The sequence below is a fragment of the Phyllostomus discolor genome, chromosome 2, assembly GCF_004126475.2.
Source record: "Phyllostomus discolor isolate MPI-MPIP mPhyDis1 chromosome 2, mPhyDis1.pri.v3, whole genome shotgun sequence".
Taxonomy (NCBI): domain Eukaryota; kingdom Metazoa; phylum Chordata; class Mammalia; order Chiroptera; family Phyllostomidae; genus Phyllostomus; species Phyllostomus discolor.
The window spans coordinates 171,519,347-171,591,435 of record NC_040904.2 but is presented as its reverse complement, the minus strand read 5'-3'; the positions used below and the strand labels follow the sequence as shown (position 1 = coordinate 171,591,435).

At 37.2% G+C, this 72,089-nt stretch overlaps 1 protein-coding gene across 1 annotated transcript; it reads left to right on the top strand.

Moving 5' to 3' along the window:
- The first annotated feature begins 39,866 nt into the window (after positions 1–39,866).
- LOC114513130 (oral-facial-digital syndrome 1 protein-like) lies at positions 39,867–60,478 on the top strand. The gene is made up of 3 exons (XM_036019159.1): positions 39,867–39,871; positions 53,012–53,017; positions 57,402–60,478. Exon 3 carries the CDS (start codon positions 57,411–57,413, stop codon positions 60,378–60,380), a length of 2,970 nt encoding a protein of 989 aa, XP_035875052.1. The 5' UTR covers positions 39,867–39,871; positions 53,012–53,017; positions 57,402–57,410; the 3' UTR covers positions 60,381–60,478.
- The last annotated feature ends 11,611 nt before the right edge of the window (positions 60,479–72,089 follow it).

The window sequence follows — 72,089 nt, the reverse complement described above, 5'->3', positions numbered from 1 at the left end:
CCAAAACACAGGGCAAGTGCTTAATTCACGTGATTTAAGAGAATGAGTTCTGTTCACTGCTGAGTTCACACACAGTGCCTATAATGTTTTGCATGCTGCCAGCCCAGCACTGTTAGCATGGACATGTGATCCTGTCTTCTTAGGGGTTGCTAACTAACTTTTAAAACATACATTCTAGAACTTGGGGAGTAGGGGTGACATTAAAATCACCAAATGCTGTTTATGAATCTTTCTACTTTCAAGGGGAATCTAATCCTCTGGAATCTCTCCCATTCTCTATGGCAAGTAATAAGAGCTTGAATAAGATGATAACTGTAAATGTGGAAAGGAAGGAATGGCTGCTATGAACAGTACTCAGATGAGCAGCAGCACTGCTTATGCACAAGGATGAAGAAGAAGCAAGAAAGAGACAGGGATGGTTGCAAAGGATTGAGCCTGACAACTTTATGGGATGAGGAGACTGACCGACAGTGAGCTGTAGATAGCTCTGGCCCATAGAGACATCAGCAGTGACTTAGTTCTGAAGGAAGAAGTGTCCAGGAACCAGCAAGGCCTGAGAGCGGAGGCTAAGCTCTCCCCTCTCTTTCACATGCTGCCCAGATTCCCCTCTTCTCCTTGGAAGCTTTCATCTCATTGACCGTTACTCACACTTCAAGGTCATCGAAATATTTATATAGAACTTTCACATACATTGTCTCATCAACCCTGTGAGATAGATATGCATTTCCATTTCAGAGTCAAGGAATCTGAACGGCAGTAAGGGGTAGAACTGGGGGTCAAATAGAGTTATTGTGATTCTACCTTTATTTAGTTTCTATTGTTTAATACTGTCAGGTCCTCTAAATGACAGCATAAGACATGGCCTTTTGACCATCTTATTGGGAAAACAAACTTAAAAACACCAAATGATTACAGAATACATTAAGTGTGTGCATCAAGTAATTATATATTAGTAAGTATATAACAATTTGTTAATATGGAAAGTTATATCACAACCTGCTACATTAAATTCAGTATTTCTTTTGGGAGAAGCAACATTTATATATTTATTCAGGCTCAGTGGCCAAAGACACAGAACAATACAGAACTGAAACATTTATAGAAATTTTACAGGATCTCTAGACTATTTATTTGACTATGAATCTGTATATTGAGGAACTTAATTTCTTTACTTACAAAAATATAAGTAATAGTTTCTTGACTACTGCCAAATAAAATAAAGCACACACATAAAAGAAAAGCATCAGAAAGTCATCATGGTTGTAAAAAATAGAGAAAAATAAGCATACTTTAAAAATAATATATCTATTTTATGCATTCTGAGAACAGACTAAATGGGAGGATGGAGCTCCTGGTATGCCTGGTGGGAACACAACTTTAATATATGAACCTCACATTCATCGACTTTTTTGTATTAAATATTCACTCTTTAATAATTGCCAAAAGTAAAAAATAATTTCAAAGGGAAATAATTTTGACCCTGATTTAAAGTAGCTTACTGAACATGGGTCCCTGAAAGATCAAGGTTTACTTTTTGAAGATTACTCTCTTCCAAGCACATGCACAGTGATTAGGCTTTTTAGAGAACAGTATCTGTAGCTTGCGCGCGCGCTACACACACACACACACACACACACACACACACACAGCGGCATTTGAGGTTTTTCTCAAATCAACACTCTATTTCTATCCCAGTACCTCAGTCCTTAACCAGGATGAATAAAAATAGGTTTCAGTCTTAATGTTAAAGACATTTTACCAAATTCCATTTTTTCCAAACAAAGCAATTTTTTTCTTATTTTTGTCTTCAAAATCAAAACAATGAAAAACAGCTTCAAATCTCTCTAGGTTCTCACATGTCTTCCTTCAGCTTTTTGCCACCCAGGAGAGGAGTCGAATAGCAGACTCTGAATTAGCAGAGCTCCACTACAAACAAGGACAAAGAAGGGAGGGCGGGTTCTGTTAAACAAGGCTTGAGTTAGAGAGGGAGCAGACAATTAATTTGATTTTGTTTGTTAAATTAAGCTATTCTTTTTTTCTTTCCACGGAGGCTGTTATGCAGTGTGTAAGGAATGCACAAATGTCTGGAGGCCTATCTCTGTGAGGAGAAGAGTGAGTCATCAAAGACACCCAGTTGCGTGTGGGAGTCATCACTGGGGGTTGAATTATCAGGCCAAAAACAACTGGGCACAGCTCAGTGTCTGGAGCTGTTTCATGTCAGGGTTAACTCTCACTTCAAAGAAACCCAGCAGATGGGAAATGAAAGTTCAGGACATCTTCCTTTGAATCTGTTTTCAAAATGGCTCACGCAGTTTGCCGCCTGGTATCTTCGAAAGGCGTGTTTCGGGGTTTATCATTGCTATTTGGCTTTTATCAAGAGCCAATAATATGCACTGAAGATGTGTACATACATATAAATTGTTCTTCATTTATGAGTTCATGATGATAACATTGCTGTCCTTTTGGGAGAGTATAGCTAGAAAACTTGAAGTTGACTCCCACTCATCTTCCATAAGAAGACCAGACCCAAACCAAGTAGTTGGAAAAAGATGAATAAGACTTTCAAGGAAAGATATAACACCAGGATCTGGATACAAGTTTTGTGGAAGGGAGAAAATGATCATTTGGAGGAAAAAGAGAGAAAAACAAGACCACTCTTATTTAGTCAAATACAAATAAGCATATCGTCTCAATTGAACCAGCTGCACCTTCTTAGTTCAGAGAGCTTTACCTTGTAAAGAAAATGAAAATCTGAGCAGCTCTGTAATCTGATCCGTGGAATTTTTCTGATCCTCAGACCTATCAAGGTCTGAAAGTAAGTTTTCTTCTCTCTGTGCTGCCACAGATTGTGTCAGCACCTAGTAATCCAGATTTAACTAGGCCACGTGGGCGTGAGACTAAAAGCAGGGGTCGCCATAATGGTGAACACACTGGTTTTGTCTAGTCCTGCCCCAAACCGGCTAATCTATAAGAAGTTAGCAGGAAGTATTTCATAGCTCAGTGAAACAGAGCAAACACATAAAACAGTTCCCCTTGCTCTTTCTGGGTGTGGAGACCCTCCTGATCTTCTCTGGCAGCTATCCCAATCCCACAACACTTCTTTGTCAACAGAAGCTTTGGCTCTGGACACAAGCTGCATCTCCATTCTGGACTCCAGCAGCCACTGGGTCAAACTGGGGAAAAGCATGGCCATGGAGACTCGGGCACTAACAAAGCCCCAGGCCAGCTGCTTGATGGAACCACTCTGACTCATGCGGAGGGTCCTGCTATTACTATCTTGTAGAGCTGAGTTAAAATCTTCTTTCCTTGTCACGTTCTCTCCATATGAAAAATATTTTTAATGTTTATTAATTTTATCTATTTTTGAATAACTAACAAATTCATATGTTTCAAAAGTAAAAACAAACTAAAAATTCTGTAGCAGAAATTCTCACTCCTCTCTGGGGCTCGCAGCTCTGCCTAGTTCATGCCCCTCTGTCGCTCCCACCAAAGTGACTGTTAGTTTCCTCTGTGTCTACACAGCATTTCATTACACAGTAAATATATATTTATTATTATTTTATCCAAAATGTAGCATTTTATACAGTACTTATATCTTGCTTTTTAAATGTAAAAATGTGAGTTAACTACTTTCCAGATTCAATTATAGAGAATGCCCTCATTATTGTTCACTGCTCCATTGCACCTTCATTGAAATGGTTACCTAGGTAGGGCATTTAACTGTTGTTGCAGTGAGTAATCTTGCATATGCATTATTTTGCCATTGTTTAGATACATTGATAGCCCAAATATTCAAAATAGAATTTTGGGCTAAAGAATATATGTATTTATAATGTCTACTAATATAGTCAAATTGTCCTTGAACTAATTTACACTCTCCTTGGGTATGTAACAGAATGCCTCTTTCCCCACACTCTCACCACCAGAATGTGTGGTCCACTTTTGCATGTTTTTAAATATAAAGAAATTTAAAAATATATTTTATTAGAATTTTAGTTTCCACATCTTTTATTATAAGTGAGGTGGAATCTCTTTTATAAGTTTAAAAGTAATTTTTCCTTATGGATTTTTAGAGTGCTTTAAATATTATGGACATTAGCTTTTTTTTTAATCCCTAAATTAATTCTTTTCATGTGCTTATTTGGGATATTTGTATCTATATTAAAAAATGAAATTGACTTGAAAATTGCTATTTTAGTCAATCTTTATTAAACTTGAGGGCATTTTTCTTTTTTTTCTATGCTCTGGAACAGTTAAAATAGCATTGAAATATCTGCTCCATGAAAGCTTTTTCTTTCTGTTAAAATGAGTGTGTTTCAATTTTTTTTCTCTTTCCTGGAGTCAGTTTTGGTAAATTATTGTCTTAGAAAATTATCTACATTAGTTAGGTTTTATTTCCATGTTTCAGATGTAGAAATTGAAGTTAAATGACATGCATCGAGAGAGTGAGGGCTATAGGTCGTATATCTCTTCCTCCTTGGCATCAGCTATGTTGTTGATGTCCCTTTATCAGTGAAATACACCACTGAGTTTCCGTTGTAATGCTGCGCACAGGACATGTGGCTGGGATAGGGGCAGGTGTGGAGATGGGAGTGAAGAGGGCATTGCAGGGAAAGCCAGGAGCAGGAGCACACACAATACTGAGAGTGACTGGAAAAGGACACAAAGTTAACTTTGGTGTAAATACGCCCAATAATGGAAATATAGACAGCGGGAAACAGATTCCTGAAGTCAAAAAAGCACAGGCATATTTGGATGTAGCATTACATATTAGAAAAGGAAATTAAAATTAATTTTGGTTTAAATGTATTCATTAATAATAGGGATATGAGAAACAGGAGACTGTCTTTTTTACATATAATGTCAACAATTTTTTTCTCTTTCAAAAGCTGAAGTAATTTTTGAAAATATAATTTAATTTACAAGTTTCTTTAGTCATTTATATATCTAATGAAGAGAGAGAAATAAATATGCCCAATAAACAGACTTCCAAACCTCAGGAATTCCTTATAGGGAAATAGCCTTACATTAGGACATAACACTAAGGTCTTCACTAGTCACGTGTTTTTTTGAGGGAATGCAAATTTTTTTACATAGCAAAAACCTCGGAACTGAAGAACAGTTCTCAAAACTACAGAATGACTTAGCAAATACAGGAAAAGACAGTTTCCCTGAAAAAAACTGCTGAACACTAAAATCAAAACAGCCACGATAGAAGGACAGATATTCTCCCCAGAGAAACGACTGAGGAACTCTTCAACATGAACCATATCTTTCATGATTTCCAGATCACATAATCCACAAATCTTGGAATCCATATGAAACCAGAATAATTAAAATCTATGTGAGTCATGCAGTTAGAAGAAATACTAAGTCATTTAAATTATACAATTTTGAAGCCCTACTCTCATTTCCATTACTTTGGTAGATTTATAAAGAGAGGCCTCTCTTCTTTTCCTCTTCTCCATCACACTCTTTCTTTAGAGCTCACATGACATTTTTACTTTGTAAGATTAAAATCAAGGAGAAGCCAAGAACACTTTTCCTTTTCAGTTGTAATTTCAAATCATTTTTAAGGAACAATGTTCTAGAATTATGAATGTTTGCGAGAAGCCTCTAAAAGGAAGCTCAAGCATTGCTTAGCCAATTCAAATAAGCATAAAGAACAATGTGAATTATATAAAATGATGAATTGATCTTCTACAAAGGAAAAATTATATAGCATAAAGGCTAAGGAATACAACCAGATAAAGACAAAGAACCTAAAGTTGAAGTCAGATTAGAAGTTAATATTTCCTTTTTCTCCATTTATCAAATTTAGTCAATTTTGCTGTCTGATTCTGGAAAATAATCAAATTCAGGACAAATCAGAATAGTTTTCCTTAGGAGAGAAAATTGTCTAGCAAGAGCATTGCTAGCAAAGGGCATATTATTGGTTTCAAAATCTGCCACTTACAGCTCTTCACAGTTCTAATGACATCCATACTAATAACAAGGAAGGGGCTCAATCACTCTATTTCTTAATAGTGATAATACAGGTTATTTATTGATTCCTGATGATACAATATTTTCCTTTTGCTCCATTGGAAAGGATTGTAATTACATGGAAATTCATGATAATGTATTAAAGAGCTCATGTAGCTAGTCTACAGAGCACTTAGAAAGGAGTAACATTACTCCATACATAGCAATTAGAGTGCAACTAATTAGTGTCACTTACTGTGAGAAGCAACTGATTAATTATGTTTAGACATTGCTGCTGAGCGAAAATGCAGAGCCTACGGCTTCCAAATTGCATGCTCCGCCATTCAGCTAATAGAACACCTCTGCTGGCTTTGTAGTTGCTCCATATTTAATTCAGCCTCGCTCTCTGGCTAATGCAGGCACCCCTGAAGTTCTGCACTGATGTTATGTTCATGAAACTACTGTACATTAAAATTACAGTGTACTTTTCCCTCTATCACATTAGGAAAGTAATTAGTGAGGCAGCTGTGTGGCTACAAACTTCTGGGCTCAATTCCGTGGGCAGTAATATATTTCATTGTCATAGAAACAATATCCTATCACTTGAGCAACCTTATTTACTTTGGAAAATGAGAATGCTCAAAGGCGTCAAAAGAATAGATGAGTGCCTTTGTCACTCTGCGAAGCTGTTGTGTCAAGAAGGCATTTTTAAAAGGGCCCAACCCTCATGCCCAAATTTTACCAAATTCTCATTTACCCTCAAATATCCAGTCCTGTGTTCCTAAGTTCAGTCTGATCATGACCCCCCCCCCCACCCCCCACAGTTGTCTCCATGTTTTTGCCACACCAGGGTGGGACCTTAGGCAGATGGTTATTTGAAGGTGCCTTGGCCTACTTTACAGCTCTCCTGAAGTGTGTTCCTAAGGCTGCTAGGGAAACAACTTAGCTTCATGTCTGCTCTATGTAGGTACAGCAGAGGAGAGTCCAAGGTGGGTGTTTATTCCTTCTTACAAATCCACTTAGTTCTGCCTACAAAGCATGGGGTGAGTTTCAGACTGTGTTGTGAAAAATGACCTCTGTTATGAACAAAGCCTGGCCCCTGTAGTTATGGAGAGGAGGGGCCTTTCTAGCCTCAGTTTTTAGGTCAACAATTTATAAAGTGCACTAGCATATCACCTTCTGTTTTAACTATTCCATTCTTTTCCCTCTGCTGCTGCCTAATTCCAGGCTTTTATTGGCTTTGATCTGTACTATCAATTAGTACACGTCAGTCATCTCATTTCAATAGGCAGGGAATTACCTGTGAATTTTAGTAAAATGCAGTGTGACTCTAGTTAACAGTAGTGTCTTGTATACCTGAAATTGGCTAAGTATTATATACTTGGAATTTAAAAGGAGGAGGAGAAGGAAGGGAGTAACCATGTGAAGTGATAAATAGATGGATGTGTTCATTAGCTTAATTGCAATGATTATTTCACAGTGTGTTGCATATCAGAACATTAAGTACACCTTAAATATGTACAATTTTTAATCAGTTATATCTCAGCAAAGCTAAAAAAATACAGATTCAGATTCGGTAGGTTTTGCATTTGGCCCAATGTTCTACTTGTTTACCAGGTTCCCAGGTTACCTCCATGTTGCTGGCTGGCCAGCCACACTTGGAGTAGCAAGCTTCTAAGTGACCTCTCATATCCAGTTTTGTTCATCCCAGAAGACCCTGAATATTGCATTCAAAGTCATTTCTCTAAAGGGGCATTTCATAAAGTGTGACCCAGGTTTTTCACTTAACAGAATCAGCTGGAGCCCATATCAGACCTGATTAAATTTGAGAACTGTCATTGTAAGGCAGAGTTCAAATCAGGATAATTTTTCTTCTCCAAAGATTTTTAGTTGTCTCTTCTAACTATTGAATAAAATTCCAAGTTTCTTACCATGGCATTTGATTTCCTGAATTTTCTATTTCCCATGACTTTTCTTGCTGGGCCTATCTACCTAGAAGGAGAGAAACTGATGTAATAGAAATTATCATCAAAATGGTCATTCCTGAGGACCTACTTATATCTCATTTAACAAATTAAAATCTCACCATTTGTGTGTAATAATTTATCTCATTTCACTGTTTTTTAACCCTGTAAGATAGGTGATATTTCCTCTATTTTACGGATTTCAAATCTGAGTATCAGAGACAAGGGTAAGTTTATTAGGGTGATGGATTCAAAAGCTTATGTTATTTTCATGTCTCATGTTTCTAAACCTGGAATGTCACTTGAATTTGCTTTATTAATGCTTTGCTCTGAAACAGTTGTTGGTACAGCACACAATTGACAAATTGATATTTTCCAGTGCATACAATGAATATTGGACATACGTGCTAGAAAAAAGTCACAGAGTTTTGCTGTATTGATGAAACAAAGTGTTTCTATTCATCCCTTTTACATTTTGAAGTTCAATTAAATTTTGCTTGCAATATTCTATATCTCAGAAGAACTCTCCAGACTAGTTGCCATAAATAATCCTTACAAAATATATAGGCCATAAATCCATTATAAAAATTTACAACCATCTGTGCATTGTTCATCTAACACAAACATGTTCATCTGTACATTCCATGTACATTCAGTGGTCATAGAATATCAACTAATCATAAAGAGCTGTTGACAAATTTGAAGTGTTATTTAGTATTGTTTACAAAAAGACATTACTGAAAAAATGTAAAATATATTTCTATTTGAGACATGAGACTGAATTTGGCCTTTTTTTACATTAACACCTTATAAATGGGGTATATAAATCAATCATCAAATAACATGTATTAAGAACCTACAAGCCTATGCTGCTGTCTGAGGCACCACATGAATAAAGCAGACATCTCTCTGATCTCCATTCCTAAAACAGAAACGGTGGTATGGCAGAGTGCACAAGAATAGTTTTGTACCTTTTAATGTAGTTGTCTCATTTGTTGCAGGATTAAGGAAAAGAGTGAGGACAATTTAGCATATAGACCATCCTTTTTTGTGGAACACAGGGACTGGGAGATTCAAAGGAATTTTTTTTTTCTACTGGTGAAGTAACTCCAATAATATTGGAAAATATTAATGACTTAATATGAATTGGGTATCACCAGTATCAAGCTAAGGATTTTGAATGATCATTTAGTGCTTTGTCTGTTATTCAGAAGAAGTTAAAAAAGGCAAGTCCATCAGGAAGACTTCTTCTCAGATGGCTTTGCTAACATCACACAAGAAACACCAAATTGTTTTGTGTAAGCCAAGAGGAAATTATCCTCTCAGGTGTTTAAATGTCAAGTCTGGTCAACTAAGTCAGAGTCCAATATTGAGAGCCTATACATTAAAAATTACAAGGTATAGGTAATATCATAGACGTATGGGGCACAGATGCAAACTAGAAGTAACACCAGCAACAACAGTAACAATGACAAAACCCAGAGAAGCAGTTACTATGCTACTGCTGTGATTTCTGGTTTAAATTATTTTCATCTTATGAGCCATATCGCATACCACAATGTCCTCCAGGAGGCAATATGCTCATTTTTTAAAATACTGCACTGCTCCTTGTAGTTGTGATACTGCATATTTCCATTTTTCCATAAGATCTTCTCTAATGAGTCTTTCACTTTAGTGAAAAGAAAGCGAATGGATTTAAGCTTCTACTTTAATGGCTGAGACATAGTTCATTATTTTCAAACTGCAGAGTAAAACTTTCCAGCTAAATTTTTTTTAGAGATTTGAAGGATGCCTTAGACTTGGGGTTTTCTTATTCAGAAACATAACACATAGCCTTATGTGGCTATCCTCTCTATAACAGAACTTACTTCCTCTAGGCATTGAGATATTTATTAGCTTCCAAAGTATTGTTGCTAAACTCAGAAGTTCAAATACGTAAGTTTAAAAAACATTAAGTATTACAGGCTCAATCACATTAAGATTTTTTGTTATGCAAGAATAGGCTGTGAGAACAAGTTACCTGAGCATGAACAGTTACTTCCTTGGACAATACCCACTGCCTCTCCTTCTGTTGCAGATCTAGCTATTTTTATAACTCATTCCTGATAATTAGGAATATGTCCGTCAAGTCACTGGTGGAGATGATTTAGCACCCTTATTTCTTCTGATTCAAAGTAGTGGATTTTCTCTTGACACAGATACTAAATTTCAAAAAACAATAAAAAAATGTAGATGTGTTCAACACAATACCTTTTGCCCTGGCCAGGTAGCTTAGTTGGTTAGAGCATTTTCCTGCTATGCCAAGGTCCTCAGTCAGTGTAGATACAAGAATCAACCAGCGAAGGCATAAATAAGGGGAACGCCAAATCCATGTCTCTCAGTGTCTCTCTCAAAAAAATCAATGAGCAAAAATATACCTTCAATGTCTGTTTTTCTAACAATATGTTTTCTATTGAAACCAGGTATTCTCTTTGTTCCCTCAACTCAGCTCTTAGATGGAAATGCATAAATTCCTCTCTAAATATTCAATATTTCTCTCTTCTCTCCCATTCATTCTTTCCCACCTCCCTCTCTTTCTTCTTCCTTCCTTGCTCTCTCCCTTGTATGAGTTTGTATTTCCTTTAGATTTTATACCCTTTATAACATCTTTCTGTGGAAACTGTTCCCTAGTAATTTTATAGCTGCTTGTAGTAGTCTCCTGATCACACATGAACTTATAAGAAATCCTATATTACAGAACATACTCCTAATAAATTGACTTTTCATCTTGAAGGTTATAAGCCATCAACATTTATTTTTGGTTTGAGGCATCATTCTTGAGAGGGAGAGTATTCAGGGATTTGCCATTTCAGAAGAAAATAGAATTAGGAAGTCATGTTAACAAGTGAAAACTGTCCTCTTTGAAATTCTTTCCACATTGCCATAGATGTATGTGTATATATCCATGAATATAATGACACATGGAGTGACCTGCATGAGAGTTGTAATGAAATTAATGAATAATATTTTGAAATCTAAAATATCAAAAACTTGGTGGCCATTTAATCAAGTCTAACAGGATGTACAATGATCTCCACACATTCGCTCAGCTCTTACTCAACTTGGACCCTACTGGAAGTTATTCTTCCCACATAAAACAAATAGAATGGTGTTGTGTCAGCTTGCAAAGTAGTGGGAGAGGCTGGTCCTGTTGCTCACGAGTAATTTGCAGCAATCTTTTTGGATCACAAATGTCATTAGGACTGGCACTGAGAAAGCCTAAACAGTTTTGCAATTATAAAAAAATAAAAGCTTTGATAAAGATAAATGTCTCCCCTGTTATACAAAACAGTTGGACACAAATAAATAGGTAAGTAATTTGGAAAATAAAAGATAAAAAATTTGCCATAGACCAGCATAGAGAATGCAAATTTATATTAAAACTATATCAAAACTTGATACTGTATATTATTTTTAATTTTTTTTACTTATTTATGGCTCCAACAAGAATATGAATCCTAGGGTTAGATGGCTGTGGTATATACATCATCTTTCCATCACTCCCAGCTCTGTGACCTTGGGCAACTCACTAACTTCCCTGAGCTTCTGGTGCCTCTTCTTTAAAATGAAAATAATAACACACAGTAGCTATAAAATCCAGAAACATATATGCTGTTACATTACTGAATTTTATTTTTCATATTTCAAACCCCTCCGATTGACCTCTCCTGGGGTCTGCTGAAAGTACAGGTTTACTCAGTGAAAAAGCAGAGATCGTCTGAGGCAACACGTCACATATGCACACACCGGGATTGATGGGAATAAATGAAGGCACCACATTCATTGCAACTTTGCACAGCACATTGAACATATCATCTACTGTAGTGTAATATCAATAAGTCATTTATAATGTCTGTTTTCAGAGTTTCCAGACATTAAGGCTACCTTCTCTGTCTCATAGGGTTTTCATAAGGGTTAAGTGGATTCAGGGTGGAAAGTACTTAGCCATCTGGACTGTGGCGAGTACTTTTTAAGTGCTGGACGTTATCATTGTTATTTACATAGAAAGCTAAACTTAGTTTTCAGTCTGCATTGTGGTTTTAATCATTGTTGCATAATCCTTTTATTTTCCTCTATAAAGTCTTACATTAAACGACCCTCCAGGATTAAGTTAAATGAGCATATTTACACTGGTGTATCCATCTAACTTTTGTAGTTATCATTCCAGAAACCAGAATGGGAAGGTCAAATTTTTCATTAAGATAACAATTCAGAAGTTATGTTCTTTTTAGTAATACTCTTTCCAGGAGGCATTTAGTTGTTTGTTCAAGGGAAGCGTCTCATAGGCCCCAAAATAGAGGACCAGATGAATTATTCATCGTTTGTGCACTCTGTACATTAATAGCACAAAATGTTATAAAACAGTCCAGTTATGTATAGCTTAACACATGATTCTGGGGTTGCTTTAACTCACACTCTTAGTAGGTTCCTGAAGCAATAAAACACGTAAAGAATGACGAAGTTTTTAACAAGTGACCTTTATAGCTGCAAAAACGACCCCACCCTGACTCAGTGAGGCAAAGAGGACTGGAAGGCAAAATGGACAAAAGTATGATTGAACTCCAGGGCAATCTGGCAAATGTAAGACTCCACTCTAACTAATGTGGTCTTTAATCACTCGGGGTGGGCAGCGTGTGGTGTGTTTTATGGTGACTGGAGAATAATTTTGTTTGCTTACTTTCCTGTGTCTCCAGAGACTTGTCAAAATATATAGTGAAAAAATGAAGACTAGATAAATCTAAAGAAGCTTTTCTTCCAAAGCGTGTGCTGTGGATTATCTCCTCAGCCCTTCTAAGGAAATTTTGACCTAATTCAAAGAATGTTGAAAATCTAAACACCCTGCATTCTAAACAACCATCTTGGAGATCTGTAAGGCATATTGATAGGCATCTGATAAATTCTATTGCAAAGAAAACTAACCTTGTTTCACCCAGCAGTTTCCAACCATATTTGATGATGGAACAATTTTGTTCATTGGACAAAGATTTTTATTCACTCTTGAATGTTCGATGGAATAGCTTTGAAAAATGCTGCTGTAGAAGTTTCTAGAATTCTCCTCTAATTCCACTTGTGGAACACCATTGTTTCCAGCAATAGGAGCTGAATTAAATCTCCCTTAACTCCCTTCCTTTTGGATCAGAAACAATTCCAGAATCACTGACCACTTTAAACTTTCCCTCTTTTCGACTGCTATGCTTCATGCCTGGCTCACTTGGCTTAGTACCTAAATGCCACAACTTTTGCTCAGCCCTCTTGGACTGAAAGCTTGACTTCAAACTTCTGATTTCCAGTTCTGCATGTAAACAGCTTAGAAATGCCCATTCTGTCCTAACAACAAGTACAAAGTTGAGCAGACTGGAAAACAAGCTCTTCTTAGATCCATAAGAGAGGGAAGGACACAGGGAAAACTGCTGTCCTCAAGGTCAGAGGGTCAGACAGGCAGGTACAGAGTCAAGGCTTATCAGAGCTGAGACTCAGGTGCACACACCTTCCCAGGAACAAGTGCTGTAACTGCAATTGATAAATTACTTGAACTGTAATTGACAAATTGCTGGAGGCTTAGTGTGGACAAGCCCGAGTTAAAATCTACGGGGGTACTTGGTCATCAGAGGGCCCGACAATATTACAAGATTTCCTTTCAGGAGTTTGAGCAGATTCTCACAGTAAATATTAGAGAAAAATCACCTCTTGCTTCTGGCAGGAGGAGGAAGGAGAAATCATTTCAAAATATGCCAGAGCATTCTGTTGTTCTTTTTTTAAAAGATTTTATTTATTTATTTTTAGAGAGGGAAGGGAGGGAGACAGAGAGAGAAAGAGAGAGAAACATCAATGTGCGGTTGCTGGGGGTTATGGCCTGCAACCCAGGCATGTACCCTGGCTGGGAATCGAACCTGGGACACTTTGGTTCCCAGCCCACGCTCAATCCACTGAGCTATGCCAGCCAGGGCGCGTTCTGTTGTTCTTAACAAGGCCTGACTTTAAGGGAAACTAGCTAACCAGGGTCTAACCTGAGGTTGTATTATCAAAGCCTAACTGACCTGGGGATGGGAAATACCCAACTCCAGCCAGATCTAGCCTTCCTGTGCCACCCAAGCAGGGAGAGAGAAGCTGAGAAATCCTTGTGAAGTTCACAGCCCAGAGGCACAGGTGCACTAAAAGACTAACACCTAATTGTAGGACTGCAGAATCCTTCCCTTCCCTCCAAACTTTACCACCTTATTGCTGATGGCCTATTTTGCAGCAGTTCCTTTTACCCAGTGCAGTATGGCCAGCTAGCAAGAAAAAATTATAAAGCATACCAGGGGCAAAAAAAGGCATAATTTGAAGAGACAAAATACACATCAGAATCAGACATGACAGAGATGTTGAAATTATCAGATAGGAAATTTAAAATAACCATGGTTAATATGCAAAGAACTCTAATAAGTAAAGAGATGTAAAAACTGATGAGCAATGTGAGCAGAAAGATGGAAATCCTAAGAACTGAAAAAAAATGCATTTGATTGTATTTGCTTATGTGCATGATATCTACACATCTACATGTTAAGTATGCTTATATATAAGTGAAATGAATGATAGCAGTGATACAAATCACAGAAGGAAGAAATTAGGAAATGCTGTAGTTTTATTTGAAAGTGAACTTGGATTAGTTTTAAGAGTATATTGAAAACTCCAGGGTAACCACTAAAAAAAGCACAATAAGAAGTATAACTGATAAGCTAAGAAAGAAGAGAAATAGATGCATTTAAGTGTTTAATTAAACCCACAAAAGGCAGGAAAATAGTGGGAAACTAAAATAAGAACAAAGAACATGGGAACAAATAAAAGAGTAATGAGTATGGTAGATAATAGCCCAACAATATCCATAATCTCTTTGAATGTCAATGCTCTAAATTCATCAATTAAAAAACTGAGATTTAAGATTTTCAACTATATTTAAAAGACATGATCTGACTTTATGTTGTCTACAAAAAACACACCATAAGTATAAGGATGCATATAGGTTAAAAGTAAATGAATGGAGAAAGATATACTATGCAAGCACTGATCAAAATAAGCAGATGTAGCTATATTAACTTCAGGCAAAGCAAAGGTTAACCTAAGGAAAGTTATCAGGGATAAAGAAGGCCATTGAATATTGATAAAGCAGTTAATTTTCAGAGAAGATACAACAATTCTTAACATGTGTGTGCCTAACAACAGAGCATCAAACTGTGTGACACAAAAACTTATAGAACTGCAAGGAGAAATGGATGAATTTACTGTCATTTTTGGGGACTTCAACACCCACCTCTCAGAAATGGACATATCCAGCAAGAAGAAAATCAGCAAAGACACGGTTGAACTAAATGGCACTTCTAATCAACTAAGTATAATTGACGTCTATAGACTAGCCATCCAACAACAGCAGAATATACATTCTTCTCAAGCTCACATGGAATATTTATCAAGATAGGCCACATTCTGGGCCAAAGAAACACCTCTTAACAAATTTTTTAAAAAGTCATACAATGTCTGCTTTCCAACCATGATGGCACTAAACTAGAGATCAGTAACAAAAGATAACCTGTAAATCCAAAAATATAGAGAGATTAAAGAATACATTTCTAATAACACATGGGCTAAAGAGAAAATCTCAGGAGAAATTTAAAAATAGTTTGAGGTAAATTAAAATGAAAACACAACTTATCAAAACTTATAGGACACAATGAATGCAGTGTTTAGTAGGAAGCTTATAGTATTGAATGCATATATTATGTTAGAAAAGAAGAAAGGTCTAAAATCAATAATGTAAATTTCCAGCTTAGAAAGCTAGAAAATAAGAGCAAATTAAACCTAAAGTAAGCACAAGAAGAGAAATAATAAGAACTAGAACAGAAATCAGTGAAATTGAAAACAGGAAATCAATAAATAAAATCAATGGAATCAAGCATTTTTTTGATGAGATCAATAAAATTATTAAGTTAGCCTGGCTAACTAAGGAAAAAGAGAGGAGACACAAATAACTAATATCAGAAATAAATGAAGCAACATCACCACAGACCACATTGCTATCAAAACGATGATGAAGGAATCTTGTGAAAAACTCAATGCCCACGCATTTGATAACTCATATAAAATGGATCAATTACTTAAAAGATACAGTTCTTAAAAGATAAATACTCACATAAGAACTAATAGATGATCTGAATATGTCTATATGTATTAGAAATTGAATCTACAATTAATAACCTTTCTAAACAGAAAGCACCTGACCCAGATGGATTCACTGGTGAACCTTCCAAACATTCTACCAAACATTCAAGGAAGAAATTATATGACTTCTCTACAATCTTTTTAAGAGATAGTAGCAGAAGGACAATTCCTAACTCATTCTATGAAGCCAGCCATACCCTTATATCAAAAGCAGGCAAAGACATTACTAGGAAAGAAAACTGCAGACCAATATCTCTGAAAAACAGATGTAAAAATATCTTCAACAAAATATTAGCAAATTGAATCCAAGAGAAGTATATTAAAAAAGTATACACCACAATCAAATGGAATTCATCCCAGGTGTACAAGGCTAGAGCAACAATAAAAAATATATTAAAAAATAAACACTAAAAAAGATGTCAGATCATATCAACAGATGCAGAAAAGTATTTAATAAAGTGTAATGTCAATCATGATTTTTAAAACTCTCAATAAACTAGGAACAGAGAGAAACTTTCTCACTTTATAAAGACTACCTATTAAAAAATCTATAGCTAACATTATACTTCGTAGTGGGAAACTTGAGGCTTTGCCACTAAGATCATGTACAAGGGAAAGATGTCTCTCTCACTACTTTTCAGCATTGTATTGAAAATCCTTACAAGTGTAAGGCAAGGAAAGGAAATGAAAGGTATACAGATGGGGAAGAAAGATATAAAATTATCTTTGCTCACAGATGACATGATTATCTATGTAGAACATTCAAAAGAATCTACACAAAAGTTTCCTGTAATTAATAAACAGTAGCAATGTTGCAGGATACAAGGTTAATATATAAAAGTAAATTGCTCTTCTCTATAACAAAATGAACAAGTGATATAAAAAATGCAGAAATACAATTACCATATGATCCAGCAATCCCACTTCTGGATATATCCAAAGGAAATAAAACCAGGGCCTGAAAGCAATATTTGCACCCCTAAATTCATTGCAGCATTATTCACAGTAGCCAAGATACAGAAACAACCTAAGGCTCCATCAACAGATGAATGAATAAAGAAAATGTGATTGATTTAGGTAGGTAGATATAGACTGATTGATAGATATAATTTATATATGAACAGTATATCTATCATATATATAAAATATAGTATAATACATAATACATTCATATATATATGTGTATATTATTCATCCATGAAAAAGAAGGAAATTCTGCCATTTGCAATAACTTCAATAAACCTTTAGGGCATTATGCTAGGTGAAATGAGTCAGACAAAGAAAGACAAATACTGTTTGATATCACTTATAAAAGCTAAACAGAAGAATAGTAGTGTGGTCATTACCAGGGACTAGGAGGTGGGAAAAATGGGTGGATAATGGTCAAAAGGTACAAACTTCCAATTATAAGATTAACACACTCTTGAAATTTAATGTACAGCATGGTGATTATAGCTAATAATACTGTATTTTATACTTGAAAGTTGCTAAAAGAACATATGTTAAATATTCTAACCACAAAAATGGAAATGGTGATTATGTGACAGGATGGAGGTGTTATCTAATGCTAGGGTGGTAATTATTTTGCAATACATAAATGTGTTAAATCAATACAATGTATCCCTTAAATATGTTGTATGACAATTATATATATCTTCATAAAGTTGGAAAATACCCCCACATTACCATTTATAAAAACATCCAAAGAAATTAAACACTTAGGTATAAATTTAACAAAATATGTACAGGATCTCTGTGAGTAAAACTAAAAAACTCTGATGAACAAAATCAAAGAAAAAATCAGTGGAGACATGTTTACAGATGGGAAGTCTCAATATTGTCCAGGTGTTAGTGTTTTCCAGCTTAATCTCTAGATTCAATGTCATCACGGTAAAAATTCAAGTAAGTTATTTTATGGATATCAACAAATTAATTCTCACATTTATATGAAGAGTCAGAGCACCCAGAATAGCCAACATGATTTTAAAGGGAAAGAACAAAGTTAGAGGACTGAAGCTACTTGGCTTTAAGACTTACTATGAAACTACAGTAATCAAAATAGTGGGGTATTTGCAAGAGAGTAGACAGATAAATAAATGGAACAGAACAGAGAGGCTAAAAATAGACCCCCATAAACACAATCAACCTATCTTTGAATAAGAGCAAAGACATAAATAGAACAAAGTAGTCTCTTCAACAAATGGTTATTAAGATGCAAAAAAAAAAAAAAAAAGGACAGGGGAATGTAGCACAGACCTTATCTTCTTCACAAAAATTAAAAATCAACTCTAAATTGAGCATAGACCTAAACGTAACATGGAAAAAAATCATAAAATTTCTGGAAGACAACATAGGAGAAAATCTAGATTATTTTGGTATGGTGATGCCTTTTTTTTAGATACAATGCCAAAGACATGACCTATGAGAGAAATACTTGATGAGCTAGACTTCACTAAAATGAAAAGCTTCTGCTCTGCATAAGATATTGTCAGCAGAATGAAAGGACAAGTCAGAGACCAGGAGAAAATATTTGCAAAAGGCACATCTGATAAAGAATATTACCCAAAATATACAAAGAGTTCTTAAAACTCAACAATAAGAAAACAATTCAATTTAATGGGTAGGCCAAAAACCTCAACAGATATGTAAGCAAAGAAGGTATATAACTCGTAAATAAATATATGGAAAGATCATATGTAATCAGGGAAATGCAAATCAAAACAACAATGAGATACCACCATGCACTTATTAGAATAGCCTAGCTCAATTGATTGGAGCATCTGTCTGATACACCAAGATTGCTGGTTCAATTCCTGGTCAGGGCACATAAAATAAGCAACCAATGAATAGATAAATAAGTGGAACCACAAATTGATGCCCCCCTCAGTCTCCCTATCTCTCTCTCTCTGAATCAATTAAAGAAAATTAAAAAAAGAATAACCTAAATCCTATGCACTGATAACATCAAATGCTGGTGGGGATGTGGAGCAATAGGAATTCTCTCTCCCACATTGCTGGTGGGAATGCAAAATGTTACTGCCACTTTTAAAGTTTGATAGTTTCTTACAAGACTGCATATACTCTTACCATATGATCTAGCAATCGCATTCCTTGATATTTGTCCAAAGTAAATGAAAACTTATGTCCACGCAAGAATCTACACACAGATGTTTATAATAGCTTCATTCATTATTACCAAAACTTGGAAAGAGCCATGATGTCCTTCAGTAGGTGAATGGATAAACTGATACAACCAGACAATGGAATTCTTATTTACTGCTAAAAACAAATGAACTGTTGAGCCATGAAAAGGTAGAGAATAACCTTAAGTGCATACTACTAATTGAAATAAGCCCCCAAGAGTGAACCCTTAAGTAAATTATGAGCACTGGGTGATGTGTCAGTTAGTTTCATCCCTGGCAAAAAGTATACCATTCTGGTAAATGCCAATGACAAGGGTGGAAACTATGCATGTGTGTGGGCAGGCAGTACATGGAATATTTTTGTACTTCCTTATTAATTTTGTTGTAAACATAAACTGCTCTAAAAATGAAGTCACTAATAAAAAAATTGAGTGCAGATTAAACTTGAAATATATTTTGGCTGATGAGAAACCTGTTGTCAGTCAGTTTGACCCTTCATAGGCCACCTGTCCTCTCTCTGGTAGCTTTCAAGATTATCTCTCCATGCTTGGTGTCCTGCCATTTCATTATGATGTATCTGGGGGTAGACTTTTTCCATTCCACCCTATTCTTAATGTACTGTTGCAGCCTGAGAAATTGTTGGGTTTTTTCCTTCAAGTTCTGGAAATTCTCAGACATTATCTCTTTGACAGTTTCCCCACAATTTCCTTTATTCCCTACTTCTGAAACTTATTAGAACTCTCCTGGAGACTTTCCATCTAACCATCATTTCTCCATTTTTTTTTTTTTTTGCTTCCCTCCCCCCGTCTCTCTGTGTTTTATTTTGGCTGAATTTTAAGTATTATCACTTTTTTTTTTTTCCTGTGATTAGGTCCAGTGTAGAATTCCTATCTGTTGAGCTCTTCAATCCAAAGGCTGTATTTTTCATTTCACGTATTGCTAACTCGTAATTTTCCATATTCATTTGACCTTAATTTATAGCTATCTACTCATATTTCATAATTCATTTTAGGGATATTTTTCTTTCTTTACCTATTTGAGGATTGCTAACATAAGTTTGTCATTTTAACATTCTACATTATTTGCATTTTGCCAAGAGTGAATATAACTTCGTTTTATTGATTTTGTTGCTTCCCTTTCTTAATGGTATGTTTCCTTTATGTGATTGGAGGAGTCACATTTGTGCTCATAGTAGATGGAAATTACTTACCATTTCCTTCTCTCCCATACTCCTCTGTACCCATGGTGGACTTCTGTCCCATGCGACCTTGGGGAAGTTATAAACCCAGTCACTGGATCAGCAGGCAGGTGGGGCCAGGGGCTTATTGTTCAGCTCTTCCTGCTCTCTCCAGTTTTCAGAAGCCATAGCCTAAGACAGCAGTCACAGAATTCCTTAGTCTCCTTTCAAGTGTGGAGGAGTCCTATCCCAGGCCCAGCTTTCCTTTCATAAACTTAGGTCTAATTCCCCAATCTGTGTGTGGTGGTTTTTGTCCTTGTTGCCCTGCAGGAATCCAAGTTCCAGTGTCCTTTAGTTCCAGTGTCCAGCAGGGCCATCATTTCATCCTTCATGCATCTTGTTTCTGGTTCACAAAGATTGTAGTTTAAAATTCGACTACATATTTTAATCTAGTCTTTTATTTTTCATTACTATATGTTTGGATTGGTATGGAGGGATTTTTAAAGCATAAATCTATACTACCGCCATGACCAAAAATCTCTGAAAAATTCTTTAAACTACATTTAAGTAAGTGAAAGGCTATTCTCTCAAAAAAAGATTGTTTGATAATCCATGCACTGTAAATAATTGATTGAACCTATGGTTATTGCTGTCAGATTTACAATGGATGAGAGAAGGTACCTGCAATAAGAAGTGTATTTCCTTTGGAGCAATTTAAGAAAAGTCAAAGTTGTTGATCAATATTTCTTTATTCAGGGTCTTCATGTGGCATATGCTAAAAACATTCACATTCCTTTTAATAGCATAATCTATTCTGTGTCACCAGAGTTAATTCTTAATGAGTGCTTTAATGCAAAGACTTTCCACAAAAGGTGTTTGAATATATCCAGGCTAACACAAATCATCTCTTTTAACAACAGAAAAGGGTTTCCCAAGAAACTAGAGTCAATTATGAGTGGAAAAATCCAGTTGAAAAGTTATAATGTGCTTGAATCCTGGTAGCTGTTCTATTGGTTGGTTTTCATCATGAAATGGTGTGAAAAGGTTACCTTCACCATATGATGGGAGAAGGGCAACGTAATCTGAAGCCAACAGCTGGTAACCTAAAGAAGGAGTTTTTGAAATTACAGTCTTCTAAGCTTGGAGGTGGGTGGCAGAAAAGTTCAAAGCTGCATCTATGGTTACATAATTAAGGGTGTATGGTTATCCTTAGAAAGAATCTCTAAAAAATACTCCAAGGGGTCTGTACGCTATTAATTAGAAAGCCTGACAAAAATGGTTACGAAAACTTTTGGCTCCCTTGTAACTGCTGGAACTTTGTCAGTGTATGTGTAATATATATGTCATTGTTCTTGCATAGTGAGCAATTGGGTTCTCAATGCCATCTGGCTTTTTTTTTTTTTTTTTTTTTGCTAAACGCAGATGTAATGTCACAAGGTAAAATACCAGCGGTAAGAAATAATAGTTTATATTTGTCGTAATATTGTGAACTGTGTCAGAAGCCAGTAATTGCTTGTTGCTTTGTTTTTGCTTTGTCTTATTTCTGGTGTCAGTAGGCACTGAAGTGGTTCATCAATAATTGGATTTTGAGGAGAAAGAAATGCTAGAATTTTAGTGCACCTATTTTTGCTTTTGGAATCAATTCACCTTTTTGAATAAACTTAATGCATGGATGCAGCAGTTTAAAAAAGTGGCTTTGGAAACTTTTAGTTCACTTTTGATCACATAACCAATCACATCTCTGATTATTGGCATCACAGATGCAATGACCAACAACATAGACATGAAAACCCACACATGTGGCATCCTCTCAAAGAGCCTGAGGTCTGTTTTGGATGTGACCTTCACTTGACAGCATGATCAAGACTTTTAAAAATGTAGCACCATAATTGTACTTTCAAGGAAGCAGGGACTCATTTTCATGTTCTCAAGTCCATTGAAATTCTCTACTGAAAGAACTTAGGTTATTGCTTTTTTTAAGGAAGAGAATAAGTGCATGGGTAACCTTATATTAAAAACCAATTTTTAAGTACACTTGGCTATCTGTCATTTGTTTTTGTCTAAAAATATGACAACACACTGATAGACGGCAGACAGGCACAGAAGGGAGAGCCGCTGGAACATCTTGGTCACCGGACACTTGTGTACCCACAGTCACACTTTCCACAAGCTTTTGTGTGGACAGCAGTGTCACAACTGTCCAGATACGAGGATGCTCAGAGAGCCTTTTTAAATTAAAATCTGAAGTTTTATGGCAATGTTTTTCTTAGAGCAAAACATAAATTTATAACTTCTAAGTGATTCGAGCTCGAAGAAAGGACCATTGTAATATTTAATTCCCAAAAGAAAACTTTGAAAGACTTGTAAAAAATTCCCTGTGTGTGCTCACACTTTTACTGGCATAAAACATTATGAAGATAAACTAGGTAGGAACAAGGTCCCTTTTCAGTAACCCTTTCAGTGACTAGGAGTCACACACCATTGTCCTAAACTCCTCCCCCTCCTTCAGGGCCTCACAATCTTTTGTATCTGATGCGCCATCTTCTTCTGTGCTCCTGAGTTCCATCGAGTTCCAAGGAGACTTCAGCAGCCATGTAGTGAACACATCTTATGCCCAGGCTTCACCATTCCCTGACCTTCTTAGTTCTACATGTGTTCTGTCCAGTGTGGTAACCACTAGTCACATGTGGCCATTGAGCATTAGAAATATGACCAGCTCGGATTGTGATGTGCTAAGTGTAAAATACACTCCTGATTGCAGAGACTTAGTATAAAAATGAATATAAAATGCCTCATTATTATTTTGTATTGCAGATGTTAAACTGTGTTTTTATTACATGTTGAAATAATATTTTGGCTATATTAGATTTAAAGAAATGTCAGAGTTCACCTGTTTCTTCTTACTATTTTTTTAAAGATTTTATTTATTTATGTTTTTAGAGAGAAGGGAAGAGAGGGAGAAAGAAAGGGAGAGAAATATCAATGTGTGGTTGCCTCTCATGTGCCTCCTACTGGGGACCCGGCCCATAACCCAGTCATGTGCTCTGACTGGGAATTGAACTGGCAGCCTTTTGGTTTTCAATCCACTGAGCCACACCGGCACGGGCTCTTCTTACTTTTTTTTTTTTAAGTGTACTCAAGGATCAAGATTTAATAAAATTAATATTATTTTGTTGCTTTATCAAGGACATTCTTAAATGACATAGGCATTTTTAAGGCATAATGTTTTTATTTTCTTTTTAATTTTTTTTTAAATTTTTACTTTTTTATTATTGTTCTTACTACTTTTAATGTGGGTACCAGAAAATTTAAAATTAGCTATAATATAACACCTTATATTTCTTATGGATGATGCTATGGATGTGGCTGCTAGAAATTTAAAATTACATATCTAATACCTTGTATTTCTTATGGATGATGCTATTCTAAAGAGTTTTGCCTCCATTAGTCTCTCCAAGCCAGTCTCTGGACATTATCATGCATATTTATGGCAATCATTTCTCTAGAGAAATCTTAAATTATAAAAAGTTAGTTATTGCTGAGAAAAACAAGAAGATTTCTGATCAGACACAAGTTACATGATCACCAGACAGCAGTGAGGGTCCAGTCATGTAGGTGCTCTGGAGCTGTCCAAGTTCCAGTTCATATAGTTATGTGATGTTCTCTATGTGTGTGAGAAAAATAGTGAGAGCAGCACCAACTGCAAGTTCGGTTCTGTAGAATGCATGTGGTGGGAAGACAGCCCTCACAGAGATGGAGGGAGCTGGAGAAGGTGGAGGTCAGATCATCATCCTTGGGTCCAAGCTGAGTGGAAAGGATCAAGATGACTGGTGGAGGGAAAATAGAAAAATAAAGGGAATTAAGAAAAATACAAGAACTAAGACTTTGAGATAAAAATAGATGTAGGAGAACAACAGAAATGTGAAATGTGTATAAGCACACACACAAACACGTATATCTCAGAATAGCACCATCCCTGGGAAATATATAATGTGTCATATATCTAAGTTAAAATTTTCTATTAGCCATATCAAAAAAGTAAGAAAAAAACAGGTGAAAAAAAAAGCAGGTAAAATCTGATAGTATGTTATATTTAACCCAATATATCCAGTGCTACACCCATTATTATTAACTAACTTTTTATAGTTACATTTTTTGGTATACATTGATGCCTTTTCTGATTTATTTTTTTCCTCACATTTATTAAATGTTGTGTGCTAAAAACAGGAGATGAGAGATTAAAACACATAATCCCTTATTTCAATGAATATACGATTGCATCCCGCATTTGTGAAGCATTTGGAATTGTTTCAGGAACATAGTAAGAAAAATAAAAGTATTTGTTAAATTAAAATAAAATAATGCATACAATACAATTAGAGCCCAGGACAGAGGATTAAATTCAAGATGAAAACACTAGAATCTTCAAAGTTAAAAGTCATTGCTACATCTTTGATAAAATCCTCAAAAATAAATAAAAATGAGAAGAGGATCAAAGCAAAGCACTGGGAATATTAGGAAATATTTTTTAGGAAATATTAGGAAAGAAAAGGCATCAATGTAGACAGAAGGAGACAGAAAACACCCCCCCACCCCACCCCTGTCCAACACACAGACAGAGCAGAAAGTTAGGAGATGATATTTGCAGAACTAGCTCCTTCTCATCATTAAAGGCTAAGGTCCAGGTCTTCTCTTCCAGGCCTTATCACATCATCAAAAATAACACATACACCTCCCAAATCACTCTCTATCCCATGTCCTAGTTTTACTATCTTCATAGCACCTTCCACTTTTGAAAGTATTACATTATTGATTTACTCACTTACAGTCTGCCTTTCCCAGCTGAGAGGTCAGCTCTTTGAAGACAAATGTTGCCTGTTTCATTAACCAGTGTCTCCCCGAAGCCTAGGACACTGTCTTGCTTTTAGTAGTTGCTAAGTGAGTATGTGTGGAATTAATGGCAGAAAAGGGAAGAAAAGGGAAGGGAGGGAGGGAAGCAAGGAAAGGAAAGGAAACCAAAGGAAGCAGCCGCTACTTGACAGAAATGTTATTGACATGCGGGCTCATAGCCCTAGAGTGGTCACATTTGTCAACTTGCTGAAAGAAGCCAGAAATCCAGATACTCACCATATTGTATTATTTCTACAATACAAATTCTACATATCAATGATACAATTTCTTGCTCTCACTTATTTTTTTTACATTAGCAAGATGGCCTTTTCGAGCTAAGTCATATTTTTTAAGTTATCTTTCAGGGTAAAATGGAAATAATATAAGGTGGGATGTCAAACTTTAATATGTTTTCAGTGTTCTCTAATTTTTAGGAATTTTTGTAGCCTTACACCAGGGAAAAAAGATTTGTAAATTTGCCAAAATAATAGTGTGCTTTAGTTTATAGGTAGTAGTTGTTAGTGTTACATCCCATTTTTTTAAGGGGGAAAAACATACTATTGGTTACAATGTGGAGATTTACTGCCATATTTGTTGAATCAAAATATCTTCTATTAACATAAAAGTACTTGTGAAGTAAAATCTTTCTTGTGCATCTGCAACACTTGTAAACAGGAAATCGGAAAATTAAGTATTTAAATAAAAAATTTTAAAAAATACATTTTTTCACACTTTAACTCTGAAATCAGAATGTGTCTTCTAAGTGATTGACATCTTGGATTCAATGAAATTAGAGATGTGGAGTTTTCTGTTTTAAAAATCGCAAACGCTGCTTGGTCAAACAAAGCGCTCAAAGCGCTGTTGCATGATTACCATGTCCCCCATCAGGATTGCAGAGGTTTTCTCATGACACCTGCCTTGCACCCCCTCCACCCTCCAGTGTGTTTCTGTGTGATTCCTCCCACCAATGGCAATGCCAAACCATGAACATTGGGCAGAGTGGCCCGGTCATTGTCATGGCAGTTTTCTTAAGGGTGGGATTGAGCAGGAAACAAAACACCATCTTGTTCTTCCTCACTCTTGGCCAGCATGCGGGGTGTGCCACATGCTGAGTACTGCACGTATGCAGTTGCTTCGTCTCTGCCTTTGCGTCTAATCATGGGGGGAGAATAAAAAATAGGAAAAAGAAGGAAAATGGGAAAATATCACCAGGGTGACTTTGTCTGTTATTCACATCTTTGGCTGGTGAATACAGTCCTTGTTTATTCTCAGTCTATTTTCCTTTGAGGATTATACAAACTATCTCCTTGTAGTATTTGCCAGATGTTAAAAAACTACATAAATAAAAATATTTGAATCCCTCTATGCTAAGAAAGTGAGTAATTAAAAGAGTTAAAGTGTACTTTAGATATTCTAAGATTTAAGGGGAAGGATACAAAACCTATATATAATTTTCTTTAAGAGGAAAGAAATGTTTCTTCCTTGCCTCTTTCCTTTTCATACTGAGGTCTATTTTTAGTAGGAAATACTAGCTGAGCTTTAGCTGATATAGTGTGCTTAGAAAAGAAACGTAAAGTGCCTGTTATTACCTTCTTAAGTACAGGCAACAACTTCATATTTCCATTTAATATGATAGAATAAAGTATTCTAACTGCCATTTTGATCTCATGATGTGTTTAATAAAAAACATGTAGAATTAAATGGTAGTGTTTGGTGCATGTGTTGACATAAGTCAATTTATAAACTGTAGGTTACATTTAATGAGTATTTTACATTTTGTAAATAGCACACCGAGAACAGTTCAAACGTTACTGCTTTTTATTTAATCACATTAACATCGACAATGAGCTTTGATGTTCTATGATGTTAAATCACCTCTAAGGCCTTAACTGATTATATAACTGTCTAAAAACCCATTATATATAGAAGTAAGGAAAATAAATGACAATAATTTACTGATGAGTGGGCTCTATTTTCCAAATTAAAAAATCCAGATGACTGCCTTGGCTGGTATAGCTCAGTGGATTGAACACAGGCTGTGAACCAGAGGGTCGCCAGTTCAATTCCCAGTCAGGGCACATGCCTGGGTTGTGGGCCAGGTCCCCACTGGGGGCTACATGAAGGGCAGCCACACATTGATGTTTCTCTCCCTCTCTTTCTCCTTCCCTTCCCCTCTCTCTAAAAGTAAATAAATAAAACCTTTAAGAAAGAAGAAGAAAAAAATAAAGTGTTAAAAAAATTCAGATGACTAATAAAAGGATTAAAATGAGATGTTTAGTGTATACATTTTAAACATGAATTAGACTTTTAAGGAAAGACATTTTATGTTTTAAAGAAGTGCAACTTTTTAAGTAATTATATTTTAAATGATATTTTAACATAAATATGGAGGAATGCATAAATTCACTGTTTTAGTTCATGAATTTATCTGTACTCCCTAAACATAGTGTCTGTAGACAATGAAAGAATTTCAGGAATTAATGAGAACTATATTAAATGGCAAAGAGAAAATTAGGTAATACTGGGACTTTAGATAATTGAGTTGAATCTATATTCTATATTTAATATAGCATGGGGTTCAGATAGCAGAATTTGGAGGAGGACATGTCTGAATCCAGAGTCCACCTTTGCTATTAACTTGATGTGTGACCTTCAACAAGACACTTCACCCATCTGACTCATCCTTCTCACCTACAAAAGAAAAATAGTGCAGTTTAATTCGCAGGGTTATTGTGGTAGTAAGTGAAATAACAGTATGATCTGTTGGTATCTGGTTGGCACACAGTAAAACAAATGGATTATCGTGGCTCAGTGATTTATTCAATTACATAGCACTTTCTTTTCATGAAAGATGAACAGGGTGTAGGCTTTCATCTTGAGAGTTCAAGGTCTGAAGGGCATAAGATGCAAATAAATAGTTATAGCAGAATGTACAGAAGTGTGGATAAGATAAGGGGGACATAGAGGACCCCAGTCAGCCTTGAGACACTGAAGCTGTTTGAGACACTACCACGTATAGCAAAGTCTTCTTAACTGAAACCAAGAGTTTGTTCAATACCTAAGAAAAGATGGAGATACTCATGGGTTTCATGGGGATGTGGTTCCTAGAATTTCCAGGAACGGTATGTAGAGGGCTTAACCTCCTGGGCTTCCCCAGAGAGGTGAATGGTTCAGGAAGATTAGAGCCTCCTGAGGACCATCACTCCTAGCCCCTAGTATTAAGCATTATATTTCTTTTACATTGTAGCAATGTGGGGATCACCGGTTCATTTGTAAAGTCAGCAGCTATTGAGTGAGCACCCTCTGTGAGGAGGCTAGAATCTCAGAATATGATGGTCAGCAAAACACACAGTTCTTGCTCTTGTGAACCTTAAAATACATAGAGCAGGTGGATATTAATGTGACTCAAGCAATTTGAACATCTTCAAAGGAGCAGTGTTTGCTCTTAGAGGAACCTGACCTAGTTACTTAGTTGGAACCCTGTAGAAGGGGTAATGGAGTTCAGATCTAAAGAGTGAGTAGTAGTTAACTAGGCATGGAGGGGAGGGCAGAGACAGACTTCCACAGACAGACTGAGGTACAAAGGCCTTATTGAAGAAAGAGAAGGTGCTGTAAGAATGGGTTGGAGTGGAAATGATAACAGAACATGTGGAAATAAATGAAGACCAACCAGAAGAAGACAAGCAAAGGCTATTTAGTCCAAGCTTCCTATAGCAAGAAAATCAGTACTGTCATTGGTGTCTTGGTAGAGCCTAAAGGCAGGCATAGGACTGAGACAGCTGTGTAGTGGGAAAAGGGAAGACTTCAGGGAGGCTGCTGGCACAGGGAAGCCGGAAGTGGGCTAACTGGAAGTGGGCTATCCTATGTAATGGGTTAGGGGTGCATTTTCGGCTTTCTTTGGGTTGGTGCTAAGTTGGAAGTCGGTTCAGCAATAAAGATAATTATTAATTAAGTTCTTGCCATCTAGGGCTGATTGTTACAGGGGTTATGGTTTGGCTTGCCAGACCTAGAAATCTGAATTAATCTCCGAACCTACCAGCACACAGAGTTTCAAAATGTTGCTGAGTTCTGTTTTAACACCTCTGGCATAGAAATAAATTAAGCACAGAGTAATTTTAGACTTTTGGGGGATAGATTTTAGTTTGAAATATTTCTTTCCCTGGGGGTAGGCTTTTTTAGACATCTCTCCTTTGCCTTCCTCCTACTCTTTCTTCTTAGGGCTCGTCCATGTTTCTGAGGCTGATGTGAGGCTCTCTGCTCTCTCATCTGGGGAGGCACATTCATGAGGAACTAGCTGTCTCATAAATGGCTCCTTTCAGCAATCTTTTTTTCTAAAAGAAATTTAGGAGTTTCTACAAACTGGGTCATTCATTTACCTTCCCCCCCCCCCCTCCAAGAACTGAATGATTATGTTTGAAACTCCTAACAAGGATATAACTTGGATTTTAGCCAGCTAAAATCTAAGTTCCATCTAAAAAAAATTGAAATGATTAGCATGGAAAGATCATTATGATGATAAAATCTTTACATTTAAAAACTCATTCAAATATGTCATTAAGGATGAAAGTAGATTTTCTTAACATTCATTATGAGTTTTGTCTTGTTGGGTGATAATTGAAGAAATCCAGCGTTTAGTGAGCCTGGGCTATTTGAGGTACACAATTTATAACCATGTTCTTGCTGTTTCTGTGTGTGACATGTCATCGCTGCCATGGGAAGAATGAATTCCAGACCAGCTCTAGGCTGACATCAAAATAACTGGGTTCGAGTTCCACAAGGAACAAATTCTCAGTCCTGGGCACATGAATCAGTTCATGCACTATTCTTTCCTCAAATTTAGAGAAAAAGTGTCTATTTCCTTCCATTGGAAAGACTGCCTAAAGAAAATGTTATTTTAGCTCTGGCTGGTGTGGTTCAGTGGATTGAGTGCCAGCCTGCGAACCAAAGGGTTGCTGGTTCGATTCCCAGTCAGGGCACATGCCTGGGTTTCAGGCCAGGTCCCCAGTGGGGGGCATACAAGAGGCAACCACACATTGATGTTTCTCTCCCTCTCTTTCTCCCTCCTTTCCCCTCTCTCTAAAAATAAATTAAAAAATCTTAAAAGAAAAGAAAATGTTATTTTAGTTTGGGTTTTTTTTTTTCTGTAGCAGTTTATAAAATTTATTCAAAGGACAAAATTAGGCATCAAATCTAAGCTTCACCATGTAAATTTTATATTTTCAGGATAATTTCTTTCTTCCCTTCCCTGCCTTTATCTTCACACCAGTTAAACCTATACACACACATGTATTTGCACATCTTTTTCTTCTCTTAAACCAAAGAAAATATTCCTCTTCTGTTCAGAGGCCAATTTTTTTCCCGTGTAAGTGAGGTCCCACCACCCCCGACTTCTCAGGTCCCTCCACTGCTGTTTTCTAACTCATACATTTTCAACTTGTCTCTTGCTGGAAGATCTTTTCCATGAGCATTTGAACAAGAATTAGTGCTTGGTACATTTATTTTACATTTTTGATCCTCACCCAAGGACATGCTTTTAGAGAAAGAGGAAGGGAGAGGGCAAGGGAGAGAGAAATACTGATTGGTTGTCTCCCATATGTGCCAGGAGTAGGGGTCATACATGCTGGGACCAGGGATTGAACCCACAACCTGAGTATGTGCCCAGACTGGAAATTGAACTTGTAATGTTTCAGTTATGGGACGATGCTCCTGCCAACTGAGCCATACCAGTCAGGGCCTCACATATTTATTTTTTAAAAAATTAGTCCTGATCCCACATCATTTTCTTCTAACCCTTCTATACTTCATAACCAAATTTTTAAGGCATTTTTTATTCACTCAAAAAATTTTACTGAGAGCCTGCTTTGTACCAGGTACTATTTATTGTCTACTATATGCCAGGCTTTATTGAAGGCACTCTGTAAAAAAAAAAAAAAAAAAAAAAAAAAAAAAACTAACAGAAATTTTTGCCCTAGAAAGGAAAAGAAGAAGAAAAAGGAAAATGCAATAAGGTGAAGAGAGAACAATGGTTCATAGGGGATTTAAAGTGCAGTTTAAATATGGGTAGTCAGGTAAGGTCTCAATGAGAAGGAAATTTCTTAAGTTCTTGTTCCTATCTAATTTCTTTGAATTTTCTGTTTCCTTATGTTTTTCTGAATCACAAGGATTGAGGGTTCAATTACACAGTCTTCACTTTGTGACACAGTATTACTAATGGTCCTTTGCTTCCACTGTTCTTGGTTACATTTCATTTTGTTTTCTTCTCTATGCCCTTGATTCTCAGCTCCACTGGAAATAGACACTGACTCTAATATACTTGGACTATATCCTTGGATGTGTGTGTGTGTGAGAGAGAGAAAGAAAGAGAGAGAGAGATGGGGTGAGAGAGGCATGGGGAGAGAGAGAGGGAAGAGGAGGGAGAAAGGGAGAATGTAAATATAACATACACAGAAGAGTTGTTCTATGGACTTGTTTCAAACTTGTTTTTAAATCTTTTTATTTATTTTTAGAGAGAGGGGAAGGGAAGGAGAAAGAGAGGGAGAGAAATATCAATGTGTGGTTGCCTCTCATGTAGCCCCCAGTGGGGACCTGGCCCACAACCTAGGCATGTGCCCTGACTGGGAATTGAACTGGCAACCCCTTGGTTTGCAGCCCATGCTCAATCCACTGAGCCACACCGGCTAGGTCTCTTGTTTCAAACTTTTATTCATGATTTTCTGATATGGAGTTATTTCTGTTTATGAAATGTGTTGTAAAATATTGCATGCAATATATAAAATATATGTGTAAGTTAAAGATTATAACAATATCATGAATACCTAGGAATCCACCACTTGGTTTAAGAAATAGCGAATTACTTACTGGGAATTAGAACTCCATGTATAACCCTTCTGAAATGCATCCCTTTCCTTATTTAACAGAAAGAACCATACACTATGAGATTTATATTAATAACTCCCTTTTATTTACAGAATTGGGCAAATCTATTAATGTATACAATATATGTTTAGTTTTTCCTATTTTTGAAATGTATATAAGTGAAAACAAAGCATCATGTATCATTTTCTTCTTTTATGGCTTACATGTCATGGCTTAAGATACAAAGTGACTTTCTTTTATCAATATTTTTACTATTTTGATATATAAAACTCTTATTTTTATTTAGCTTTAATTTCTCTTGATTGTAAATATGTTTTTGAATTTTTCAAATATATAGAACTTTTCTAATTTTGTGTTCTGGTCTCTGTGTCATTGATTTCTGAATTGCACTAAGGTTAACAAGTGAGGTCGTTGTGACATCAGCCTTTACAATTTGGTGACACCATCTTCAAGGCTAAACAGATAATTATTTTTCATAAGTTCCATGTATGCTTGAAATTAATAGGCAAAACCTAATTGTTAGCTCATATCACCATCTTTCAAAGTATTTTTTCTATCCTGTTTAATTATCCATAAATTACACATTATTGTTTTTTTTTTATTTACCAATATCTTTAGAATCCTTTTTCTTTGCATTGCATTCCAATATTCTGTCTGGGATCATTTTTCCTATGCTTGAAAGGCTTGTGTAGAATTGCTTTAGTGAAAATTCTTTGGCTTCCATAGGTGCTGTTAAGTCAATCATCAATATAATTGCCATTTTTTCAAGATCTTTCCTTTTTCTTTGTTTCTGTTTTGTTATAATTTACAGGTAAATTTATTTTTATTTTTTATTCCCTAGGCTTCACTGAACTTTCTGTGTCTATGAGTAGATAGATGACCTTCAACAATTCTGGAAAATTCAGTCATTTTTCAAATATGGCTGCTTCCTAGTTCTTTTTAAAAATCTCCTTCTGGATCTTGTTGTATCATCTTTGACACCGAACCTCTTATAGTTTTATATCTTCATTTCTACTTTGTCTTTGAACAATTTATTTTGGCACAGCTCCCAGGTCTCTACCTCTAAATTTAATTCACTCCGTTAGCTGTTCATGTTATATTATCTTACCATTATATTGTCTCAGATTTCTGAAATATTTTTTCAGATATTCTTGGCATTTTTGTTTGAGTCTTCTACCTAACTCATATTTGCATACTTTTCTTTTCAATTTCTTTCAGCATAGTAAGTAAATTTGTCTCATAATTTCAATACTTATTATTTGAGAGTCATGAATACGTATTCTTTGCTCTAGTAAATGAAAATTTGACATTTTTGTGATTTCTTGGTTTTAATATATAAAATCATCACCTTTCCACATAATCTACAATTCAAAATTGAATGGGTGACAATTTTCATCTTACAAGCTACACATAATTGATTCAATTTCTGTTTCACAAATTGTGAGGAATTCAGTACCTCCCTCAAAATTTCTATGTATTCATAGGGGCTGTTTATTTTTATCATTGCTGGTTGGTTGAGTTCCTGCTTCACTGGTTTAATGATCATTTCATCTCTCCTTGTGTTATCCCTTTTCTGTTTAGATCAGAAATCAAGCCTTCCTGAATATCCTCCGCACAGTGATCGTTTGTGTGAGGCACTGAAGATTTGAGGAGATGAAGGAAACTATCATAGCAGGGCAAACAAGTTCACATTTTATATTATGTATTCATTTTGCTAAAAATGCCTTGGGCCCTGGCCACAGTGGCTCAGTTGGAGCATCATCCCCTAGACCCGAAATGTTGCTGGTTCGATTCCTGGTCAGGGCACATTCCCAAGCTGAGGGTTCTGTCCCCTGACAGGGTGCATCCAAGAAGGAAACCGATCTCTCTCTCTCTTTCCCCTTGCCCCTTTTCTCTCACAAAAAGTGATGAAAAAATGTCTTTGGTTGAGAATAAATGAAATTAAAATGCATTGGTCATTCTTAAACTTAGTTCCAGCTTCTCATCATGCTGCCCCTTTAGTTCTTCTGTGCTTTATCCCTCATCCCCAAATTGATTACCAATGAATGACAGGTGGCCTTCTAGTTGTGACCTTGTACTCCCTGCCCCAACCTGAACAAATTATTATGGTATTTATCTATAAGACATGTCATTCTCTTTTCTAAAGGATGAGAGGTGACTTTCAAAATTGGTATGATTATGTCCCTCAGATTAATTAATTTTCACACTAATGTCCATTTTCTGGGACTGTTGTAATGCTCAACTTTTTAGGGAAATTTCTTAGAGTGAAATTGTTACATAAATGAATATTCATCTTTTACATTTTGATATGTATTACCAAACTACCATTCTGAATTTTTGAACCAGTTTCTATAAACTGTGTTTTTTAGGTGAGCTTCAGAGAAGTAGGCTCTATTCACAAAACTGGTGACTTTTAATAGGTGGGATATTAAAAAATCAGGCTTTTTAATTTCCCTTACATCTATAAACATTGTTGATAATTATGACTACCTTAGATGATTGTAAGGATTCATTGTCATAACATGTAAATGTAGAATTTCTTTGATTATGCATCTAAATATTGAAGGAAAATTTATGTATTTTTAATGTTATTACTACAGACTGCATGTCTGCACTAAGATATTCTTATTTGATCTTGCAGTACTTAATTCAACATCCTTAAACCATCTGCCCATGGGAGCAAGACAGTGCTAGATACACGGGTAGAACCTACCAAATACCCAGCGAGTTTGTTTGGTCCCCTCCTAAAATCTTCACCTTTTCCCTAACATCTTGAAGATACCTTCATAAGCAAGTTATTTCAGTTCTATGCACACTAGTTCTGTATCAGTTCCTGTGAAAAATTACTCTTTCACTTTGCCTTTGAAAAATTAGTGACAATAGTATCATTAGAGGAAAAGCTCAGTCTATTTATAGTTCAAATACACAAGGTTCAAGTTAGGAGTCTCCTGCTGATTAGCTGTATAATGTGCAAGTAACTTTAATTCACTGAACCTCAATTTCCCCACTTATAAACTAAGGTAATTTTATCTTATATATTAATATATCTTAATTATATCTTATATCTTAAGGTGATTATATGGTATTTTTGTGAAGGTTAAATTGTATAGGCAACAGATTCTACCATCAAAATCTTTAGTATTTAAGGTATTTTCTCCTCTCCATATTTAACATCTCTTCCTCAATTCTGGATTAACTTTGTTATCAAGTGACTGAAATAATAAGATTTCTAAAAATACTCACAAATATTTCACGTGAGGAAGTATATTGTAATGGTTAAGAATGTGAATACTAAAATGCCTACAGGCAACATTCAAAAGAATGTGGAAAGGTGAAATCTAAAGTAATTTAATTATATCTTCCTAAGATTTCTTGGGATTTGAGCTCCTTCAGAGCACTTAGCAGAAAAACATTTAGTGTCACTGGTTTATTACATTGATTCTTATTTTATTTTTTTAATCTGCACGGAAGTTCTAAAGAGCAGTAATTTCAAAATCCAGAAGAAGTTCAGAATGGTTGAGCCGTCTTTTCTCTAAATGGCCAGCCTGAGTATGTAGAACAGGCTGTGCTTGGAAGCGAGTAACTCAGCAGCAGAGAAAGGGGGACATTAAACTTTGATGTACAGAGCATGCGCAGGGACTCAGTCCTTATTTCCGTGGCCAGTGTCCAGAGGAACAGTAGTAGACTATCAAAGGGGCATTGGGTTTAATTTGTTAGCCCATTAAAAGAATATTACTGACCTCTGGGTGTCAGGACAACATAAAGTTCCATGGGATCTCTTCTGAGCTTGTTTATTTCCAGACTTCATTTCTAATAACTTTAATCAGATTTCATAAAGAAGTCTACATTGCTCTTAAAATAATTTTTACTTTTCCTAGCATATTTTTTCAATGCTATTGCATTTCTCTTTAGTGGGGCAATTATTTCACTATTTCTCAGAGAACAGGCCAAGGACTGCCTACATAAGAAACATCTGGAGTGCTTGTTAAAAATGTACCCTTGTAGGCCTAGCCAAAAATTCTCGTAGAAAACGTTTATCTCTAATAAGCACCTTAATGATATTTATGCCCAGCAGAATTTGAGAACTATTGAACTACTGGGTAATGCTGAAGAGGCATCTAGATGCTTATCGCTGACCTTCACTTGTCCAGAAAAACAATTGTGGCTGACCTCTCCTTTGTTCCAGGGAGGACTGGCTCGTTCTTCAGAGCCAGAACAGCACAGAGCTCAGCGAGTTCAGACGCTGGATCAGCTTTAGAGTAAGATGCCAGTAAAACATGGGATGCCCATGTAAGATGAATTTCAAATAAATGACAAATTATTATTTAGTATAAATATGCAAGAATTGGGGATATACATATACTAAATAATTATTTGTTGTTTATCTGAAATTCAAAATAACTGTTTGTCCTGTATCCGTATTTGCTAAACTGGACGACCCTGTTTTAGAATCAGGTAGGTCTGGGTATGGAGCTGCCACTCCATAGACGAGACCTTGGAAAATTTTCTTCACCTCTCTAAATTGTTCCCAACTACAACAAAAGAGCAAACAAAATAAAATAGCCATCAAACAAACAAAAAACACTACAAAATCCTCCCTTACTGGATTATGAAGAAAATTATGCAGCATTCATCATATAATGCAATCTTTCTGTGTATAGTACACACTGTAGACACTATGTACTAGTGTCTACATATATTAAAAGCTCAATAAGATGCAGCTTTTATTGTTACTGCCATTGCTAGTAAGTACATTACAAGTCAAGGGAGCTTGTGAGCCTAGTTAACAAATAGTGTTGTTGGTTGGAAACTGACAATGTATATTTTTAGATAGTGCATTAAGGAAACATATAAAACAGCTGATTCAATATTTTGCCTTCTGTCTGCCACTTCCTTCTTGTATTTGTTTCTTTACTATCATTATATCACTAAATCTAAGGAACAAAGCACTTGAATCTGTGGATTTTTCACTCAAGGCTCCCTCTTGTGGTTATAAGTTTTACAGTTCATTTAGGGAAATCTTAAGTAGTTTGCTCCTTATTTTTAAAAAAAAATTATATTGGAAATAATATTTCACATAAATAGGTTAAGTTTATTATATCTTTCTGTGAGTGTCAGATGGCATTTTCACAATCAACATTAATACTGTTACTGGTTTCCAAGCCAACTATTAATAATATAAAAGCACATGCATATTTTTTAGCTTTTTTTCTCATTGGCTTAACAAAATTATTTTTGTTGAAGAAATCTTTTCTGTATACATTATTCTGATGGATATTTGCAGTGATCCAGAATATAGGTGTCTTACAAGTAAGGAATGAATATGGCATGCAGTGTCGTATGTCAGCTGATTTGTTTTTTGAGGAAATTTTCTATAATGTAATTGCTTGTCTGCTGGCCAAGGGCAAACATGGAGTTCAATTTGGCAATTTTTTCAACAAGATGTACTTCTGAAGTGTTTTTGTAGTTCTGTGCAAAGTTTTGGGGAAAATTTTAGTTACTTATAATGAAATAATTACTTCTAGAAAGTATAAACATTATAAAAAGTACATTTTAGATTCTAATTTGTTTATATACTTTTGAGTACAACCATTGAGATAAATCAGATCAACATCTGTAAATCTCAACCATATGATGTTCAAAGAAAAATAATTGCATAATTAAATATAAAATATAATACCAATATATATGTGTAAGACAAGTAAGTCAGTACTACACAACATTTATGCATATATTCAGATACAGTAAAGGTACAAAGCCATTCAAGGGAACAACACCCACCAAATGTAGATTGGTGTTGATCTTCATATATGTCATGGAAAGGGGGTGGAAGGAATTCAAAGTACATGACATAATGAGCTAAACCACATATATCTTATGTTTTAAAAAAGATCTGAAGCAAATATGGCAAAATATTAAGATTTAATAGGGCTGGGTAATGATTACAGACATATTTATTATGTCATTGTCTACAGTTATCTGTATGCTTTGAATATTTCAGTTAAAATGAGGAGGGCACAGCTCTTGATCACTCCTTCCCATCACACTCACATCTCATTGGCCAGGAGCCCGATAACCAAGCCATGAGGAGTCATGGCAGGGTCACAGCCCCTTGATGGCAGGGAGTCTAGAAGTAAATGTCCCCATGGGTGAGCTTCAGAGAGGCTGCTCAGATCCAGTGGGGAGAAATCTGTGCTTAATCTCATCATTCTGCTTGGTGACTAGACACCTTAGAGTGAATGCTGTGTGTCTGTGTGTGTGTGTGTTGGGGTGGAGTAATGGGGAGGGACCAAAGAACAGAGTCTGTTTGTAACACATGCATGTGGAAACAGGATGCAGTGCCTCGGAAGCCTTAGTGATACTAAGAAGAATTTGAGACTCCTGAGCCTAAGGCTGCCACATGGAACCCCCTTGGGTGTGGTGACACCAACAGATGGAATATGACATGTTATTCCTTTTTTTTTTGCATGTGGGAAAACTGGCTCTTTCACAAAACTAACATTGTCCAAGCGGGTGGGGTGGGAGAGACGAGAAAATAAGCCCTTGTCATCCAGTGTTGTAGGTGTGATGCTGGTGGCATGGGCGCGGCATCGTCCCTTTGCATCACCGTAGACAGCATGAGTTTTTCTGTGACTTGCAACAGTGTTTCACCTTGCACATTGGCAAATTTTCTTTCTCTCCAAGCAGCCTTCCACCTTTATTCCTGACAACAACACTCTTAGTGAAAATAGATTGAGAATAAAATAACCAAATCAGAAAATGAACAGAAATGCTAAAGAAGTTTATACAAAATATAATTTAATTTGAAAAGCTTCCTCTTGGAAATATATAACTCTTTAGAATACTTTTTCCCCTCCAAATTATCATGCAATCATACATACTCATGGCAATAAAAAACACATTTAATTTTATAGTATAAAACTCTTTGTAACACTACTTTATACAGTACTTTCAAATATGAGAATAAAAAGGACTTTTCATTGCTCCATAATTTTTTATCTTCCCATTGTTTTCCTGTTATATTTCTCTGTACATACAATGATACAAAATATATAATTATAAAAATTATGTTAAATAAGTACTATATACAGTATACTTTATCAAAGAGACTTTACAATTTTTAAAGACCTATAAAAGTTGTATTCACTTTTAGACATAGTATAGAATACGTAATTATATAGGCAAAGGTGGCAATCAAAAATTCTATTTTTCAGTCCTCTGATTTCATCATATAATTTAAACTAATAATGGCCATGTCGCCGCAGTGAGGTTAAAAGGACAGACTGAGTTGTCTTCTTCGGGTCTCGAACACCGTAAGTCACCCATAATTCCCAATATGATTTATTGGGTTGACAAGAAAACAAAACAAAACACTTCTTCAAAGTCCAAACTTATGTAAATAAAGTGTAGAATTTCAGTCTTATGGATATCTCTGTTTCTTGAATTCTTTTAAACAAACCCTTTAAAGGAGTTGTTTTAGGATTTTCATCAAAACAAGAGCACCTTCTAAACAAAGTCTGTAGTTACTTTGAAGGCTGCTCTGAACTCTTAAAGGGATTTTCTGAGAGGAATGTCCTGGAGAGCAGAGGGGGGTTTGAGATGTGAAAATCTCGGCAGAGGTAGTGTGAAAATGAGTGTTGTTTATATCATCTAGTAGAAAAATGTATTTGAATAAATTTTACTTTATAACTCAATTATTTTATCCAGATTACACACATACCCAAATGCAAATGATTTTTCTTCACTGGATTTGGCTAGAGAGTTAGAATAAAAATAAATAAAGGAATTTGCAAAATTCCCCATTAACCTTTTTCCTGAGGCACATCTCAAACTTCTGCATCATCAACGCAATAAAACAAATTGGAAGACTCTCTCTGCAAATCTCTGTGACTTTGAGCCTGACATTTGTCGTTTCTTATTCTATGATTTTGGTATCATGCACAGAAAAAAGGTCTTTCTGGGAATCATGTTGCCATTGAAATGTAGTATCCAAGTGGCAGTTTTGTTTCAATATGAACTTTTTTTTCATAGAGAAGAAAAGGGTTGCCCCTCTGCCTTAACCCAGGAAGGGGGCTGAACAGCAAACACGGCGATGGCACGCTGTCAGGGACATTCTTTTCCAGCGCTGTGAGCTTTAAACGTAACAGTGATTCTGATACTGACAGACGAGCCAGGAAAATCTACCTCCACTCTCAAATTTCATAGAAGACAGTATACCTGACTTTGGGGAAATATCTGACAATATTTTTTATGAATAAATAAGGTGGTTTTCTTTTGCACAATAAAGTTTATTTTACAAGACCATAGCTTGATAGGCCCATATTGGTTTTGTTTATCCTGGCTCTGGGGAAGGGGTCTGTGCTCTGTTTCTGATAAATTTCCCCTTGTTTTCAGTTATGACAGATATTCCTTTGAATATGGTGTATGAAAATATTCTAGCATCAAACCAAGGATATCTAACCTTATTTATGTCTGTATTCTGTCCTTAAACACAAACAGCTGTGCACACATACATCTGTCTCACGTCTGACCAAGTACTGCTGTCCAGGACTTCATATACACAAATAAATGTTCCCCTTTTTATGGGAAATCGTGGCTGGCGCAGCAGGAGTTTTGAAACCCACATGCATTTTTCAAGTCTTACTTGCACAAACAAAAAGAGGAAAAATACAGACAAACCAGTTTCGGAATTGCTGACTTTTAGAGTTAGTACAGAATGACTGGAGAATCTCTATTTTGAGACCCCCCTCTCTGCAAATAGTAAAGAGAGCATGTATATTAAAAAAAATACAATTTGTCAGATTTTTTAGAGCCTAAGTTAGGATTTGGAAGAGAAAAAAAATAATTCTAAGTCTTCACTAGAGCTGCTTTCTGTATGCACTGAGAAAGCACCAGGCAAACAAAATGTTTGAGGCCTTTCTTGGTTCCATTATCAAACACTGAGCAGTCACAGGCCAAGCAGAGAGTGAAGAAATTCCTCTTCCCGATGATAGGGTCAGAAGATGTGTTGATTTTTATTTCATTCATTATGCTTGTATGGGTTCCCCAATTTTTCTATAATGAATATGAATCACTTTTATAATCAGTAAAAAGGAGCTACTAAAAATAATTTCCCATGCTGTGAAGTTGATCCATCAAACTAACTATTGTAAGGTTTATGGACAGAGTTTTAAAAAATACATGTTACTAATACATGTATTAGTGTATTTTTAGAAAAAAATAATGTTCTTTGTTTTACTTTATCTGGAAAAAATATTACACTACCCAGGAGTGTTGATTCCCCATGAAATGAGCAAATGAGAGCAAGTGTCAGAATGTACCACCAGCAAGTGAGAAGTCAAGAAAATGCTACACAGTTTGTGATCTTGGGCACACTTCTAGTCATGTTAGAACAGATGGCACTGTTTGTTTGGCATATTAATTTATAAATGGATTTTTCTATACCTGTAAAAGTCACTCAACATATCTAGGATAATTTGAAACCTTTCTCAAGGATTTATAAATTATATCTATTCTGACTGCCAGTTCAAAATGGCAGACAGAGCACCTGTGTTCAACTTAACTTTCTCCTCAGCCTCATGAAATCAGAGTGAAGGTGTAGTAAAGAATCTAAGTCCCTAACAGCACAAGGGTAGCACTGGCTCAGAGATGATGAGGAATCCCAACAGACAGATAAATGCGAAAGTTGTTTGTTGAAGGACAGACCAGCGAGAACCCACTCTGCCTGATGGAACCTCCCAAAGTCGTGCTTTGGGCAGCCACAGGAAGGAAGAGAAGACTGTAATTTTATTTAGGGACTGTATGCTTAAAACAGGGGATTATAAACTAAATCAAACTAAATCTACTAACTTCAACCCAAGTTCTCATGCATATAAGGACCTTAAGAGCAGGCTAAAGAAATATCTCCTAAAAGAGATTAAAAGCTATGCTAAGGGGTTGGCAAGTTGGTTAGTAGGGTTAGTGGTGGTTATTGATTCCTCTCCCTATTTCACTTGACAGCTTCCAGGCCATAGAATGCAAAACAGAGCTTTCCAATTGAACACTCGAGAACATCTTACTCTGGAGGAAGACTAAGGTAATTCAGAGGAGAAAGGTCATGTGTGTCTGTGCCTATGTGCATGTGACACTTTTTACTATGTAGAACCTGAGAGAGGATCTGTCTTCCTTGAGGGTTTCAAGCCATAACCATGTAGGCTTGGAGAGGCCAGCCCTGCAATTTCCACAAATGAATCAAGAACCATCCCTGAGTATCACTCTTATATAGTTAACAAATTACCTTTATAAAAACTTATATGATTAGAATTACAATTTAAAGTATAGAATCAGCAATGTCTATATAAAATAAGCTATAAACACAGATATTTAAATTATCTTTTTCCTCAAAAGCATGAACACTAAACCAAGACTGCCTGTGTTCAAATTCTGTTATAACCACAAACTAGCTGAGTGACTTTAAGAAAGCTGCTTAAATTCTTTGTGCCTTAGTTTCCTTATCTTTACACAGCTTTAAGAGAACACATCTCATGGGATATTTGGAGGATTAGATAAGCTACTTTAAAGTACTTCCAGATTAAACCCTGGCCCATGTACTTACTTACTATATAAGCATTTACTGTTGAGATGATTGTGAGAAAAAGGAAAAAGTTGATGCAACTATTGGGGAGAGCTTTGGAGAGTGTGAAATAAAAAAAAAAAAGCAAAATCTTCACTTGCATGAAAATTTAAGTATTTCTGTTTCATAATGTACTATGGGTGGGATGAAATAAAAAAAAAACAATAAGAATAGACTTGCAACTCTTTTTTCTGAGAAATAGCAAAAATAGGAAGAAGTAAATGGAGAAGGCCATTATGGAACTCCAATAATTTGCCCAAGTTACAAGAGTTGAGACCTGGACAAGCAGGAGGCCACAAGCAGTTACAAGTCAGATCGTCTAACTTAGTGTTATGGTTATATTCTAATATTAGTTTATTCTTCCACTTGTACAAATGTATACTGAATCCCTACTGTGTGTGTTAGGTACTGTGCAAAAACACTGAGCCTACCACATAGAACATTAAGTCCAATGAGGAAGTTAAACATTACAGAAAAACACATTTAACTACCAAATAAGTGTTATGAGGGAGAAGAATAGGGCACAGTAGTAATTAAAAGTATATACTGGTGCAGGGATAGACAAAACAATGGGGCGAGACAGAATTGAGAACCAGACCCACACATCTTTGGAAACTGGATAAATGTCAGGTACAGCTATGTAAATGGATGGGAGGGAAAGACTGTCCAATTTTTTCAGAATAGTTTGTTATCCAAATTGGAAAAAAAGTGGAATATACAGGTACCTCTTACCATACACAAAATAAATTCTCAGAGATCAGTGGCCAGAGTGTAAAAAAAGCAATACTTCAATATTAGAAATATAACAGAAATAGAAAAAAGGCTATATTTATAACCTTTATAGAATAAAAAATTCGATCACAAAATCACAAATTAGTTTTAAAAATCAATGATAACAATATAAAAACACATTTTCAATATGCTCTAGAAAGGTTTTATATCTAGAAAATATAAAGAACTTTGAATATACAACAAAATGAAAAACAGTGTGGCGGAAAAGGCACAAACAGGCCATTTGGAACTAACATCGAACACGAGGGGAGCACAGCCAGCTTCGGCCCTCTTGGACTGTCCTGAAGACAAAATGAATGTGCATCTTCGATGGTTATCCCAACCAACATACAAGTGAAAAGATATTTGACCTCACTAGTGTTCATGTTCTCCAGCCACTGGCCACCAGGAACACACCTCGGGTTGAACAATCTGGGTCTCTTACTCCTTGCACAGAGAGAGCACGTTCACTGTGTGAACAGTGAGGCGTCTCACTGAGGGAGGTCAGAAAGAACTTGTGGGTGTGGGCTGTGCAGGTGGTAGAGGGAGGGTGTCAGAATGTAGCTTTGCTCTGAGTTGGATGTTGTCTGGAAGAGGGATAATTGTATATTTATTTTATTAAAGCTTAAATAGAAAGAAGGAAGCCTAGAGTGAATTTAAAGCTACAATGGGTAAAGAAGCAGTCACTCACATTAGTGAAGATAGTGGGGTGCTTGGTTATCTTTGTTGTTTGAATAACGTTCATGTTTTTGTCTGTAATCAAACACAATTTATATAGTAACCCTGGTTTTTGTCCTGATGTAGCATAGTCACAGAATGGCCTTGTTTGATGCTGATGTTCTGTGAAATTGTTTCTGTTCAACTTGGGAGCATCAAGGCCTCACTATTTATAGTAGGAAATAGTTGGAAATAACCTTAATGTCTATCAGCAAGGAAAAATGAATATGAAGCACAATGGAACATTAAAAAACATACCAACCAAAATAACATATGTAGTATTTAATTTTTTAATGTATAAAAATTATATATGCAGAATAGAATTTTTAAAGATATAAAATATTAATAAATAGCCCTGGCTGGTGTGGCTCAGTGGATTAAACACCAGCCATCAAACCAAAGAGTCATCATTTTCAATTCCCAGTCAGGGCACATGCCTGGGTTGCGGGCCAGGTCCCCAGTGCAGGGGGGCACATGAGAGGCAACAGCACATTGATGTTTCTCTCCCTCTCTTTCTCCCTTCCTTCTCCTCTCTCTAAAAATAAAAAATAAAATCTTAAAAAAATAAGAAATACATCATTCATGATGAAAGTATACTTATGGGCATAATGAGCAATAAATTTAAGAAAGTGGTTACATCTGGGAAGGGAAGAAGATGACCTGAGGGAAATATCCACTGTGGGCTTCAACAATCTGAAATATTTCACTTAAAAATATTTTTTAAAATTATGGTTAAAATACCAATATTTAATTGATTTGGGTACATGGGTGACTATTATTCTTTATATTTGATGCTTGATTTCTTTCATAATTACAGAAAATTAAATCAGAGTTTCAGAAAGTTGCACACCAAAATCTTTAAGAATGTTTCTTCTTTATCCTTCACTTATCTAGAGAAAAGCTATTCACGGCTCCCTATAGTAAAAGTTGGCATCACCCATAAAACAATATCCTTTTAAGAGAGGTCTGTCCACATCATGCCAGCATTAAAGGTCGGCTTCACAGAGACTTCACACAGAATGAGTTTGCTCCGATTCATGAGGTTCTCTGAGGAGAAGAGGAGGAAAACAGGGAGAGGAGAGGGAGGAGTAGGAGGAGGAGACCTGATGCTAAAGTCTAAAAACAGTTGGTGAACTAGCTGCCTGAAATCCTTGTCAAATTATGCACGCTTTTAGAGTTACAACTAACATATCCTGTTTATCTCATTAGCAGTTAGAAATGCCCTGCAGGTAATAGTTTTAATGTGGCTTTAGACTCTGGTAGGAAAGATCTAAATGATAAGATTAAGGCTGGAGGGTGGAATGTTTACAATTCATCTGGTCTACATTCTGTCTGGGTTTGGACCATCTGGTTATAACCTACCAAATGTATATTCAGAAAGCGAGAAAATAAAAACATGAAAATCCTTTCTAGTAACAGGAAATAATACTTTCTGGTATAACTATAATAAATCTCACTTTCTGGAGTACAGAAAGAGATGCCTTAAAATACAGCTTTTAAGGCATCTCTAATATGTGAACATTTCTTAAATTACAAAGATTTTTAAACCACTTTCCTCCAGCAGGGACACCGAGCTTAAGAAGCGTGGTGTCAGGTTGGAAGGCGGTCTGAGCCCCAGTGCTTACTGAGCACTTGTTTCTTGTTGCTTTTTCAAATTTAAGCTGCTTAGCTCTTTTACTTGATTTTAATTGAATTTATTTATAGACATTTTTTACATTATTGAATATGATTTCTTTATCAAAGAAAACTGGAAATCATTATGAGTTTATTTGCAAGCCTTACTCTAGAACTTGGCAGGTTTCTGGCCATGTATGCATAAAATGTTTTGAGCAGCTTTGCTAGGTATACAGATAGTCTCTGACTTAGGATGGTTCAAGTAACGATTTTTCAGCTTCACAGTGGTGCAAAAGTAATACACATTTAGTAGAAACTGTACTTCTAATTTTGAATTTTGATCTCTTCCTGGTCTGGTGGCGTGCAGTCCAACACTCTTGCATCACTCTGGGCAAAAGCCACAGCTCCTGTCAGGTGCAAGCACGATTCTCTGCAGTGTGGTATCGAATGCACTTTCGACTTAGCATATTCAGCTTAGGTGAGTTTCGCAGGATGTAACCCAATAGTTAGGTGGACAAGCATCTGTAATTCTATTGAATCAATGTTTTTAAAAGTCAACTTCTTTTTTTTATGTAAAGTCATTTATTTATTTATTTATTTAGTGAATACTTGAAAAGTTAATGGCATGGAGTTTAAAATTCTGCAGAAACACATGGCATATCTGTTGTGATGAATCAAAACTCCATACAAATCAGTTGATTTAAAAAGATACTTTAATGAAACGGGGGGGGAACGCATTAAAAATTGTTCCAATTTTGCCCCGGCTGAGTAGCTTGGCTGATTATAGTGTCATCCTGAGACACCAAGGTTGTAGGTTCAATCCCTGGTCGGGGCATACAGAAGAAGCAAACAATGAAAGCGTCGATAGGTGGAACAGCAAATCATTGTTTCTCTCTCTCTCCAAGATTAATTAAAAAGAGAGTTAAAATGTTTTCATGACACCTGTTAAAGATGGTGAGCAAGACTTTTTCAGGAGGAGCTAACTCAGTGAGGGTCTTGCAATGGAGGAGAGAGACGGGGCTCCACTCTGCATACAACAAGGACAGGTGGCAATTTGTAGCCAAGGACCAAGGTGGCAGACAGTGAATAGAGAATTGCTAAGAGGGAATATCAAGTCTAAGGGGATTCTGACTAACCTGGGTTGACAGGATTTTTGCTAAAGGTAGGCCAGAGTGACAAAACGTCAAGGGTCAGGATTTATTTTACTAAACAGACTTGGCAGGATTCTTGCTATAAACCTAACAGCAGGCCAAGGACAGAGCCCAAGTACAGGGCTAGTCAAAAAGGACTCAGGAGCCTGATTCATTTTGGTCAAGGAGAAAGTCTTTATCAAATGTTAGTGTTAAGTGTGTGGCCAGGCCTTGGAAGAAACCATGTTAGTTGGGGTGTGGAGCATTTGAGATGGAACAATATAAAGTAGAAAGTCTAGACTATTTAATATGGCCTATAAAGCTCTTTATTATCTGGACATGATTCTTGCCTCTAACTTTCTAGTGTTGACATAAAAATGTCCAAACTTGTAGAGAATTTTTATGAGTCAAACTGAGTTTATTTGAGGCAACCCCATGACAGTGCCAGGAAGCAAGATCTCAGATGCCCCTTGAGCATGGTTCTGCCTTCGCGGGAAGAGGAGCACGCTGTCATCCCAAAGGTCTGGTCACCTAGGCACACAAGAAAAATGCACAGGGCTTGCTTAAAGCGAAGATAGCCCTTTTACTACAAAGTTACAGGCCTGGACATGACCACCCACTGTGACCTTCCTCATTAGGGATTTATTATCAGATCACCTGTGAGGTTACTTTCTGTCACTGTACTTGTCAGCTTTATTACAGGACCCCGTTTGTTTTGTCCACACTAGCCAACAGCCCCAATAACTGAAAAGGAATATAGACATTACCAGCGAAGGATAGTAATACCCAGTGGTTGACAGCCATCTGTGTCTTAGGTAGAAGTTTAAAAATCAAGACAACACTCTATTAGGAACCTCTAATGCTACAACACTATGGGAAGAGAATAGGTCACTCTATCCCTCAGTATTTGCAGTAGCAAACAAACCAGCAGCCATAGTTTCTTTTACTTTGTGGCTCTCATCATCAGAAGTTATAATGAAAAGTTCAAGGTCACACAGTCATGCATCAGATGTTTCTATGGGTTCTGCTCCATAACAGCCTAGGAGGAGCACCTCCATTATTTCCTGACAAGTTTGGCTGAGCTCTGGGTGCTGTGGAGCAGAGCCCTCTAACCCCACCCACGCTGATGGAGCTGAAGACTACCTATGAAAGAGCAATTTTTTAATTTATGGGTCAAGAATAAAAGTAAATAGTACTAAAATTATGTGCACATCTGTCTGATTTCTGTTCTATAAATGCTTGTGTGCAGAGTGGTCAAAGTGAGGACCCTGAATTTAGACTGAAGTCAGAATTAGAATCCAACTGCTTTACAATACCTATTAGTTGAGTGATTTTGAACAAGTTACTTTGCTATGCTTCAGTTTCCTTGTTATAAGATGAGATGATAGGATATTCATAGTGTAATTACCGTAATGTTGTGAGGATCAAATAAAATAATTTCCCATGCTTAGTAAAGAGCCGATTATTATTAATGTTATTATTATTTGTTCTTATATCTCCACAGCCTACCACGCTATACTTACAACATAATTTATACTTAACAAGCATATGTTGAATTAATTTCAAAGGCATAATCATAATTGTCTTTCAAGTTTTTAACGAAGTCTAGATAGGAAGCAATGAGTGAGACACCCCTCCTCCCTTTCGTAACTTGTGGTGCTACTGCTGCCCATGAAATCATGGCTGAGACATAAAGAAGGTTGACAATGGCGGGTCCTCAAGCTCCCCCCGTAATTCAGCAACTGATTCAGGGCATCAAGCAGTACTACTTGTATACATCTCCAGCCTGTAATTCAACAAAGTTTAAATAGCCAAAGGATAATATTTGTTAAGTTGTGTGCTGCAAATACCAGGTGCAAAATTATAACTTTCTGAGAAGATCTGAGAACAGTCTAAGGATGCATTCAATCATTTTGAGAAGTCTTCACTTGGAATGTTTCTGAAGATGGGCAATCTTGGTCCGAGTCCATGGGGGGGCAATGTGTCTCCAAGACACTCTATACTCTAGCATATGGAGCACTCGTGTATGGAATTGTCAATATTCACATTGGTTCTAGGTGTCCACAGTGTTTTATCCCAGCTGCAGAACAGCATGGAGTAAAAATCACAGCCAGTCCTCAATTCATACCAGACAAGCAAATCCCAAACCTGTTCGGAGAGATGAGCCACATTAGAAGTACAAAGCAAAGTCACCTTTCTTGTATGGTAGGAGGAGCCAAGAGTCAGACAGAACAAATGTCACAGTCTGAAGTGTGACTAGGAGCCAAGGCCAAGATGACGAGGGTTAACAAGTCATCAGAGAATGGGAATTTAGGAAGGAAACCTGGATGTTCCCACATGGCCATCACTCCCTGAGAAGTAACAGTGAGACAGCTGGTGTCTCAGGAGCCAGGCAGGGTGAGGTTACCTGTTACAAGGATTAAATGAGGCATCTACAGCATTCTAAAATGTCTTGATGGTCTATATTGAGTACTCAGCAACAGTTACATTGTTATCATTAGTACCCAGAATCAAGAAGTTTCTCAGTATTATAGGAATATACTGCTGACATTTTAAAAAATAATTATTTACCTAAACACTCTTAAAAATGCTATTTGAGGCTGGTGTTTTGAACTACTTACTTGTGCTTCTGAGTGTGACTCCATATGCATCTGGCTTTTGTTCCAATTCCTTTGACACTTATAAAGTATTTCTCTTCTATAAGTTAGTCAGATATACAAATAGACACACGACCTCTTCAAACCACTCATATAGTGTTTGTGGACTAGAATAATAGTGTCAGACTATTTCAGATCTCTTTTGGGGGAAGTTTTGATACTCTAATATCTTCAGTTCCATAATGATTAGAAATCTAATATTATTAATCTGTGTCTTTCACTGAGTATGAAAGAGTGTCCAGCACAGAAAATCCTTTTTAGAATTGCAGATCTTTTCACAAGTCTTCAGTGTGAGCTCCGTTGATAAAGGATGACACATATGGGGAGTTAATGTTGTTTTAACAGGTTTCAGTTCTTGCCTATTTCCTCTTTCCCTTCCCCTCCTCCCTGACTGCTGAATCTACTAAGGGGCTCTTTAGCAGGCTTTGGCCTGTTCCAGTTGTTGAGCCAAGTCTGACTGGGGCAGGAAGTAATGCTCGCCAAGTCTTCTGAGGGGCCTTCAAATTGAGTCACGCTGGAGGCCAGCCTGGGGCACACAGCCCAAGTGAGGCCCTGAGGGTCTGTGTAGCTGCTCCTTCTGTGGGCCTTTCCCTCCTCCCTCCCATTCTCTCCTGTATTAGACCAGACTTCTGCCACTTATTCCACTCCTTAGAACACTTTATGAAAGAAACAGACACTTAGAAGTCTTATACTTTCTGCTGGTATATTCGTGTTAATGAATATATTGTTATAATATGCTGTACTAGATGATAAGGTGTCTCTGGTTGTGTGTGTGTGTGTGTGTGTGTGTGTGTGTGTGTGTATGTGTTGGGCTGAGGACACAGAAAGAAGGAAAGCATGAATGGCTGAAAAACGTTTGAGTCTTTGGTCTGACTTGCAGTAGGCTCATCCATCAGGATGAACACCTAACTTCTCATGAGTGCAGTGATATAACAGCCAAAAAAATTACATAATCGAATTACCTATTTTTCTCTCCAGAATAACTGATAATTTGATGCAATGGAAGGCTTCCTGAAATCTTTATGAACAGCCACGATTGTGTGTTATTCTGAGGACATTGTTCATTTGCCTAACTTCGCTTATTTATTGAGCATCTTCTCTGCGCCAAGCCTAAGAGAGAGTAAGGTTAACAGCACCCACATTATGGAGCCCACAGTGATGGCAAATGTGCTATCAAAATACAGACTAGGAGTGCCTCACCATCCCAGGGCATGAACACCAGGAAACATTGCTTACACTAAGGCATGGATGGTGAATAAAAGCAGTGAAACATCATCCATTCATTCAGTAAATGTTTATTGAGTATCCATTCGTGCTGGATATAATTCTGGTGCTAGGAATAGAGTCATGAAGTAAAACATCCAAAACCTCATAACCTCATAGCACTTATAATCTAGTGATGGGAACAAAAGGGGGAGAGAGAGAGAGAGAGAGAGAGAGAGAGAGAGAAAGGAAGAAGGAAAAGAAGGAGAAGGAGAAGGAGGGGGAAAGAGGGGAGGAAAGGGAAAAGGGAAAGGAGAAGAGAAAAAAGAATAAGTAACATAGATATTTTAGATGGTGATAAAGGCTGTAGAGAAAAACCAAGCAGGGAAGAGAGAGAACAAGAGTTTGTGGGGTGGATACAACAGAGATAGGATGGGCTGGCCAGAGAAAGGCTTACTGAAGGGAATCAACTACGTGAGGGAGAAGAGGGAGTGGGCCCGACGCCTGTCTGAGAGAAGAGTGCTCCTGGCAGAGGGACACCAGCAGCAGGCCTGGCATTTGGGAGGAGCAGTGAGGAGGCCAGCTGGGCTGGAGCAGAGTGCAGGGTAAAGAGATGGCAGGTGATGAGGACAGAGAGGTAACAGGGAAACCAGGCTGCAAAGGGCCCTTTGCATCATTTGCAATAACTTTTACTTGTATTTGGCATGAACTGGAAAGACACTGAGATTCGCATGGTATAACTTATGCCCTGACCAGATCACTTCAGCTGCTGTGTTGAGAAAAAATTAAAGAGGAACAAAGCCTGTAAATGCACTGTTTGAACACCTTCTGCATGTCAGGGGCTGTGATGAAACCCTGTCCTCAGAAACTAAGTATCTAGTCACAGGAGAGAAACCATACTGGTTTTGTAAATAGTATGAATTCCCAGTGATAGGCGTTGATGCCATTCTGGGGCCCTTTCTCCTTATCTGGTAGCCACTCCTGACTGGTTTAGAGATCCAGCTCTTTCCTGCTCTCTGACTATGTGGTTTGATGGACCCTATTGCCCAGTTGTAATAATGGAGTTATAACCTAGGCCTAAACCAATGAACGAAGCCCATACCTTTAGTACAAATTCAAGAATGAGCATGTGACTTCAGTCCATCAGTGAATCCCAGATCCAAGTGGATGTAGGGACTTTGTGCATTTGGGAACACTCTTTGATGGACACAAAGGATCTGGGTCTGCTGTGGCCATCTTGTGTCTACATAGGGACTGGCAGTGAAACCATACCAGCTTGCAGTTTGCATACACGTCTTGTTTGCTTCCATTTTTGAAGAACATTAATAAAATTTTTATATTTAGAAGTCAAATTTTTAATATTTTTCCTACAGTCTTTAACAAAACAGCAAACTTTTAAAAATAGTTTCTCATACTCAGATGGTGCTCATTGCCAAATAGGATTGTGTTGAGTAGCAGTGAAACCAAGGAAGACTTCAAGAAATCCTCCTTTGCTGGGACAAAAACATAAATTGTGATACTGACCACAGCTCGCTGGTCAAAGGGCACAGCCAGAATATACAAATAAGAAAACTGCTTTTTACATCATAAGGGTTTCTGCTTGACTAACTCGGAACCCAAAAGGAATTTGTGCCTCTTCTATAACATGGCATTTCTGAAGATACTTTAAAGAGATCATTGTCAGGCTGACCTTTAAAAATAGCCTTAGTCTGGGACTGTAGTTTGATTGCATCTGAACAAATTTAAGCTAAAATTATGAGATTTATTTGACTATTTTCCTCACTTCATAGATATCAACATCATTGAGGCATGAGTTACTTATCTCTTGCATTTTAGCCTTGCCAAAGCTCTTTGAAAAATTGTAGAGTAAAATTTAAATATAACACATTACTCATACTGATCACAATTATCATTTAAGTACTTTTCTAAATGTCAGAAATTCTGCATTTTTTCTAATTCTCATAACAAACTTTCAACAATTATATTATACTTTCTGTATTTACAGAGGAATTAAAGTTGAAGCACAGCAAAGTAAGCGAGCTGCCCAATGTCAGACAGCTGGCAGTGGGAAATTTGGGGGCCAGGCACTACACGTGTGGTGCCTCCTTTAGTCTTTACAGCAGCCCTTTCAAGGTGAGAACCTTTAAGAAAAGATTCGACAAAGATGGAGGCAGGACTCACCTCAGGATTGTCTACTTTAGAACCCATGATCTTGCCATCATATGACTTACGGTCTTTCAAAACACTTCTGAATTTCACACTTGAGAGTATTTCTTAAATTCAGAGTAGATTGTACTTGGTTTCTCATTTGTTAGCTCTGAAACAAGTCCAAGATGCTGTTATTCACCCAAGAATTCAAAATTAGACTAAAGAATGAACACTTCCTACATCTCTCCTGAAGAACTTTTGGTTTAAAAATTGATGTGTACCAGCTTCCAAGTTATTAGTGTTAGTAAAGCCTTGACAGTCTTCAGATCCTCCCCTTTCCCATAAAACAGTTTTTGGATAATTTGGTACTTGGCTGTATGTGTAGCAGTTAATACTTCAAGCATTGGATGGAGATAGCCCTGAGATGACTTTTAGCTTAAGAAATTACTAGTTATATGGCTTTGGTTCATTAGGCAACCTCTCAGGTCTCAAAGGAATTCTTACCACCAGTCAGGACAATGTACTTAAACCTATTTCCATTTGTCAGGTTCATGGTTTCTCAATGCAGTAAATGTGATAAAATATTATTTCACTGATATCAAAAAGAAAGAGTAAATAAATCTAACCAGGGAAGCTTTGTCTCTTAAAAATCACTGAAGAGCATGCTCTCCCCATCTGCCCAAAGAGAACATTCCCGTCCCTTTGCCCCTTCTTTCCCAGGCGCCCACTCTCCGCAGCCTGCCCACACCTTTCCTTTCCCTCTCTTCCCCTCCCCAGGTGTGTGAACCTTGCCCTTCTTTCTCCTAAGCTCCAAGGGCCCTCCTTGAGCCCATACAGCCCAGCTGGCTCACCTTTTCTAGCTCTGTGACTATTTTAATAAACTTTCTCTTACTAAAAAATCATTGAAAATATTTAGAAGTTTGCTTTGAACTTACACTTTTACTGTAAACCCTCAGAAGAAATAATAGAGATTAAACAATAGTACTAAACAATTAAAAAAAATTTTAAGGACAAAGTTTATTAGTATTTGTGTCTAACAGTTTTCAGATTGCCTGCTTGTACAATGATAGATGAACTTTCAAAGCTGACTATAAATTGAAGGACACCTGAGGTGAAGTATTCAAAACTATTTTTTAATCAAAGAGGACTTTCTTTTTAAAGAGTCTAATAAGTTTTTAAGGTTATTGATTATATTTGATGCCTCCTTGGAACAATCTAGACCAAAAGATGAATCACACTGAATTATTTTCTGATTTGTATCCATTTACTGAAAACTTTCATAAATTTCTAGAAATAAATACTATGTTGTGTTTGATTCTAGTCTATAAAATGGGTGTGGCTCCTTTTTTCCATCAAAAAGATTGTTTCTGACCCTGAATGCATAATAAGTGTTAGATTCTTAGGAGGCTAATGAGATGGGAACCCAAATTTGGGGTCTGGTGTTCAGTGTAGCTTCTTAACTGGGTCTTTTCCACAGTCATTTTTCTTGTTTGTAATTTTCTTTCTCCCATAAAACTATGTTATCTTTGTAGGGCCAATAAACAAATTCATAAAATTTCAAGTGAAAGAATTATAATACTCTACGATCAGGTTTCACATTGCATAGAGATCAGAGGAGTTAAAGCTAACAAAGGAAATAATAACTGGAATTTAAGGAATTATACATTCCTCTACAAACATTTATTGAAACCCTAGTAAATGCCAAGAATGCACAAAGTGGCTAGCACACTAACTCTGGAGCCAGGCTGCCTGAGAGAAAACCCAGGTCCTACCATTTTGTCTCTGGATGTGACCTCCAGCAAGTTATCTGATTTGCCTACTTCCCTTACCTACCAAATGAGGTAATAATAATACTGGTCCCATGTATATTGAAGGTAGTTAGAGGACTGCATGAATGAATGTAAGTAAAAGACTAAAAACATGCCTGCCATGTTATGAGGGTTACATATGTAGTAGTTGGCGAGTATGGTTATTATTATAATTATGATGGTCAACCAGATACAGTCGTTACCCTCATCATGCTAGTGAGAGGCATTTTAAAGTGCACAACTAATGTTCATCAGAGACTTAGTATGTTCCACGTACAATGGTAATCATTTCATTATTATTATTATTATTATTTAATTCTTATAACAACTGTTCTAATGAAGGTTTTACTCTTTCCAGTTTAGAGATTAGCAAACTGAAGTTTACAGTGATGAAATAATTTTGCTGAAGGTTCAACTAGTAAGTGATGAAATCAGAATTTAAACCAAAGTTCTATTCATCTTACTACACAAGACTGGTCATTTAGAGGAACTATATTAATCATTTACATAATAGCAAGTGAGTATAGCATGGTGTTTACAAGTACAGACTCTGAGACACATTATGGGGATTTGAAATCTGTCTTTTCTACTTTCATGGTGTTGGTCCTAGGGTAATGTGGTTAACTTCTCTGTGCTTCAGCTTTGCACCTATGATGTGATGATAATAATACTTCAAAACAGAGTCGATTCAAGGATTGAATAAAATTGAGTGAAATCATATGGTTCTTAACTTTTTGTGTCTGACTTATTTCACCTCAAGTTCTATACATGTTGTTGCAAATGGCAATATTTCATCTTTTCTTATGGTTGAGTAGTAGTCTATCATGTATGTATGTATGTATCACAATTTCTTTATCCAATAATCTATCAAAGGACACTTTGTTTGTTTCCATGTCTTGGCCACCATGAATAATGCTGCTAATTATTTTTGCTAATAAATGTTTTTACATTTTTCAGGTAGACACCCAAAGAGGGCTTCCTGGGTCATATGATAATTCTGTTCTTAATTTTTAGGGGCCTCCATACCGTTTCCTGTAGTCTGTACCAGTTCACATTCCCACCATCAGTGAATGAGGGTTCTTTTTTCTATACAACCTCCCAATCACTTGCTATTACTTGTCTTGTTGATAATGACCATTCTAAAATGTGTGAGATGGTGTATGTCATTGTAGTTTTGATTTGCATTTCCCTAATAGCCAGTTAAGTTGAGTATCTTTTCATATATCTGTTGGCCATTTGTACTTCTTTTTGGGAGAAGTGTCTGTTCAGGTCCTCTGCCCATTTTCTAATTGGATTGTTTGGTGTTGAGTTGTATGAGTTCTTTATATATTTTGGATATTAACCCCTTGCCATTGATCCATCCTGATGTTTGGTTGCATTTCATCAACATGCCTTGGATCTTTTAGTTGTAGGATGACATCAGCAATACAGCATATTGGTGCAACTGAAGGAGCTTCAGATGACGAAGAAAAGTGCCTTTGTCCTTTTGCTCATTAATATAACAAACTTTGCTTCATCCATGGCACTAACCTTCTTTAATGTGCCCTGGGTTAGGTACTGGAGGCTTTTCTCAGTAGGCTACCTTTGGAAATAAGCTCAGGGCTAAATCACAACAATTACAAGCCTGAGATGAAAGGAGCCACGTGTACGCTGAGGTCTCTTAAAGACCCAGCCAGCCTTCGTTTCCTTTCACAATGGGAAGCTCTGAGCTTCTACTGACTAGGATTTAACCACAACAAAACAATATCTCTCTGTGTAGGTTTTAAAAATAAACTCAAGTGATTTGTATGTACAAACGACATCTTAGAAAAAGGAGTGTAGAAAAGCCAAGTTAAAAAAGAAAAACAAACTTTGAAATCCTTCCCTCTTTTCTTTTCCAACAGGTTTTCTTCCTCAGAACTGTAGTCTGGAAAACTCATCTATTGCATTGCATACCAGCGGTTCAACCACCCCAGGTTTTGATTTGGGATTCTAATGATATTAGTATAAAAAGTGTTATAGATGGGCTATAACCTGAGGCTTGTGCAAAGATAACTAAAAGCCTCAAGTTTTCTAAAAGGAAGTGAAGAGAAAATGCATTTGTTGTCTTAGCTACATTATTGACAATGTAAGTGATTGTTTGGAGGCTTGAAAGGTGGGATCAGTCCTGTGAGCTTGCAGTTTTAGGAGAGTTTAATCAACTGATTAATGATATAAAAGAATATATTAATTCACTTGATGTTGCATATACATAGTTTATAAGTAGGAGATTTTTCTAGTAATTTGCATACTCTACTGCTTTTACAGTTAGGATAATGAGGAGAAATCATTCAACTCTATAAACAATGATGAGCAACTAAATCTAACTATAGGAGGTTAATGAGAATTTATCTAGACCACTGTTATTATCAAAGATATATTTTTAGGTTGCTGTTTCCATCCTCTAGCCTGCAGTGAGAGTCACCCCTGTGCCCAGTGCTCGACGCCACCCACCTGTAAGAACCCGAAGGAAGGAATCCACCATGCCCCCCAAATATGACGTGTTGACTCAAGATGAGCTGCGCAAAAGACTGTACCAGATGTTTAAGGACCGGGGTATACTGGACAGGCTCAAGATGCAGCTGAGAAAGCAGCTCATTCAGGAATTGATGCATCCTGTATTGAGCGGAGAAATGGAGCCCCGGTCCATTTCAGTGGAAGGTAGCACCCTCTTAATAGGCGCTTCCAACTCTCTAGTGGCAGATCACTTACGAAGATGTGGCTATGAGTATTCACTTTCGGTTTTCTTCCCAGAAAGTGGCTTGGCAGAGGAACAGGTATTTACTATGCAGGATCTATTACAGCTCATTAAAATCAACCCTGAATCGAGTCTCTACAAATCACTGGTTTCAGGATTTGATAAAGAAAACAGAAAAGGTTTTCTCATGGAGTTTCTAAAAGAAATGGCAGAATACCATCAGATCAAAGAGACTCATGACATGGACACTCAGACAAGCCCAATGTTCCTTAGCAAAGACTCTCTTGCTGAGAAGCTTCAGCTTATTGATGATCAGTTTGCAGATGCTTACCCTCAGCATCCAAAGTTAGAGTCTTTAGAAATAAAGTTAAATGAATATAAGAAAGAAGTAGAACAGCAGCTTCAGGCAGAAATGCAAAAAAAGCTGAAGCATTTTAAAAATGATGAAATAGAAAAAATCAAGAAGGAAGAGAGGAAGAAGTCTGAGGCACAATTAGCAAAGTTCTGGAATGACGTTGAGAAAGCTTGTCAAGCAAAATCAGAAGCCCTCCTTTCTCGGGAAAAGATGTCCCTTGAGAGAATTCAAAAGAACCAGGAGATTGAAACAAAAGAAATTTATGCTCAACGGCAGCTTCTACTAAATGATATAGATTTGGTAAGAGGCAGAGAAGCAGAGCTGAAGCAAAGAATTGAAGCTTTTGAATTGGCCCAGAGGCTACAAAAAGAAAAAAATGAAAGCATGAGTGATGCACTTAGGAGGCGGGAACTGAATATAAAGAGTATGGAGGAGACCTATGAGCAGAAGCTCAAGAATGAAATTCTGAAGTATCAACTAGAGCTAAAGGATGACTACATCACCAGAACTAACAGACTGGTTGAGGAGGAAAGGAAGAATAAAGAAAAAGCTATACATTTGCAAGAGGAGCTCACAGCTGTTAATTTGCAAAAGGAAGGACTCAGTCATTCTGCAAATCATGTGAAAGAACTTCAGCTTGAGCTTGAGTCTCTCAGAGCCCAGTGTTTGGCAATAACAAAGCAAAACCACCTGCTGAATGAAAAGATGAAAGAAATGAATGACTATTCACTTCTAAAAGATGAGAAACAAGAGCTTCAGGAAGAAAATAAATTACTTAAACAACAAATGCAAGAGAGTAGAAATGAAAACTTGAATCTCTTAAACCGCATAGCTCAGCCATCTCCTGAGCTGCTAAATTTTCAGAAAGAATTAGAGAAAGCAAAAACTGCTATCCTGTTAGGGCATAAGGAGTTCGAAACCCATAAGGAAGCTCTGCAGAAGCAGCTGCAAAGCGAAATTGAGCATTCTGCAAAGCTGAAGGCCCAGATACTACAGTATGAAGCCTCTGTAAAGAGGTTAACTGTGCAGGTCGCCAATTTAAAAATGCAGCTGAAACAAACTGAGACAGCACTGGAGAATGAAGTGTACCGCAATGTAAAGCCGTTTCTTGTCAACGGATCCACAGTGTCTCCCAATGGTGGAACAAGTGGGGATTTCTTGAAAAATCCTCTCAAACGGGAACAGCTGATGGCAAGCACAGTTACACCAAGAATCATAAATTATCCAAGTGCAAGCACGGATGGTAGCTCCCCTGAATCTGACCTTGAGTTTGTAGCCAACACCAAGGCAAGAATGAGAGGGTTAGAATGTGAGGCCGAGTGCTTAGAGAAAGCTTTCCGAGATTATCGTCAAAGAATTCATCATTGGCCCCACTCTGGAAGCCCACTAGCATCCCAGAGCCCACCTCCCCTGCACGTGCAAGGAACTTTAAAGAGCATCACGTTAAGTTCCTCAGAAAGATGTATTTTTACAGAGGAAGGAGCTGTGCCCAGGAAGCCTGCAGTGGGCGAGACAGAAGTGCAGATGGACACAACAGCCTCCCCACTCCACAGAGGTGCTGGCAGATGCCTCTCCACCACTCCCCTTGAGAGAGCTGAATGGAGCTTTGATGCTGAAATGCACCTGGAAGGTCTTGGTGGATCCCAAGTTGCTGCCTCCAGTCCTTGTCCTGAAAGAATGCTGCATCCTTCAGCTGCTGAGTCTAGACATAGCTTTTCCATCCATTTTCTTTCCAGCCCTCTGAGGCAGGAGGCCAGTCCTTATCAAAGACACACTGAACTAGAGAGAACTGAATTTTCAAATCCAGACAAGCAATCTATGAACAATAATGAAGAATTTGAATCATCTTTTAAATCTCGTGTAGATGCAGGGGACATGCCAAAGCACTTAGAAGCCGATGGCCTCCATCCTGCTGGTGACATGCCTCACTTCAATGCTGGCCTGGCTGCTCTTCCTGACCGACCTGTCACCTCTCACTATCCAGGTGTAGATCAGAAACAAATTGGGGGAGACAGTGAAGAAGAAAAAATATGGCAGCCGGTGAAAGAACAAGAGCAGAGAGAGGAAAGAAGTCAGAGTCCACAAGAAGCTTTACAAAGGGAACAGAGAGAACTAGAAAAACTCAGTCAACCACGGCGGATGATTGAAGAGTCATTGAAGATTGAAATGGAGAAAGAATTAGAAGTGGGTATTCAAAAAATGAAAGACAGATCTGTTTGTGGTGAAAACCCTTTTGAGAAATACATGAAAATCATCCATGAGAATCAGGACCCGCAGAAGGATGGTAAGAGCTCAGTGAAGATTGCCAGAGAAGTCTCCCAAGGGGACACACTGCCGCTTAGTGACAACGATGGAAGTTTCGCAGGCCTTTCTCATGAAGAACCAGACGACTTTTGGTAACCGTGTGTGCTGGCCAGCTTTTTATTCATGTAACAATGAAAGGCCTATGAGTTCTCTGTAGTAAGACAAAATTCTTAATAAAAATTGTTTATGTAAAAGTATTTTTAATTATTATAATTATTAGTCAACAGAAATTGACAAAGTTACACAGACTTCACATTTTAAAATTATTTAGATTTTATAATTATCTTTAAATAAGGTCAGTATTCTTAGTAACTTACAGACATCAAATCACTAGGTTTAAAAACTAGTTAAGATATACTTTACATTAAAATTATGTTTGCATCTGAATGTGCTTGTTACTTATCAGAATCTCCAAGTACTGGAGAAGTTACGATGACAAGGTATTCATATTAAGATATATTTAATGATAACTTCATATTACTAAACTATCTAATTAAAGAATAAAAACTACAGAGTTTCGGCCAAGATGGAGGCATAAGTAGAGACCCTTCCCTTCCTCTCACAACCAAAAGGAGGATGACAACCAATCTGAAATCAGTAAACAACCAAAATCACCAGAAAATCAAACCACATGGAACTCCAGCAACCAAGGAATTAAAGAAGAAATCAACCAGAACGATCAGACCAATAAGGCAGAGGACTGTGTGGGCTGACTCAGAAAAAACCTCAGCCACCCGTGGACCTTGGGGGTGGGGCTGACTGCTGACCTCAGTGGGCTGTGAGGGTCGGGCTGACTTAAGGGGACTCAGAGGTGGCTGTGGGCTGTGGCAGTTGCCTGGTAGGAGAAGCTCCCAGTCTCACATGAAAGTCCTTTGAAAAGTGCACTAGACACTAGCAGGCTGACCCCACTGTTCCCTTGCTGGCCCCTCCCCCACAGGCAGCACTGCAAGGAGGTTTGCCCTGCCTGGGAGAATACCTAAGGCCCCACCCCCTTACAACTTAAGAGCTGTGCCTAGACAAAGAAATATGACCCAAATGAAAGAACAGAATAAAGCCTCAGAAAGAGAGCTAAGTGAGGAGGAGGTTGCCAACCTATCTGATGGAGAATTTAAAGCCCTGGTAATCAAAATGCTCACAGATCTGATTGAGCTTGGTCAAAAAATGAAAAAAACAAATGAAGGATACCCAGAGTGAAATAAAGCAGAACGTTCAGGGAACCAATGGACCAGGAAGGAAACTAGGACTCAAAGCAATGATTTGGAACAAAAGGAAAAAATAAATATCCATCCAGAACAAAATGAAGAAACAAGAATTCAAAAAGTGAAGAGACTCTTACAAACCTCTCGGACAACTTGAAATGTTCCAATAGCTGAATCATAGGGCTGCCAGAAGAGAAGAGGAAGACCAAGAAATTGAAAGCTTATTTGAACAAATAATGAAGGAGAACTTCCCCAATCTGGCAAAGGAAATAGGCTTCCAGGAAGTTCAGGGAGCCCAGAGTGTTCCAAAGAAGTTGGACCCAAAGAGGAACACACCAAGAAACATCATCATTAAGCTACCCAAGATTAAATATAAAGAGAAAATCCCAAAAGCAGCAAGAGAAAAGGAGAGAGTTACCTACAAAGGAGTGCCCATAAGGCTATCAGCTGATTTCTCAAGAGAAACCTTGCAGGCAAGAAGGGGCTGGAAAGAAGTATTCCAAGTCATGAAAGACAAGGACCTACATCCCAGATTGCTCTGTCCAGCAAAGCTTTCATTTAGAATGGAAGGGCAGATAAAGTGCTTCCCAGATAAGGTCAAGTTAAAGGAGTTCATCATCACCAAGCCCATATTATATGAAAGGGACTTATCTAAGAAAAAGAAGATAAAAATATGAACAATAAAATGACAACAAACTCACAACTATTAACAAATGAACCTAAAAGAAAAGAAAAACAACAAAAACACAAACTAAGCAAATAACCAGAATAGGAACAGAATCAGAGAAATGGACATTATATGGGGGGATTTCAGTGGGGAGGGGGAAGGGAGGAATAGGGGGGAAAAGGTACAGGGAAGAAGAAGCATGGTTAGTAGCCATAAGGTAGACAGGGAGAGATTAAAAAAATGGTATGGGAAACAGAGGACTCAAAGAACTTACATGTACAACCCATGGATGTGAACTAAGGAGGGGGGAATGCTGGAGGGTTGAGGGGCAGGGCAGAGGGGGGATAGAGGGGGCAAAAATTGGGAAAACTATAATAGCAAATCAATAAAAATATTTTTTAAAAAAGAATAAAAACTACAGTCACTTGCCAGTTAGTCAGTCTACATAAATTTCAGAACTCTAACAAATGGATATCTCTACAAATATTTGGACAATTGAGTTCATAATTGTCAAGTAATTTTCTGGAATGGTTTTAAGGTAACAAATAATGACTTTAAAAGTCAAGACCCTTTTAAAACTTCTTTATTTCTAGTGTTCTGAAGTCATCCTGAAACTAGGAGAGCAAAGGTACTTGGATAAAAGTCAACAAAATATCAAGGTGGATCAGACACCAAGACATTCAAATGATTTTATTTCTTAAGGTACATACACTTGGAATGTTAAGTTGTCCAGTCACATCCAGTCATGTGGCAGATTATGTTCTCAAAGTAATCATCCTCCTCCTCCTCATCATCATCAACCAAGCTTTTTTGCCTGTGTTGGCCCAGAATGGCCTTCCCACCACCCAAAAATTTGCCTGCTAAAGAAACCCTTTTTCTTCCAAAGGTGGGTTAAGAGATTTGACTCCTTTCTCCACAAAGGATAGCTGATTCATCTTGCCACCTTTATAGCAATTTTTGCTTTATAGTAATGTATTATATGTTCCAGAACTGACTGTATAAGTCATTGTACTTTTAAAAGAAATATTTTACTAATTCATAATCTTCCCCACATCCAAGGACCATAGGCCCTTGGGGGGGATTTATTATGACCTTTTATGTACCTTTTTTAGTAGATCCAACAGAAAACTGAATTTTTGATTGAACACAAAATTTATTTTAAAAATATGTTCAGGTATATGATTGAGTAGTTAAAAATAGTCTGGAGAGTCTAAAAAAGTAAAAATGATATTTCCAAAAATTTCTGTTTTCCTTGATTAAAATGAATAAAACAGAGCTAACTTTAAAAGAAAAAATTATAAACATTTGTTGTAGTTTTGTTTCTAAATGAAAATAGTTGATGGGTTCACTAATGTATAAAATCTCTATATAAAATGACCAGAATTAAGATATTTTTTAAGCCTACTTGGTAAAAGTAAGTATCGTAGAAATGGCTTGTGGAAATTAAATATAACTTGATTTCCTGTCACACAATTTGCTTTTTCTGAGTCTTCCAGTCTCAGTAAATGGTCAAAACCAAACTCCAAGAAACATCTTTGATTCCTCCCTTTCTTGAGTGCCCACGCAACATGATGTGCCCTTTGCTTGGCACACACTCCTCACAGATCTTGATGGTTCCTTGTTAGCATTTTTCTCTTCAGTCAAAGACCATCTCCCTGGTGAGTACTTCCTGATATCTCAGGCACTCTAGAGCAGGAGTGTCAAACTCATTTTCACCGGGGGCCACAGCAGTTTTGCGGTTGCCTTCAAAGGGGCTGAATGTAATTTTAGCTCCTTAACAGTTAAGGAGTAGTTTCATGTATCAGTCCTAAAATTACATTTGGCCCCTTGAAGACAACCATGAAGCTGATGTGGCCCCTGGTGGAAACGAGTTTGACACCCTTGGCCTAGAGCACCAGATCACATCACTGTGTTCTACTCTCTTTTTATCTCTCTGCACCGTCTGGACTTACGTTGTTCACTGTGTGTTCTCTACCAGAATATGAGCTCTCAAAGGCAAGACTTTTTTTTTCTTGTTCTTTCCAGTATTCCAGCACTTATACAATGTTTGTATATAACACCCACTCAAAACTATATTTCTAGTGAGTATTTTGAGAACAGAATTTTAAAAATGTATTTCATTCAATATTAAACACCTCATTTGCTTTTAGCATTGTACTAAGTGAAGGTAAGAGGACATGTATTGAAAGGCAAACATTGTATTCTTTTCTAGTAACCTGATAAAGTTAGACAACTTGGCATTCTTTCTCCACTCTTGTTCTCTCTCGCTCTGTCTGCCTCTCCCCATCTCTCTCTCCCCTTCTTTCCCCTTCCCTCTCTCTCCCTCTCGCTTTCTCTTTCTCTCTCTCTCCTCCCAGGGAACTTACTCACAGACAGAGAAAGAGAGAATGGCAGAAGAGAGAGTGGTGAAACACAGATAGCAAGGACTCTAGCAGCTAGATGGGTTTGTGACTCCCAAACGACACGATCTTAGACTAGCTGTTAAGGCTCATAGAGGTTATTGTGTTTCTTCACTTGAAAAACAGGAATTATTGCTTATATTTTATTGCTTGTTGTGAAAACTGAATGTAACAATGACTGTGTATAATAAATATCTTAGCACATCATAGGCTTCTAAACATGGAAGCTTTTATTACTATTATCTCATGAAATGATCTGAGGTCAGTCATGCCCCAAGCCAACTTTCTTTTGAATAGTGCTTGCATAAGACCAATTTTTGAGGGGGTAATTGGCAACTACCTAGCATATTAAAATACAATATGTATTATAATTTTAATAGTCTGATTCTTTTCCTATCCTTAAAAATAAGAGAAGAGACCATTGTGACTCTGATTCCCATTGCTTCCTGGTGTGGCTGCCAGACCCCATGGTAGGCACGGAGGCAGTAGTCTGTCGGTGATGGCTGAGTGAGTAATACAGGGCAGTAATGTGAGAAACATGTGCATCATCATACAGTGAGAGGATGTGAGGTCAAGTGGCTGGCTGAGGAAGTAGCATCCAGTAGGTCCAAAGTAGAGAGAGAGAGACCCAATGTTTATCCAACAGGAAATATGAAGTATATCTGGCTGTGTGGTATTAATAGTCTGGAGCTAAAAGAATATGTCTCTGAGGTCAAGAAACCTACCAAATATGGGAGTTTAAGTTGGTAGCAATGTAGTAAATTTTCTCATGAATAATTTTAAAAAGTCTGACAGGACTAATTTATTTATTGCTTGGTAGATCACATTTTCTTCTTTTAAAACAAGCTCAGTTAATAAGTTAGGTACTTTGGCAATGGATCTAAAGTAATTTTGGTTCCATTTATATTTGGGCTTAAATCACCCTCCATTTTACTTGATTCCCTGATTAGGAATATTAACAAAATAAGTATGTCAAGCACACATTAGTCACCAAGTCTAACAGAGACACCAACACCCAAAGGTATTTATTTGTGTATAGATGCCCACGCACATGTGTATGCCTGCATGGGCATGTGAGTTCGATGTGCTCTATAGCCACTGCTCTGCCTTTGGGAGCTGGGGATTTGAATCCACTTCCTCTTTAGGTAACTGACATAACCAGAGGTTAATCTGCCCTTCCATCTCTTGCTCTAAATGAGATATAGCAGGGCTTGGGACCCAACATATATGAGGGGTTACAGGGAAAGCTGGAATTCTGCTCTTGTCTAGATTGGGTAACCCCAGTAGAATAGTTTGGTTTAAAACCTAATCTAGGTCTCTGTGGAGTTGAATCTATTCAGAGTCTAAACTGGACTTAGTTTTCCTCCCTCCCCCAGCCCTTCCTTCCTTCCTTCCTTTTCCTCACTTGAGGACATGCTTATTGATTTTAGAGAGAGTGTAAAGGAGGGAGCAGGGAGAGAAACATCAGTGTGAGAGAGAGAGATTGATTGGTTGCCTCTCGCATGTGCCCCCGGCCTGGACACTGCACCCACAATGCAGGCATGTACCCTGACTGGGAATGGAGCCCGCAATCCTTCAGTTTACAGGACAACACTCCAACCAACTGAGCCCCCGGGCCAGGGCTGGATTTGGTCTCTCAAAGCTCCCTGTATCTTCCTTGGAGCCAACACAGAAATATAAGACTCCTCTAGATCAGAGGAGTCTCAATATGACTCCGGCAGAAACAAATTCCTTAAGCTTCCTAGGCTGATTCATGCCCAAACCTCCCCAAAGTTGGTGGTGGAGGTGGCACATTTCAGAATACTTTTGGCCGTGTGGAAATTACCTATAGCTGTGCTGTCAAATATGGTAGCTACCAATCCTATGTCACTATTAAAATTAAATTTTTAATGAATTGAAATTAAACATTCAGTCCCTCAGTTACATGAAGCTCGCGAGCTACATGTCCATGTACTCACTCAGATACAGAATATTTCCATAAGAGCCTACTTGGTTTCCCAAGCAAAATGTTCGCAGTGGACTTCAAAGTCAGTCTAACCTGTGGACTTCCAATTTTCATGTGTGGAATGCTATAGTAAGTAAACTCTATTTCCTCTACCTGCTCAAGCTGCCCTTCTGTGATGCTCATCGGGCTGGTTAATACTCACATGATGTCATCATTCCCATGAAACCGCGAGCTCTGTGAAGGCCGGCACTGGTCTTCCTTGTCATTGTTTCCCCCAGATGTGGTACCATGCCTAGAACATAGACATTGTTCAATAAATAGTTGTTGAATGAATGAATATATGAATAATTCCTAACTTTCTATATCTCACTCATGGATAAAGATGCCAAATTTTTGAAGTTAGTGTGAGGATTAAATTAAATAGTGTAAATGATGTAACCAACACATGTCTGACATAAAATAGGTGCTTGAGTGTCTATTTCCTCTCTTGTCCTTTGATGAATAGAAGCCCGGGTCACTTGGATCCACAGGTCACAGAGACTTCTGGTCAAGCTGACAATTTCCCTAGGTTTTAGCCCTTGTATTTCCTTCCCTTTGATCAAAGGCTTGGCTTAAGTTATTAACTACAGGGAAAGAGATCAGAGTTCAGTTCTGCTATTTGGCAGCCGTTCTCCAAAGGAACAAAGTACTAACTCAGAGCAGTTAGTTTCATAATTCATTCTAGAAATCTCTTCAAGATTAAATCCTGGCTTTTTACCAACCACATGGTTCATTCAGGCTTCTCTCCTCCTATCAGAATTCTGAATAGCAAAACGGTGCCAACAATTAAGTGCCTAAACGATTCCTAGAGATTCTTAGACATGAATTAGTATAGTGGGGGCATTTTGAGGGAGAACTTTGGAACAAATAGCACTTTAGGATGAGCATTTAAAGTCATTTCCTTTGCCCTTCTCTGTGCTTTCAACTCTCCCCTGAAATGCTACCTTTGTATATTTAAGAGGTGGGGAGAAATGGCAAATTTTTGTTTAGCTTAGGGGCAGTTATTGCAAAAGCCAATTCTAAGATGCACAGAGAAAAAAGGGGGAAAGGAAAAGTCCTGAGAGGTTTCCAGGGTGGTATTATGGAGCATGTTGTGGAAAAGTTTTAGCCATCTGCTAACGGATATTATAAAAGTGGAGACTGCTAAAAAATAAACTGCCGGGTTGTCCTTTGCAGAAAGTTAATAAAAAGAAGGAAGTGAAAGACTGCTCATTATTTTTAATGACTTTGCTTTCCAGCAGAGCGCCTGTATCTCTCTGCCTTTACTTTCTGCCCTCTTTCAGTTCATTATAACACACTAAACTGCTCCTTAGAATGATGGCTTTGTTCTAAAGCACAAAGTTCATCAAGAGGCTCACAGTCCAGGCTGACCAGTTGTTAACCACAGGCCCAGTGCCAAGGTGATGATGCAAAGATGAGCCCAGGATGTTGTCCACAGAACAGTCATCAACCACGACTGCCCTGGCCTTCCTCCGAGCATGTCCATGCCATTTCAGGGAGTCAGCTTTCAATGCTTCATTGTACTTGGTGCGTGACGCAAGTTTCGGCCATCCATTAAAGTAGTGGTTTCAAAAGTAGTTCATCCTAGTTTGGTAAACCAGGAGGTGGTATGGTATGGTTAGAAGCAGCCTTTGTTTTGTTTTGTTTTGTTTTAATTCCACATATAATATGTATGTGTTTGTATGATGCTTGCCTTATTAATTTCATTATTTCCATATACACTATTTGAGTATATAATTTTGTGCTGTGCTTTTAGAGTAAGTAGTTTTCTGTGCTAATATCCTTGGCTATAGATGGCCTCAGATGTCCCAGATAAACTCTGAAAATGTGGATAATAAATTTTTTGGTTGTGAAATGAAAAAGTAGTAAGTAACCCTTCATTATTTCCCAATGATGTTTAAAGAAGGTAAATGGTGCAACCTAGGTATGTACATGTTTCATAAAACAGTAAAACAATGTAATCCTACAAATATAAAATAAGGATATTTACACAGACAGAGGGAGAATGAAAACTCTATCTCCAAACTCTATATTGGGTATACCTACTGTCTTTGTTAGATTTTTTTAAAAAACCATGTTTCTGTTTCCAAATAAGGACTAAACTGGCTGTGCTTTGGAAAAAGCTCTTTGAATTCTGTGTTCACAAATCCCTGTGTTTTGAAAAGGAGATAAATGCTCAGGAGAGTGCCTGAGATGGACAGTGACACCACCAGGCTCACGAGAGTGAGTTCTCCCCTGGAAATGAGGCAGCAACATCTTCTCTGATCTGAACAGGACCAAGTCCCTCTGACCTTGTTCAGGCAGAATCATTCTATTCCTGAACTCAGGAATTGGAGTGACACTCTGCCTGGTCTTATGTTTCCACTTGAGCATATATGTATTTTAAACAAAATAAATGGGTCTTTTTTTTTCCCAAAAAGTATTCAGGCACCATACTCTTAAAAAAGCCTTACTAGAAATAAAGTATATGTTTATTCATTAGCTGTCAGGCACTTCTGGGCTCAGTACCCACACAGACAGGCTGTTTAATGTGGAGTTTAATAACATTTATGTAAAACAGAGCTGGTGACCATCTTGGTGGAGAAAAATCCACACAGTTTTGTTTGTCTTCATCCAGGAGAGGAAAAACTTGACTAGGATTGCCTTGCTTTATCTAAACTCTGCCACACTGTTGATTTAAAAAAAAAAATGCAGTTCACTGTCATGTGAGGAGGAAAGAATAAAGCCAGCCAGCCAATTTGAAAGAAGAAGGAACATATTTTAGTTTTCCCCAAAGCCCAGTAGAGATTCAGTTAGAGCTATTTTTACTCTCTCCCCAAATGATTTAACTTTGTTGTCTTTTGACAACGATCTACAGTTGTTTGATCTATTTAGTTTGAAAAAGACAAAGGTGATAAACCACTCTGCAGAAAACTAATTAGGAGAAAAAGAGTTCATCGGATTGCAGGGCAAATAATAAAATGAACAAAGACCGCAAATGTTCATTCGGTCATCAGCTGGGTTCATACCATGCAGGGGGTGTTGCCAAAGTCATTTTCGCCCAGGCCAGGCCTCCTCTGATTGACTTATTACGTGTCAGAATCCCTAGGGATGTTGTCAAATGTGGCCATGAGAACTCAATGAAGGAGTTGGTGGTGTGAGAGAGGTAGGGATGGTTAGATGGAACTGTGAGGAATAATAGGGACAACACCAGCTTTAGAGGGTGAAGAAATACCACTTGGGGAAAATAACTGATTAATCACATAGATAGCTAAACTACTCTATTAAGAATTACCAGTTGGGATGTTCAGCTGTATTTCCATCTCAAGGTGGAGTGTTTCCCTGAGTTTTGTGTTATAGGTGTGCAACTTACTGTGTGCGTGCACACACTTGTGTCTCTTTGGGGAATGTTTGGGGGTGTGATTTGAAGAGCAGGTAGAGTGGAGAAGAAAACAGTTTCTATTTCAAAAATCACTGTTTGGGATTGTAGCATTTAAATAGGTATGAACTGTCAGCAGTGGACTGGATGCATTATCCTCTTGAAGACTCAGTTTGTTCTTTTGCAAGAGGCAATATTAACTATTTCGTGGGTAAAAGGATATATATAGAGCACTTTTTATTATTTATATAGGAACAAGTACATATTAATTCCTTTTTTACCTCTCTGTCCTAAGAGCTGCCTTCAATAACCATCCCCTTCTGGAACCTATCCAGGACAAAACAAACAAGAAAATAATCCACAGTAACCTACTAAATAGAATTAACGCTTATTTGTCCTCCACCTGAATGTATAGTGTTGGGGTATGGTAAAATAATGGAGAAATCTGTATTTAGCAGATTGTTGGTTTTCAATCGAATTTTCTATCTGTTCCACTCCGATTATTCTGATGCCCTTGGTGGCACAATAGGAAAACAGTGTTACTAACAAACCCAGGTCTGGAGTGAAAATGACTTTTAACAAGCTCTACAGCTTTCATTCTTTTTCTTGTCAAGACTACTGAGCTAATTAGTTTAGAGTACCAGCATAGAGAGAGAATTCCTAAAAATAGATAGTTATTAAGAGCCTTGGGGAAATATTCTACTATAATTTGCTTTCCGGATAAAATTTTTAAGTAGGTATACAAGAATTATTGCTCAATTATAATAAAATTCCTACGGAGTTACACACACGATGTTAATCAGTGTGAGCTCACTTTGGCCCACATGTTATTATAATGAATACCAACATGTGGGGAAGGGTCAGACAAGACAGAGAAGCAGATGATGTTGGAACCAAGAAGCCAGAATTGAAGGCAGGGAAGCTACAGACAACAATGGATCTCATCTGAGTAAAGGGGGGATGCTGGTGGTTTGTGCAGTCAAACTTCTTCATACATTAAAGCTTCATTCCCTGAAAATGTCACAATATCATTTCCATCTCCAAAAGAGTAAAGTCCTAGTCTTGGTAAGGAAGGAGTAAATGGAAAATGCAGAAAGATCATTTTCTTCCCAGAACAATATAAAAATTTGGCTGCCTTTTCTGGCAGAGAAATGTTGAATTACAGTATATTTCTTTTCCATATAATATATGGCCTTTCTATGAGATAAGTCTTTAGGGAAATGAACCAACATCCTTTCCCACCCTCCCAAGCTGTCAGATTATTTTATTTGTTTGGCAAATTTGCATGTGCTACACGTTATCCACTGAGATGGGCCAAGTGGAAGATATCAGAGCAGTGCACCGCACACAGGCACACTCAACCCAACGTAACTGCCGTTTCTCATGATGCCAGACTGTCATTTCCAGAGCTCATCCATCAGCAGTCAAAACAACTTGAGGCTATTTAGTTTAATTGTATCTGCTAAGCAGGGTCTCGTCTGGATAGCACCTTAAAGAGAATTCTTCAGAAAAAAACAAATCTTAACCCAGAAAGTAATGATGTTAAATAAGTTTCACCTCTCCCTGTCAAGCTGAACCCATGAGGGAGGATATTTGATCTCCTGGATGAATGAAACAGACTGGAATTCTGGTTCACTTTTCTTAAGAACTCCATGTCTCCATGTGCTTCCTGCCAGTTGTTCACAATATTATCTGAAGCTCATTCCAAGTGGTTACCCATATTCAAACCAGAAAATTCCATATTCTTTGCACTACTGGTCCACTGCTCTTGTATGATTATTTGTTTTTTTTTCTTTGTCTATAATGCCTCTAAGTTTTAAACTAAAATGCTCCCCAGAAAGCTCCTCACGTACATTGACTGAGTTACTCTGTCAATAATGATGTAAAGTAGACCAGCAAACTACTTTTCTAGTAATAGCTGACCATTAATAATAAGATGTGCATTAATGGAAGACTCATGACTACAATGCTCATGATATTTAATCCTTTAGTTATATGACAAAAATTTGCCTGAAGTTTGATTTATCACTGTAACTCCTAAAAACAGGTCTAACATGTCATTGGATCTTAATAAATATTAGCAGAATGAGAACTTGTAAGTCCAATAACTTTAAAGTGAATGCTGTTTTGTGAATTACCACCAAATTTGTAAGTGCCCTTTTCTACAACAATGCATCAGATGGGAATAATAGCCTGAT

What these genes read in the sequence shown, in the direction of transcription:
- LOC114513130 (XM_036019159.1), top strand. Translation starts at nt 57,411, where the DNA reads ATGCCCCCCAAATATGACGTGTTGACTCAAGATGAGCTGCGCAAAAGA.